Source organism: Triticum urartu, chromosome 5 (assembly GCF_003073215.2).
Source record: "Triticum urartu cultivar G1812 chromosome 5, Tu2.1, whole genome shotgun sequence".
NCBI classification, from domain to species: domain Eukaryota; kingdom Viridiplantae; phylum Streptophyta; class Magnoliopsida; order Poales; family Poaceae; genus Triticum; species Triticum urartu.
In genome coordinates this window covers 256,126,021-256,196,391 of record NC_053026.1, presented here as the reverse complement: position 1 = coordinate 256,196,391, position 70,371 = coordinate 256,126,021, and the positions used below count along the sequence as shown (strand labels likewise).

General features: G+C 45.5%; 1 protein-coding gene across 1 annotated transcript; it reads left to right on the top strand.

The window, feature by feature from the left end:
- The first annotated feature begins 11,651 nt into the window (after nucleotides 1-11,651).
- LOC125555866 (36.4 kDa proline-rich protein-like) lies at nucleotides 11,652-14,825 on the top strand. The gene is made up of 3 exons (XM_048718682.1): nucleotides 11,652-12,032; nucleotides 13,187-13,258; nucleotides 14,614-14,825. The coding sequence occupies exons 1-3, from the start codon at nucleotides 11,744-11,746 to the stop codon at nucleotides 14,796-14,798; spliced, it is 546 nt and encodes a 181-aa protein (XP_048574639.1). The 5' UTR covers nucleotides 11,652-11,743; the 3' UTR covers nucleotides 14,799-14,825.
- The last annotated feature ends 55,546 nt before the right edge of the window (nucleotides 14,826-70,371 follow it).

Sequence of the window (70,371 nt, the reverse complement as noted above, 5' to 3'; positions counted from 1 at the left end):
CCAAATAAAATGCAAATAAACACCGGAAAGCAAAATTGATCTATTTATTATATCTTCATTTTTCCTAAATTTGGGAAAGTCATATTATTCCCTCTCTCATATATTTTGACACCGGAAAATTTATTGAAGATAAAATAAATAAATCAAATGATCCTATTTTTCAAAATTCGAGAAAACTCTCAAATATGAAAATAACGAAATCTCCAACTCTCTCCGAGGGTCCTTGAGTTGCGTGAAATTTCTAGGATCAACCAAAATGCAAGAAAATATGATATGCATATGATCTAGTGTATAACATTCCAAATTGAAAATTTGGGATGTTACAAACCTACCCCCCTTAAGATGAATCTCGCCCTCGAGATTCGGGTTGGCTAGAAAATAGGTGAGGGTGGTCTTTGAGCAAATCTTCTTCTCTCTCCCAGGTGGCTTCATCCTCTGAATGGTGGTTCCACTGAACTTTGCAAAACTTGATAACCTTGCTGCGAGTAACTCTGCTGGCATAATCGAGAATCTTGACTGGCTTCTCCTCATATGTTAGGTCATCCTTTAACTGAATTGCTTCTAATGGCACTGTATCTCTTAGCGGTACCTCCGCCATCTCGGCGTGACATCTCTTCAGCTGAGAAACATGGAATACATCATGAACTCCTGACAGTCCTTCTGGTAGTTCCAACTTATAAGCAACTTCTCCCATACGTTTCACGATCTTAAACGGTCCAACGAAACGCGGTGCTAACTTTCCCTTAACTCCAAAGCGCTTAACTCCTCGAAGTGGGGATACTCGAAGGTAAACTCTATCTCCGGTTTCGTAAACTATCTCCTTGCGTTTAGAATCTGCATAGCTCTTCTACCTGGACTGGGCTACCTTGAGCCTATCGCGAATCAACTTAACCTTCCGTTCTGACTCCTTAATCAAATCTGGTCCAAAGAATTGACAGTCTCCAACTTCGTTCCAGGACAACGGTGTCCAACACCTCCTTCCATATAAAGCTTCGAAAGGGGCCATCTTCAAAATCGTTTGGTAACTGTTGTTATAAGAAAATTGGTTTGGTAACGGTGTCCTGCACCTCCTTCCGTATGCGGAGTTTATCCATCAATGTTGACTGAATCTCCAATGCTGCTACATAGCCTCTCGGAACTATTTCCAAACATAGCTCACGAAGGTTTTCTGCTAACTCCTTGGGTATTTTCCCCGTCACTAGGGTATTGACATGGCTCTTACGGCTCAATGCGTCAGCTACTACATTAGCCTTTCCGGGATGGTAATGCAATCTCATGTCATAATCCTTGATGAGCTCCAACCATCTCCTTTGTCGGAGGTTCAACTCCTTCTGCGTGAAAATGTACTTCAAACTCTTGTGATCCGTGTACATCTCACAATGATTTCCAATGAGGAAATGTCTCCACGTTTTCAACGCATGCACTACGGCTGCTAACTCCAAATCATGCGTGGCATAATTCAACTCATGAGGCTTCAGTTGTCGTAATGCATACGAAACAACTCTCCCTTCCTGCATAAGCACTGCTCCAAGTCCTCGATGTGAAGCGTCGCAATACACCTCATAATCCTTGGTCTGATCTGGCAAAATCAATACCGGTGGGGTAACCAAACATTTCTTCAACTCCTGGAAACTAGCCTCACACTCCTCAGTCCATTTGAACTTAGTTTCCTTCTTCAACAACTCCGTCATAGGCTTCGCAATTTTTGAGAAATTCTCAATAAATCTCCGGTAGGATCCTGCGAGTCCAAGAAAACTCCGGATCTCTCCAACTGTTGTTGGTGCTTCCCATTCGGTTACGGTCTCAACCTTTGTGGGGTCAACTGCTATACCTTCTCTGGATATAATGTGTCCGAGGAATCCAACTTCCTTCAACCAAAACTCACATTTGCTGAATTTGGCATATAACTGATGTTCCCTTAGTTTCTCCAAAACCAAACGCAAATGTTCCTTATGTTCCTCTTCATTCTTTGAATAAACCAGGATGTCATCAATGAACACTACGACGAACTTATCCAAAAACTCCATAAACACTTTGTTCATCAGGTTCATAAAATAGGCAGGCGCGTTAGTCAATCCAAATGACATAACGGTATACTCATACAGTCCATATCTTGTGGTGAATGCTGTCTTAGGTATGTCCTGCTCTCGAATCTTCAACTGATGGTACCCTGATCGCAAATCGATCTTGGAAAACACTTTAGCTCCTTGCAATCGATCAAACAGATCATTAATCATTGGCAGTGGGTACTTGTTCTTGATGGTTACTTCATTCAATCCCCGATAATCTACAACCATCCTTAATGATCCATCCTTCTTTTCCACTAGAAGTACGGGTGATCCCCAAGGTGAAGAACTTGGGCGAATGTAACCTTTATCCAATAACTCCTTAATCTGATTCTTAATTTCCACCAAATCCTTTGCTGGCATCCGGTACGGTCGCTTCGATATTGGGCCTGTACTGGCAATAACTCAATTAAAAACTCAATGTCTCTATCCGGTGGCATGCCTGGTAATTCCTCAGGAAATACATCAGGAAAATCCTGTACCACTGGTACTTCCTCCTGCACAACTCCTGTTAGGCAATTCACTTGTGTCCTGTTTGGCACATGCCGGGATACATACTTGATCCTTCTTCCTTCTGGTGTGGTAGGCAAAATTGTCTTACTGGCGCAATCGATGTTTCCTCCATACATCAACAGCCAATCCATACCAAGAATCACATCCAGTCCTTGGGATTCCAGAATAATTAAATCCGTTGGGAATACATGCCTTCCTATACTCAATGGTACTTGGAAACATCCTTGTCTGGCCATGTATTCTGCTCCTGGCGAGCTTACTAGCATAGGTGTTTTAAGGGCTTGGGTTGGAGGCATCTGAGGGTTTAGAAAAGACGAGAATTAAGAATAGAGGGGGTCTAAAGGGAAAACACTACCCATATGCACATGAGGCAAAAGCACACAATTCACTTCAATCAATCAAACAAGGGCTTACAAACGGTCTAACTATCGCAAAAGTGCTCGACTATAATGTGTTTACATGGGGGAATACTACTACTATCTAGGGGTCATCTAGAAATTTGAACCGGTGGAAGACTCCATGATATCTACTCCAGCTTCGTCTTCAAAGTCGGGTTCACTTGGATCCGAATCGGTGTCGTCGATGATGATGTAGTTTTCTGGACATGCGACGTACTTGTCGTCCTCCTGGGATGCTAACTTGCTCTTGAGTTCTTCAATCTCCTGCTTAAGATCGCCGTTTTGCCTTGCTAGAGCTACGATCTCGTCCATGTAGTCCTTGCGTGTAGACTTTAGTTCTCCTTCTAGCTCGATGATCCTTGCCTTCGCATTCTTCAACTCTACCATATCATTGCACATCTGGTTCTCGTGGCGTCGAATGTGCTGGTTTAACTCCTGGATGAAAGATGCAATGGATCTATCTTTCTTGGTCATGACTAACTCCCATTGTTCATCACGGCGTCCGCAAATCTGGTAGATAGTATCCTTGAGGTCTTCTTGATAAACTTCTCCAATGCGTCCTATGGTGATATGAGCTGCCATGCTCCTTCCTAGACTCCAGGTTGGTGCATTGAAAACACTATCTATGGGTTTCGTGATTGGCGCGAATGTTCTTCCCGGAACGTGAGCTTGAATCTTCCAGCGCTCCTCTTCAGGCAGGGTGGCGTTGAAGGTTCCCGTGAAGCTTGGTAATCCAATGTTCAGGTACTTGGTGACTTCCTTCAGGTGAAATCCAAAAGGTGTGCCTTCATCCGGTTGAGCGTACTTAATCTTCGCGTGCGTCATCCTAAAAGAGTAGAAAAGATGAGGAGTTAGAAAATGAGAAGAGAAGGGTGATCTATGGCTTTAACTTAGTGGTCGTGTCCTACAGTCAGCGTGTGCTCTGATACCATCTCTGTAGCGACCTGACCCGAATGGATCACGTCTACTGTGCTACGGTGTCATCCCTGGATCAGTAATGCTGACACCACACAGTACATCGAGGTTTTATAGCAGAGTTGCAATCACACACTTATTACATCGATGGCTCAAAAAAAGAACTTATTACAATAAATATGACTTAAGGCCATATTTTAAAGATAACAGCGGAAGACTTGGAAGATAAATGGGTCCATCAACTCCAGCGGCATCACTGAGTATAGGGCCACGACCTAAACACCTCAATCGTCGTCTGAAAAGTCTGCAACATTAACGTTGCAGCCCGAAAACGGGTCAGCACATGGAATATGCTGGCAATGTAACACATGAGAATAATGGAATGAAACAGCTATACTATATGCACATATGGCTGGTGGAAAGCTCTATGGTTACAGTTTTGCGTAAAGCCAATTTTTCCCTACTGCAAAGGAATAAATTTTATTTACTATCATGGTGGTTGTGAAACATTGAGAATGGTTGACAGCATTCTCAATCCCAATTAAAAGTAATTAAAACCCAATAACATTAATTAGAAGTAACATGTTGAGATTCACAATGATATTCAAGTACTAGATACTCAAGTTGTCCATAACCGGGGACACGGCTAATCATGATTAGTTTGTTACTCTGCATAGGTTTGCGCACTTTTCCCCACAAGACTCGATCGTCTCCGTTTGGTTTCTCGCACTACATGGTGTTTGAGAAGACGGATGACCGAGACATAGTCTTTCAGAAGCACTAGCACCTTACATGTGGGGTAGACTGGTACACCTACATCCCCTACATCTGCTAGTCCACCCCGTAAGAGTTCTCACAACTTAGTCAACTATGCCAGAGCCCATAGTAGCATGTGGCTGCACACGGAAGTTTCTAGCATGAAAGATCTTATGATCCCTTTGAGCCTGGGTGGCGGTCCAAAAAAAACAGGCAAGTCCTGATAGACATCAGGTGCCTCAATCCAGCCAGATGTGTGTTTAAGTTGCCACCTTAGATAAACCATTAAAATTATCAATCTCACATCTGTCATGGATATCACTCACCCAATCCACGTCTACTAGCATAGCATGGCAATATAAGAAAACATAGAGTAACTCCCAAAGGTTTCATAATAATACAGGTAATAGGTACTACCTCATCTACTTCCCATCCCACAATTTAATTAGATCCTAATCATGCAATGTGTGAGGATTGATCTAATGCAATAAAACATGGGTTGTAGAAAAGGTATGATCAAAGTGTTACTTGCCTTGCTGATGATCCGCGAGTCCTAGGGTTTCTAAGTAACAAGCGGCGCAATCCGGGTAATCTATCGCAGACAAACAACAAGCATACAATAAGTACTCATCTAATGCACAGGTAAAACTCGAACAAGAAATCGAACCAAGTAGTTCAACTTAAGAACTCCGGTTGCAAAGAAAGAACGAAAAACAAACGGCGGAAGAAAACAACTCGGTTCTAGCAAGTTGAAACTAGGTCAAAATTTTACTGTAACAAAAGCTTGTTCAAGTTGATTAGACGGAACGGCGGTTTCGAGACGAAACTCCAGGCGCTTGAATCACCTGATTCCGATAAACGAGCGGAAAAATAGACTAGGAAGAAGATCGGATCTGAGATCGCGATCGCGGAATAAATCCGACGAAAAGAAAAAGAAGAACGGTTAAACGAACGGACGTTCGTTAACCTAGAAGAATCCGGTGATCACGTTCGTTAGGACGAACGGTCCGGCGAACGGTCCAAAGGCAACTAAATCGGAGAAGAAAACGAATCCGATCTAGGGTTTCGGAGAAGAAAAACCGATCGAAAAACTGATCTAGAAAACCGGAACGGTTTAGAGAAGAAAAGAATCGGAACGATTAGAAGAGAACGATCCGAGGAAAAGAATAGCTGTAGCGCGGGGCTACCTTGGCGAGGTCTCCGGTGAACGGGGCTCCGGCGGCGTCGGCGTAGGGCGGCGGCGTGGGCAAGGTGCGGCGGCGGCGCGGGTGTGGGGCGGCGGCGGCAAGGTGCGGCGGCGGCGCGGGGTGTGGGGTGGCGGCGCGGGTGAGGTGGCGGCGGCGGCAGCGAGGTGCGGCGGCGGCGCGGGGTGTGGGGTGGCGGCGCGGGTGAGGCGGCGCGGCGGCGGTGACGCATGGCGCGGTGTGATGCGGCGCGGCGGCGGTGCAAGGCGCGGTGTGGAGGAGAGCTTTGATTTGATGTGTTTAGAGGGGGGGGTGCTTGGGTATTTATATTGGGGAGGGGAGGGGTTTACTTGGGGTAGAGGACAAGGAATTAGAATAGGAATAGGAAAAGATCTAGAACTAGAAAAGGAATATACGAAAATAGGACAAAAGTCCTACTAGGATTTGGTTTAGAGCAAGAGGCGAGGCGGCGGCGGCCTTACGCCTGGCAAGCGCACGCACGGCTCCCTGGGGCGGTGGCCTTTGGCCTGGCTGGGCCTTGGCCTGGCCGGCCTTGGTCCAGTTTTTTTTTTATAAACGGTTCAGCGCGTAGAAAAAAACAAAAAGGGATCTAAACGAACTCCGAAAAATCTAAAGTAAATTTTCCCCGACTCCTAAAAATGAGCCGAACAAAATGAACTTTTCTCCGGACCTAAAATGCAATTTTCGAAAACGCGCATTTTTCCCTATCCAAATAAAATGCAAATAAACACCGGAAAGCAAAATTGATCTATTTATTATATCTTCATTTTTCCTAAATTTGGGAAAGTCATATTATTCCCTCTCTCATATATTTTGACACCGGAAAATTTATTGAAGATAAAATAAATAAATCAAATGATCCTATTTTTCAAAATTCAAGAAAACTCTCAAATATGAAAATAACGAAATCTCCAACTCTCTCTGAGGGTCCTTGAGTTGCGTGAAATTTCTAGGATCAACCAAAATGCAAGAAAATATGATATGCATATGATCTAGTGTATAAAATTCCAAATTGAGAATTTGGGATGTTACACATAATGTGTAATAACAGCCCATAATGCAATAAATATCGATATAAAATCATGATGCAAAATGGACGTATCACGTTGTTGCCGGGGAGCAATAGCATGGGGTGAATATTCTTGTGTGTGCTTGTTTGCTTTATCACTAAGTAGTTTTTATTTCCTGATCTATGTTGTTCTCTATCTTTAGTTATGGATATGGAACACGAAACACCAAAAAAAATAGGTGTGCTTGCTACTCATGGAGATGGGGAACCTCCTAAAATCCTTGATGCTTGTTATGTGAAAAATATTATGCATTACTTTGATAATCCTGAGAAAACCCCATTCAACTTGATAATGGGAGTAATATTGGATCAACGTGAATACTTTAGGGATTATCGCTTGACTCAAAAAGGGAAACTTTTATGGGATCAAATTTATATGTTGCATTGGTATGCTCGGGATTTACGCTTGAGATATGATTTCACTTGTTGCTCTAGATAAATGCTCCACACCTTCCCTTTTCATGCAAATTTAATGATAATGAAACATTAGCTTCCTATGCTAATGGTATATATGATTACTATGATGTGGGACGAATAGAAGAATTCATTGCTTTTAAGGGTGCTTATGAAAGTGAATATTTGTTTGAAAAGTATGAAGATTTTGATGATTCGGTTTATAGAACTGAAAATTTTGCTTTCCTTAAATATTGCTATGATAATTATAAATACAATTCCGATGTTGATGAATTTATTGAGAAAGTCTCCGCTGTCCAAGAAGAGACTAATATTTTGCGGGAGTCTATGGAAGAAGGAATTGATGAAGGAGGAGAGGCAAGAGCTCAAGCTTGGGGATGCCCAAGGCACCCCAAGTAAATATTCAAGGAGACTCGGGCGTCTAAGCTTGGGGATGCCCCGGAAGGCATCCCATCTTTCTTCAACAAGTATCATTATGTTTTCGGATTCATTTCGTTCATGTGATATGTGCAAATCTTGAAGCGTCTTTTGTGTTTATTTTTCATTTTTCATTTATGCACGATGCTGGTATGAGATAGTCCATGGTTGATTTATAGAATTCTCATCGCACTTCACTTATATCTTTTGAGTTTGGCTTTATAGAATGCTTCATGTGCTTCACTTATATCATTTGAAGTTTGGACTGCCTGTTTCTCTTCACATAGAAAACCGTCATTTGTAGAATGCTCTTTTGCTTCACTTATACTTGTTTGAGCATGGTATTTTGTAGAAAGACTTAAACTCGCATGCTTCACTTATATCTATTTAGAGAGTCAACAGGAGTTGGTCAATTGCATGGTTAGTCATAAAATCCTACATAAAACTTATGGATCACTGAATATGATATGTTTCATTCCTTGCAATAGTTTTGCGATATAGAGATGGTAATATGGGGGAGGTACTAGTAAATGGTTGTGGTTAGTAAGAATATTGGTGTAAAGGTTTGTGATTCCCGAAGCATGCACATATAGTCTCTCGTTATGCTATGAAGTTGGAGCATGACTTATTATTGATTGTCGTCCTTATGAGTGGCGGTCGGGGACGAGCGATCACTACTACAGGATGGTCCAAACGCGACAGTCGAATCAGAGACCCTTCAACGAAACTGTGTGTGATGCCATAATCGCAAACGGTGGTGTAAAAAACCGTCAAAAAAGGTGCAAAACATTTGCGATGACAGATGCATCAAACACGGTTCACAATTTAGTTGCGTATGCGATGCAAGGCATACGATTCAGCTCAATGAACTGTTTGTGATAAGGAGGCACAACAGAAACGGGCAGCCAGATGAAGGCGTGTGCGATATACAGCATACGGTTCACTGGGATGAACTGTGTGTGATTAGGCAACACAATGGAAACGGTTTAACTGAACAAGATGTGTGTGATACGCGGCAAACAGGTCCGTAATTTGAAATGTGTGCGAAGACCAATAATAACACACACGATTGCTGCTAATAAGCCATGTGAATTGCTCTGTCTATAGTAGACTAACATGTATATATATAACTGAAATAAACATCCAATTACATAAGTGATGATACAGATCATTCACACCCACCTTAATAAACAATTGCATGCATTCTAAAGTAGGAGAAACGATCGTCTAGTCATCTACTTCTTGTGACGCTCCTGCCACTGCTATGTGGCTCGATCCCTCGTCTGGGCCAGGAAGAAGACATTTCCTCATGTCAACAATCTGCCTGTACATCTCGTAGCTTGTGTACGCGTCCATGGCCGCGTACTTGACATGTTGTCCATCCAGTCTCTTATGCCACACACTATGCCAGGCGTTCTTATCCTTATTGCTCTCTTGCTTCATCTTCGCATAGTAGGGGTCGATGATGGCCGAGGCGAGGTCAACCAGGGAGTTTAGTTTGCTTTTTTCAGTGCCCCAGACCTTGTAGTGGTGCTGGATGTTGACAAGATTTGGGCATTTCAAGTCCGAAACCTTGAGCGCATTTAGATTGTTGGTGGTGTCCATCGTAGAGAAACTGTAGTCGAAGCTCTTGATAAACCTGGAGAAACGCTTGCAAGGCCTTGTGGCAAGGTGGAAGTGGTAGACGAGGACGTCATGTCGCATGCACAACTGGGCGACGACAACCTTCTTATCGTGCCTGGCATGACCGATGGTGTACTCGAGGTCGAAGCCGACCACTCGGTACTTGTCCTTGGCAAGGAACTGCTCCATAGTTTGGATGGAGCTCTTCACCGAGACCGGATCGTTCGTGCACACCACCAAGAGGGCCATCCCCTCACGTGGGTGTCCACTACGTGATGCGTGGTGAACTGCCCATCGTTGTCATCGTCGGCCGCTGGGAGCGCCATTGGAGCCACGGGGAGCGCCATTGGAACCGCTGGATGTCCTCTCTGTATGTGTCCTCATTGGTGTGCTTATTGTGACGTGTGAGACGAGAGATGAAGGTAAATGGCTGCAGGAATAAAAGGGGGGCGGGCGACGTGGATTCTCGGCGCGTCCGCATGGCAGTTTTTGCAGAAGGTAACTGCATCATCGCGCCGCGCCCGGCGCAACCGCTTGCACACGAACGTGCGTGATCGTGCACCGGCCCAAAACACTGGCATCGCGCGTGGAGGGATGAGGGCAGAGCACCCGAAGGGACATGAGAGTAGAGCGCGCGTGGCGGGACGTGAGCAGAGCGCGTTGTGGCCGCCTGAACTGCAAGCAACCACACGCATGGAGCAGTTGAACACGCAGCAAATGGTCGCCTACAAGCTGGACGACAGTTGCATCGCTGTGTAGAGAGCGGCCGTGTGGTACCACCTCCATCTAGTCTATGTCTCCTTTATATTCCTTGCCATACTTTTCCCTCAAATTTAACCAACAAAATTTTAATGCATGTTTTAAAAATTATATAATTGGAAACTATGTTCAAATACAAATCCAACTATATAATTTTTGGCGACATGCATTCGTATTTTATTAGTTAAATCATACTTATAAACCAGGATGGTGATATAGTAGGTAATTAAATCGCAAACATTTTTTTATTAACTATATGTGTACGTGGCCTTTCGTCCTCCTCTCGCACGTCTTGTCACCCCGCTGCTGTAGACGGCTTACAGCGCAAGCTTGCGCAGCATGCGGCGGCGTTCTTTTTGCCAAACGGTGGTGCCAATGAATCGTCGGTGAGCCCGTTCCCGCGCAACCTCACAGGTTCCCGTGCAAGCTTCCCGCCCGACTTGGTGAAATCCCCAAAAATCCCAATGCTTACCGGCTAGCTATAAAAACCCTCATGGCCGGCGAGTCCTGCGTCGCATTTTCCCCTCCATCCCCGTAGCTTATCTCGTCTGCTTCTCCCACATTCACCAATGGCACCGGTCCATCGTCGTCGCTCAGCCACTCTGTCGTCATCAGAGGACAGCTCCAGCTGGGAGGCTACACCGCGGCGGCGGTGCAGTACCCGATGTAGTGTAGTGTGTGTGGCGTCCGTGTTGGGTGTGCACGGAACACCCACCACACCCTCCGCCACCAGTGCCCGTCGGCAGCTGTTGTCGGCCGCCATTGCCGCCACACCACCGTCGAAAGCCAGGGCCATCGCCCGCTCCACCACCGCGGCCCGAAGGCTGGAGATGGCCGCCGTGGCCGCCACCCCACTGCCGGCCACTTTGGCCATCACCCGCTCTGCCACTGTGGCCCGAAGGCCGCCAGCCCACTGTTGACTGCTGGGGTTGTGATGCCCGGGTAATTAAGATACACTAATCCTCTCGTAATGATGCCACGTCACCTTCATTACTGTTGTTAATCTCACAATGGTTCCAAAACAATTCAAATTCCTATTTTAAAATAAAGACAAACATCAAAAGTTTACAAACATTAAAACTAAAATGTTCAAAGTGGGACAAATAAATCCTAAGTAATAATGGTGGAGAAACCACACTTGTATAAAATGTGTAAATACTCAAAAATGGATAAAATAGTAGCAAAAACAATTAGTTAAATGATTATAAAATAACAAACAATTACAAACTATTTTATATTAGGTGCCAAGTTAATTGTGGTAGTGTCATAAGTATTAATAATATTTGAGGTACGACTTGGGTATTTCATAAATATAAAATTTTAATAAACCAGAAAAGAAGAAATAAAAGAAAATAGAAAACAGTAACTAAACTAAAAAATAAAAGAAGGACAAAAGGCCCCCTTCCCCACTAGGCCTCTTGGCCCCGTCGACTCGCCGACTAGGCCGGCACAGCCGACCCCCCTGATTCCCTTAACCCCACGCCTAGGAAGCCTAGCACCGCTACTGCCCCACGTCCTCCCCCCACTTCTCTCTCGCTCCCACGTCTCCTCCCCCGACCCGATCTGGATCGGGGCGCTGCGCCCGCCTCCGCCACCACTGTCGCAGAGATGCCCTCCCCCATCGGCGCCCCTCCATCCCGACCTGGTCCGCCCTTGCTCCCCGCGGCGCCGGCGAGCACGCCCGCGCCCAAGGGATGCCGCCCTCGTCCTCGCGCCCCATCCACTCTCCCCCGACCGTGCCGTTCAACGCCCCGCCACCATCGCCTCCTCCACGACAGCTCCCGCACCGTCCCCGTCGGCATCGCTATCACGCGTCCTCCCCGCCGCCTCGTCGTCTCCGTCCTCCTCCTCGGGCTTTCGTCCTCGAGCCTCGTCGCCCCGTTCCCCTGCGCCACAAGTGAGGCCCGACCTCCACCTCCCCTCTCTCTCGCTCGTCCCTGTTCGCCGCGCCCGACCGCTCGCCCATCTGCCAGCTGCTCATGCCCGCCTCATGGCGCCATGGCTAACGGCACCGACTCCTACACCCCCTCCGTTCCCCTGCTCCGCCACGGCCGCGTCGTCGCCCGCCTGCGCCTCACTGTTGCCGAACCCGCATCGCCCCGCCGCCCGTTGTCATCGCCGGCGCCCATTCCGGCCTCTCCCAGCCGCCGTGGACCGCACCACCGGACGCGGCCTCGCGTGCACGTTCGATGTACCCAAAGAACGCCCAATTTGGTGCACCGTACGAGAAACCCGAGCTCGCCGGAGTTGTCGCCGTCGTTCGGACTCGCCGGAGAGCTCCAGTGGCCGGTGTCCTACATGGCTACAACCTGGCGCTGCGGGCCCCGCCTTTGTGCCACTGCCACTGGGACCCATTGGGCCCAGTTGACCCGGTCAACCACTGACGTGGCATGCCCGTGTCGCTGACATGCGGGCCCCGCAATTTAAAACGTTATAAAAATAAATAAAATTGTTAATTAGAAAGTTAATTAAACTGTTAATTAAAATGACTAATTAGTTAGACACTGACCATGGGTCCCACTAGATAATTAAATTAATTAGTTAACCTAATCTTCTGTTAATTAGTCCAGCCTATGACAGGGGGGTCCCACCTGCCAGGATTGACCGGTCAACAGGTCAGTTGACCTGCTGATGTCACGGTGATGTCATAATGATGTCATCAGTCACTATTCTTGTTAATTCAGATTTAAACATTAAATTAAATCCAGAAATTCTTTAAATCTTTGATAATTCATATTAAATAACCCGTAACTCGGATGAAAATACTTTGTACATGAAATTTGCTCAGAAGGACGAGACAAATCCGAATATGCGGTCCGATTGTCAGCCACACGTCCCTAGCATAGCGAACATGTAACAATCCACCACCATTTCATCAGCCCGAAAACGTCAAACACCGAGAATACTTCCTCGGATGTTTCCCCCCTTCGCCGTCATCGCCTAGTACCGCGCTAGGTCACCCTAGCATCATGTATTGTCATGTTATGCTTTGTGATGCTTTGATTGCTCTGTTATTTATTGTGTTCCCCCTCTGTTACTTATTTCCGGTAGACCTTGAGACCGTTGCTGGTACCCCTGTGGTCGACTACATCGACGACGAACCCTTCTTGCCAGAGCAACCAGGCAAGCCCCCCCCCCCTTGATCAACCATATATCTCCCACACTGTTCTCTCTTATTCTTGCATTAGGTTTTCTACTATTGTTGATTCGATAGCTCCTATTCTGTTGCATAGCCTATCATTGTTGCTACTGTTGTTACCTTTACCTGCAATCCTAAATGCCTAGTATAGGATGCTAGTTTTCCATCAGTGGCCCTACATTCTTGTCTGTCTTCCATGCTATACTATTGGGCCGTGATCACTCGGGAAGTGATCCCGGGTTTATACATACATACATACATATTATCCAGATTACATGATGTGACTAAAGTCGGGTTCGGCTCGTAGAGTACCCGCAAGTGATTCCGATGAGGGGGCTGAAAGGACAGGTGGCTCCATCCAGGTAGTGGTGGGCCTGAGTTCCCGAAGGCCCCCTACTGTTACTTTGTGGCAGAGCAACAGGGCAGGTTGAGACCACTTAGGAGAGAGGTGGGCCTGGCCCTAGTCGGCGTCCGCGGTTACTTCCAAATAACACTCTTAACGAGATCTAGGTATTTGATCTGAGTCTGGCCACTGGCCTATACACACTAACCAACTACGCGGGAACAGTTATGGGCACTCGACGTCGCGGTATCAGCCGAAGCCTTCGTGACATCAGCGACTGAGCGGCGTGCTCCGGGTTGGACCGTGTAACGCAACTTCCTTTGTAATGGAGGTTGTCAGGTCTGCTCACCGGCCACGTACGCAACATGCAGGTGTGCAATGGGCGCTGGGCCCAGACCCCTACGCGCTTAAGATTTAAACCGGCGTGCTGACCTCTCTATTGTGCCTAGGTGGGGCTGCGACATGTTGATCTTCCGAGGTCGGGCATGACTCAGGAAAGTGTGTCCGACCAAAGGGGATCGAGCGTGTTGGGAAATGTGGTGCAACCCTGCAAGGAAGTTTATCTATTCGAATAGCCGTGTCCCTCAGTAAAAGGATGACCCGGAGTTGTACCTTAGCCTTATGACAACTTGAACCAAATACTTAATAAAACAAACCCTTCCAAGTGCCAGATACAACCCAGTGATCGCTCTCTCATAGGGTGATGAGGAGAGGATCGCCGGGTAGGTTTATGCTATACGATGATACTTGGTGAACTTGCAATTTGCTCTCTTCTATATGCTTCAAGATGGAGGCTACCAGAAGTGTAGTCTTCAATAGGACTAGCTATCCCCCTCTTATTCTGGCATTCTGTAGTTCAGTCTACATATACTACCCATTTCACTGATACCAATGCATATGTAGTCTTGATCTTTGCTTGCGAGTACTTTGGATGAGTACTCACGGTTGCTTTTCTCCCCCTTTTTCCCCCTTTCTATATCTGGTTGTCGCAACCAGATGCTGGAGCGCCCTGGAGCCAGACGCCACCGATGACGACTCCTACTGCACTGGAGGTGCCCACTACTACGTGCAGACCGCCGACGACAACCAGGAGTAGTTTAGGAGGATCGCTGGCAGGAGGCCTGCGCCTCTTTCGATCTGTCTCCCAGTTTGTGCTAGCCATCTTATGGAAACTTGTTTAACTTATGTATGTACTTAGATATTGTTGCTTCCGCTGACTCTTCTATGATTGAGCTCTTGTATTGGAGCCCTCGAGGCCCCTGGCTTGTAATATGGTACTTGTATGACTTATTTTATTTTTAGAGTAGTGTTGTGATATCTTCCCGTGAGTCCCTGATCTTGATCGTACACATTTGTGTGTATGATTAGTGTACGATTGAATCGGGGGTGTCACAAGTTGGTATCAGAGCCGACTGCGTGTAGGAATCCCCCTTCCACACTCGTTGGCCGAAGTTGAGTCTAGTGATTGAGAAACAAACCTTTACTAACATGGTTGTGCGGCTTACGGGCCCACGTCGCCCTTGGGTGGTATTAGGATCTTTTATTCCTCATCTATACTCTGGGACTCTGATCTCTCTTCTATTCGGGTTAAAAGATTTTGCTAACTCTAACTCTAGGTTCTCGTAATTACTTCCTTCCGGAGAGCCCCTTATTATAGATGATCGCCTGCTGCACCAGAAGATTCAAAAGATACTCTCTGATGTTATCCCGAGAACTTGTGCTCATTGCGTTTGCAACTCCCTTCCACCGCCAACCCCTATAGATAACTACATGCACTTGCCATTCCTACCTTAGTCCCTAGTTGCTCTTGTTATTACAAGATACCCTGAAATACTCGTTGTTGTTCCGAGAATCCTTGTGCCTACTGCCTTGCAGTTCCTTGTCACCTGAATACACCTACAAATTAATCCTCACACACACCGAGGATTTGTTTCTCCCCAGTTGTTCATGTGTTTCACCAAAGTCTTCGAAATACTATTTGATCTTCTGAAAATCCTCAGCAACTTATTGCTCTTGAAATTCTTGCTTGCTTGCATTATAGTTAATCCCATAAGTGTAGTAATCTTATTGGCATCCTTTGACACTATCATTTTGAGCCCATTGATACAATATGTTGCGAATGCACGCAATCCTCAATCAGATCCTAGAATTCATCCTTCTAGCTCAGACGCATTTTAAACATGAGTTGGATCTCGACCAATCAAATTGCCATCAATTGTATCCCTAAGGCTATTCAACTTATCCATCCTTAATCAGAGAGTTTGCTTCTGATCCCTTGATTTGGAAATCATAATTCCTTTGCATTTGAGCTTTGAGTTAGTCAGTTGTTTCTATAATCTGTCCTTGCATTCTTCTTCCTCTAGTTGAGTACCGATGCTCACGTCAGATCCCTTGTGGACCACCAGATCCTTTGTTGGATTTTATCCGACAGCGTACTTCTTATTCAATAAGCCTGTGAGCCTTTCCTCGGATACAGAATGCCTTTGGTAAATTGTATCCTCTTCTTTGTCAACCATGCTCTACTTTTGAGCTTGTGTTATTTACTCCTGAAGTTTGTGGTATATGTTTCTACGATGCCCCGATGGGTTGAAACTATGCCTTCCTTAATCTGTGTGAACCCGAAAGATTTCACGGGTCATACTTATCTGGTATTACACCAGGTAAAACTTTCAACAACTAATGTCATATTCGAAAAAGCGAGAGGTGAATGGAAGGTTATACATTGAAGAAGTGGGAGTGGACCTTGAACTTTGTGTTCATGCCCATGGACACGATGTATATCCTATCATGGAAGCTCCTTGTAATAATAACTATTCCCTTGATATATTACCATTTGGTATTTGTGAATTGATCCTTTGCAATCGTGGTTCCGATCATATTTTCTCGTTGATTCCATTTCTCAGACTAGTTAAAGCACTTGTCTTCTGTAGATCAATCCACCTCTGCAACCTCTATTATGTTCTACCTTCGAGTATTACCCCGTGGTATCTCGATAAAATCATAGAACCATATCATCTTATGAGTTCTTCTTCAAGTATTATTTCTCACCGATTCCAATTTTTCCCTAGGTTCTGACTTGCTAGACACTCAGGGACACCGATAGTGAATCGAGTCTGTAATCTGATTCATTAAATCTAAGTAATTTTCGTTGTTTATGAGTTTAATAATCCTTTAAGTCATTCCTAGCCTGATCGGCTATATCATTATCGTGCTAAATTTTAATTGTGCTACCTGGTCCTTCTTCTCGGAGCACAATTTTCGATGATGAACTAATCTTACATCGAACTTCCTCATCATATCATTTCTCCTTGAACATCAAACTTGATTTAGAGTTAATGTCATACCCTTGGTCCCCATAACCTTTCTGTAAGTGCATCTAGTGCCACCCCTAGTTGGTTTTGGAGTATTGACAACAAACCTAGTTGAGGGACTAATGTGTTTGTGAGAATTGCAGGATAACACAGGTAGAAGTCCCTCATTGATTCGGTTTTGCTACCAGAGATGACCCCTAAAAATGTATGAAGACATTGAAGTCAAAGGTGGTATATGAAGATATTCACGTTGAAGACTATGACAAGAGAAGACACCACATGAATCCTATGGAGCTCGAAGACTTAGATCTTTCGTACTTTTTCTTTTGTGTTGAGTCATAGGAACCACCGTACTGTTAAGGGGGTCCAACAGAACCAGTCAGAATGACTGAAGTGATGCCTAACCAAAACCTATGTCTTCGAGTGAAGACTATGAGAGCGAATCTTGTCCAGAGTCGGACAAGTCAGCTTTGCTTGCAGCCCAAGTAAAGTTGTCGTGTGAGTTTGAAATCTGACCGTTGGAACATGTGTTAGTTCCTTAGTGACCCAGGGTCATTTCGGACAAATCAGGTCAGGTTGCCAAGTGGCTATAAATAGCCCACCCCCTACAACCATAAACGGTTGGCTGCTCAGATTGAGAATACGGCTTTTGTCGTTTGAGAGCAACCCACCTCGAAGCCTTTGAGAGAGAATTCCTTGCGAGGATAAAGCCCTAACCACCCAGAGCCAAAGAGAATTGGGCATCACTTAAGTCTTCTTGTCTGTGTGATCTGAAGACTTATTACACTTGAGGACTGTGCATCCTCCAGCCAGTTAGGCGTCGTGTTCTGAGCATCCAAGAGACATTGTGGATTGCCGGTGAGCGAAGTCTGTGAAGGTTTGGGAGTCTACCTTGAAGACTTACTAGAGTGATTGGGCGAGGTCTGTGTGACCTTAGCTCAAGGGGAATATGGTGAGGACTGGGTGTCCTAAGCTGCGTGTTCAGGACTGGGTGTCCGGGACTATGTGTCCTAAAGTTTAAATACCTAGCCGCCCTAACCAGACGTACAGTTGTCGCAGCAACTGCAACTGGTCCAACAAATCATTGTCTTCAGCGAGTCGCTGGTTCCATCTTCCCTTCCCTTTACTTACTGTTACTCCTTGTGAAGTCATTGTATGTTCGCACTATCTTTTTTCTTCACTGAGTGACTGCATGTTCTGTGTGGCTTCACAATATCTTCCTACCTGATCCTTACTACATTGCTGCTATTAGTCATTGTGCTTTCACTATTGAATACTTGACTATGACTTGCCTAGTGTAGTCTACCTTTCGCTGTAGGGTAATTGGTTTAACTCTATCGTTTGTCTTCATAACTTCCACGTTTTGAAGACTTTCTTAAAAATCGCCTATTCACCCCCCCTCTAGTCGATATAACACACTTTAAATTGATATCAGAGCAAGTTGCTCCCTTGTTCTGTGTGATTCGGTTTAACCACCTGGAGTTTTAGCTATGTCGACTGCAGGGATAATTAAAGTCTCCGTTGTGTGCCCCGTCTTCGATGGAACTGAATATCCCTACTAGAAGAATAAGATGCGCATGCATTTTGAAGCCATTGACGTCGACCTATGGTATGTCGTCGAGAACGGCGTTCCCAAGGCTGGAGAAGGTGTCACTGCTGCTGATGTCAAGAAATTCGTTCAACTGGACTCTACTGCCAAGAATATCATCTGTGGTCATCTGACCAAAGGACAGTATGGCCGTGTGAGTGCTTTGAAAACATCTAAGCTGATCTGGGACTGGCTCTCCAAGGTCAATGAAGGCGTCTCAACCCAGAGAGATCAGAGAATCAGTGTCCTTCACAACCTCTTCAACAGCTTCAAGCGAAATGACAATGAGAATGTCCAGCTCACATTTGACCGACTCACTGACATCACAAATGAGCTTCAAGCCCTCGGCGCTACTGAGATCACCAAACATGAAGTCGTCAAGACACTACTGAGATCACTTGATAGTTCGTTTGACACCCTAGCCCTGATGATTCAAGAACGTCCTAATTTCAAGATACTCGATCCGTCTGACATACTTGAGAGGCTCAACACACATGAGTTTCAGCTTTCTGAGAAAAGAGATATCTACGGTCCAAACTATGGGAGAACTCGTGCCTTGAAGGCAAAAGCTGTCTCCTCATCTGAAGAAGAATCTGACAGCAGTTCTGATGATCCTGAAGACATTGGAAGGGAACTTGCTATGCTTGTCAAGAAGTTCCAAAAATTCACCAAGAAGAAAGGCTTCAGAAAGTCTTCCCGATCAAGCTCAAGGAATGATGAAGCTTCTGCTCATGACTACAAGAAGAAAACATGTCACAAGTGCAAGAAACTTGGCCACTTCATTTCTGAGTGTCCATAGTGGGACAATGAGAACAAAAAGAAGAAGAAGAGCAAGGAATATGACTCTGACGACAAGAAGAAGAAGAAATACTCAAAGTCTTCTTCCAAGTCTTCCTCAAAGTCTTCATCACACAAGAAGAGCTCATCTGGCAAGGCACGTGCGTTTGTTGGCAAGGAAATGGATTCAGAGGAGGAGTCTGCTTCTGAGGAGGCAGAGGTGGAGTCTGAGGAGGAGTCCGATTCAGGCATCGCAAGTCTGGCTACAGCATACGTTGCCAAGTCCATCTTCAACACTAAAGACAATGACTTCATCACCGACACCGATGCAAATGACAAGGACTACTCCACTTCTACCTACTGCTTCATGGCACGCGGTTCCAAGGTAAACACATGCACTACTCACTATCAAACATCTAGTGACGATGACTCTGACTGTGGTTCAAAACCCAGCTACAAAACACTTGCTAAAATTGCAACTGAACAACAGAAAGCTATGGAACATATTCAAAAACTGTTAGACAAAAGCGATGATCTGTTAGGTGCTGAAATGACTCGATCTGAATCCTTAATTGAAGACATAAAAAATCTTCACGTTAAGTATCAGGAACTTGAAAGTCGTCATGAAACTCTCTCAACAACTCATGAAAAGCTTTCCTATGATTATCTTCAAAGGAAGCAAGATCTTGAGAAATTGAGAGCGGCTCATGAAGATCTTCAAAAGGAAAGCGAGTCACTTCGCACCAAACAGATCAGTTCCGCTTAGGAAGGATTTGAACCACCATGTCTTAAATGCATTGAGCGTGATAATGCTACTTCTTTTGCTGAATGTTCTACTGCTACTGCTGTTGCAATATCTTCAACTTTTGATGTGGTAACTAACCCCTCTACTGAGGATACCACCGCTGTTGCTAATGAGAATGCTAGGTTGAAGACATTGCTTGAAATAGGGATGTACAAAAGTCTTAAAGGGCATCAGACACTATGTGATGTCCTCAAAAAGCAGATTCTGAACCGAAACCCGAGGAAAGAGGGTGTTGGGTTCGTAAGGAAAATGAATGCTGATGGCTCTTACTGGAAACCTGAGCAGTACCCCCAAACCATGTGGGTTGCTGCAAAGGAACCTTCAGCAGATCCATCCAATCTATCTGGCTTCACTTGTGCTAACCCCATTATCATTGATGAATCCTTTGATGCAAACTATATACTGTTTATGAATCAGAATGGTGAAGTGTTTGCCAGGTACATTGGTACTAACTGCAGGAATGGACCGCCTATGAAGAAGATCTGGATTCCGAAATGGTGTCTGGAGAATCTTCCTGTGAATGTCATCATGACACCTCACGTGGAGAAGACAAACCTCAGACCAGAGACTTCATACGGTCCAAAGGCTTCATACAGACAGAGGAATCACCTGAGTCGCACTAACGCAAATGTTTTGCAGGGAAACCATACCCAGGCATATGAATATGAGAGCGGTTCGTCAAACCATCATGTTCATAAGACCAAGAACTATTCTGATTATTCTTATGAGTACTATTGTCTGCCTGCAAGACTGTTTGCTAGGGCTCCAAAGCCAAAATTCTCAGATGCTGCACTTAGACTTATTGCTTCTAAGCCACCCTTGAAGATGTGGGTGGCTAAGAAAGCTTAACTCTCTTTTGCAGGGAAAGGTCTCCAGCAGAAAACCAAAATCATCTGACGCTATTGCTGGGGACCTTAAACATCTTGTAGGGCGCAAGATCAAATGCCCGAATGGTCTTACTATGTACTTCGTTCCTGAATCGCTTGCTACTCTCCCTATTAGTCCTAATCTGGATCTAAGCTTTCATAACCCACTGGTTCGTCAAATGTTTTTGCTTCACAATGCTCTTGGTGAAGCCTATCCCCCTAACTGCACTATAGGGTACGACACCAGCGTCTTCAGAATGGATTATTGATGGTGGGTGTACAAATCACATGACTGGCAAAAGAAGCCTTCTTATGGACTCAACCTTACGTCCATCCGACAAGAGCCACATCACATTTGCTGACACTTGTAAAACTAAGGTATTGGGTCTAGGTAGAGTTGCAATCTCAAGGGATCAACACATGGATAAAGTCATGCTTGTTGAATCCCTTGGCTTCAACTTAATGTCTGTCTCAATGCTTTGCGATTTGAACATGATCGTAATATTTGGAAAATATCGTTGCCTTGTACTAATGGAATCTGACAAGTCTCTAGTATTTGAAGGGTATCGAAAAGATTTGTACGTGGTAGATTTCTCAGCAGGACCACAGCTTGCCGTATGTCTTCTAGCAAAAGCTTCAGAATGCTGGCTCTGGCATCGAAGGCTAGGGCATGCTGGCATGAGGAACCTCCACACCCTTGCAAAGAAGAAGCATGTCATAGGCATCGAGGGCGTCAAGTTCAAGAAAGATCACATATGCGGTGCCTGTGAAGCAGGGAAGATGACGAGGGCCAAACATCCCTCGAAGACAATCATGACCACTACTCGACCCTTCGAACTGCTTCACATGGATCTTTTCGGTCCCACTCATTACTCAACTCTTACTACTACTGCGTGTCTCTATGGCTTTGTCATTGTTGATGATTATTCTAGATATACTTGGGTGCACATAATCCTTTACAAGACTGAAGTGCAGGATGTCTTCAGACGCTTCGCCAATCGAGCTATGAACAATTATGGCGCCAAGATAAAGCACATCAGAAGTGACAATGGCACTGAATTCAAGAACACTGGCCTTGATACATATCTTGATACCTTGGGCATCACACATGAATTCTCGGCTCCGTACATGCCACAGCAGAATGGCGTCGTCGAACGCAAGAACAGAATACTCATTGAGATGGCCAGAACGATGCTAGATGAATACAAGACTCCAAGAAAATTCTGGCCTAAAGCCATTGATACTGCATGCCATACAATCAATCGTGTTTATCTTCACAAGCTTCTGAACAAGACATCTTATGAGCTCCTTACTAGCAAGAAGCCAAATGTCAGTTACTTCAGAGTATTTGGCGCAAGGTGCTAGATCAAGGACCCACATCACACCTCAAAGTTTGCACCAAAAGCACATGAGGGTTTTATGCTTGGATATGGAAAGGATTCGCACTCCTACAGAGTCTTCAATCTCTTTCATTACAAAGTGGTTGAAACAGTGGATGTGCGGTTCAATGAGACCAATGGTTCACAAAGAGAGCAACTGCCAAATGTGCTAGATGAAGTTCCATCCAGTGAATCAATCAAGCTAATGGGAACTGGAGAAATTATACCTTCTAAAGCTCATCCTGAAGAAGAACTTATCATCTCAGCACCTGATCAACATGAAGACAATGCTCAGCCTGAAGACATTCCTTCTAACAACGACAATGATCAGCAAAAGCATAATCTTCGCCCTGTACATCCTCGCGTTGCCAATGAAGTGCAGATTGAAAGAATAATTGATAGCATCAATGCACCCGGTCCACTCACTCGTTCAAGGGCAACTCAGCTAGCAAATTTCTGTGGGCACTTCGCATTCGTCACAATAACAGAACCCAAGAAAGTTGAAGAAGCCTTCATGGAACCTGAATGGATTCAAGCTATGCAAGAAGAGCTTCATCAGTTTGAGCTGAATAATGTACGGGAACTGGTTAACCGTCCAGATCCACGGAAGCACAATATAATAGGCACCAAATGGATATACCGCAACAAGCAAGATGAGCATGGTCAAGTTGTCAGAAACAAAGCTCGTCTCGTTGCTCAAGGATATACTCAAGTGGAAGGCATTGACTTCGATGAAACATTTGCTCCTGTGGCTAGACTTGAAGCCATACACATACTGCTAGCCTATGCAAATCATCATAACATACTTCTATATCAAATGGATGTGAAGAGTGCTTTTCTCAATGGCAAGATTGAAGAAGAAGTGTATGTTGCACAACCGCCTGGCTTTGAAGATCCAAAACATCCTGACATGGTATACAAGCTCAACAAGGCACTGTATGGCCTCAAACAAGCCCCTCGGGCCTGGTATGACACACTCAAATACTTCTTGAAGAGCAAAGGCTTCATACCTGGTTCCCTAGACCCCACTCTCTTCACGAAGACATATGATGGTGAACTGTTTGTGTGCCAAATATATGTGGATGACATTATCTTCGGCTGCACCAATCAGAAGTACAGTGAAGAGTTTGGATATATGATGCAAGAGCAATATCAGATGTCTATGATGGGAGAGCTGAAGTTCTTCCTCGGTCTTCAAATATGACAACAACGCAACGGCATCTTCATATCTCAAGAGAAGTATCTCAAAGATTGCCTGAAGAAGTTCGGTATGCAAGACTGCAAAGGCTTCATGACACCAATGCCAGCCAAACATCATCTGGGTCCTGACGACAATGCTAAAGAGTTCAATCAAAAGGTATACCGCTCCATGATTGGTTCTTTACTTTATCTATGTGCATCTAGGCCAGATATTATGCTTAGTGTTTGCATGTGTGCTCGAATTCAAGCGGCACCAAAGGAGTCGCATCACTTAGCTGTGAAGCGAATTCTTCGATATTTGGCGCACACCCCAACTCTAGGATTATGGTATCCAAAGGGCTCAGAGTTTGATCTGGTTGGATTCTCGGATGCTGATTATGCTGGTGACAAAGTTGATCGCAAGTCTACTTCACGCACATGTCACTTTCTGGGATGATCACTTGTATGTTGGTCTTCAAAGAAGCAGAACTGTGTATCTCTCTCCACTGCTGAATCTGAATACATTGCTGCTGGATCTTGCTGCACTCAGCTTCTGTGGATGAAGCAAACACTCAAGGACTATGGCATTCATCTGAAGCAAGTTCCACTTTACTACGACAACGAAAGCGCCATCAAGATTGCCAACAACCCAGTTCAGCACTCGAAGACAAAACACATTGAAATTTGTCATCACTTTCTCAGTGATCATGTTGTGAAGGAAGATATTGATATCATACACGTCAACACTGAAGAACAATTGGCAGATATCTTCACCAAGCCCTTGGATGAGAAGAGATTTTGCAAGTTACGGTGTGAGCTAAATATCCTGGAATCCTCAAATGTCCTGTGATCAAGTACACATCCTAACCCTTATGCAGATTGATAACTTAGATGTGCAACACACGAAGTAAAGTATATCTTCAATCAATGAAGACATACATTCTAAGTGTGAATACATTAATGTGGAATTTGACTTCGGAGCGCCACGATAATTGTGCGCCGTGTCTGGGTCTAATACTTCCTATACGGTGGGTAACGCCACCACCAAATGTTTTATTTTGAAGTGTTTCACTCATGGCGTTACATTTGCTATGTCTTCACATTTAGCTTGGCTTCAATCTCAACATATCTTCATGATTATCTTCACTATGTTGATTATACAGATATATAAATCTACTAGTGTTCTGTCCTCTACAGCATTCACTTATAGCTATGTCTTCTTGTTGAATCTTTTGAACTAAGTGAATGTGATCGGTCCCTAACCTCTCTATGCTTTCTATCTCAAATTCTATGTCTCCAAATCATATCCATTCTATTGAAACTGTCGAATGTCTTCTCTGCGTCCTTGTCAGCGGAAGATACAGAGACAACCATTAAGTCCGTTTTCAATGCTCATTCCTCCACATGAAACCCGGTGAAGTAGGAACGACCACCCGACAATCCAGGCGTGCGTGGGACGTGGACCAAACCCCAAAATTCCGCATAATGGCCACGTGTTCCTCAGATGCGAATCGCCAGGGGCACCTATGTAATAACGCAGTGCCGCCCCTGTACCTATAAATACACACTTCACAGCGGTCATTATCTCTTCTTCCACTCTCGCACGAACCCTAGCGCCGCTGCTAGCCCTCGACGACGCCCGCGACGAAGCGCTTCGCTGCCGCAACCTCTCCGACGCCGTCTTCTAGCCGACCGCGGACATCGTCCTCTCCGCCGTCGCCGTAGGTGTCCTCCGTCGCCAAGTTAGGGCACAGAAGATTGAACTGCTCGGCCTCATCTTCCACTCCGTCTAGCAGTTCTTAGTGTGGTAAATAAAACTTCCTTTTTATGGCACCGTTGATCCTATGGCTTTGTCACTTTCTACTACAAGCAGTTTCTATTCACACAAGTTAGATCTCTCTCATACTGCATCTCATAACATGCCTAGTATATTCACTTGTGCTTCACAAAGTAGTTAGATTCCTCACTTGTACTGATCTGTGGATTCGTACGAATCTGGAACCAACTCCTTATCTATGAGTGAATGTCTTCGCACGATGAGGTCAATGTCTTCTAAACTGATTTATCTTCAAAATCTTCTGAGAATGCATATGACCTCTTCCCCTTCCCTCGCACCTTAATGCTGTCACAGGTACATGTCCGTGGGAGAATCCTTTGGTTCTCATAGTATGCATTCATTTGCAGAATTCTTACAGCATCACATAAATTCTCCCGAAGCCAGTTCCTGTTTGTCCAGCAAGCGAAGACCTTTGAAGCCTTTGAACGTGTTGAAGCCTTTTAGTTTAAAGTTTATGGCTTCAGAGAAATCAGCAAGGAAGGGTGGCAGAAAGCGTCGTGGAGAAACATCCAGAGATCTTCCAGATGACCTCTCAGAACTGTACAAGACAGATCCTGAAGAGGATTACAGTCAGCGCAAGACCCGAATCCAATGGAGTCGAAGATATTGGGCAGAACAATGGTTCAAATACCGATTGTAACCGAGGAGTATGCTGAGAAAAATGCCATCAAGAGACCGTGGGGAGACATCCTATACAAGAATCTTCTACCCAGGTCCAGAGATGAAGCCATTGAACAAGGCTTCTATCCCTGTATGGTCCGTGGGCCACAACCTGCTGATGCACACCCATCGTCACTGCTATGGTGTCGTGACGACAATCTGTTCAAGCGCAACTTCCAGTTTTCGCAGAGCTCAGCGAAGCAAGACAAGAAGACATTGGGACTAGACTTCAACCCTGGTCCCTCAGCTCCAAGGGCTGATGGCACATGAGATGCAGAACCCAATGTCATCGGTCCTTTCTACAACCTTGAAGGCCTCATCACCCACATCTTGGTTCAAGAGACTGCAGTGAATGAGCCTGCAGCTGACGCTGAGTCAGATGAAGCGCCTGCAGTGCTGAAGACAAAGAAGCTGAAGAAGCCTAAAGCTTCAAAGCCTGCCCCTTCACCAAAAATCTCATGGGCGAAGCCACTGGCAACTGCACCTCCTGAAGATAGTGTGCAGTCCGAAGACTTATCACGCATCTCCAAGGCCCAGAAGGTCAAGATGCCTCTGCCTCACACTGGCCAAGAGCTAACAGCTGCTGCCATTCTGCGCAATGATGCCATCGATCTGTCAAGTGATGAAGATCTTGCAGATGACGCTCTTGAGCAACTCATCAAGAGCAAAGAAGAAGCAGAAATCTTCAATGATCTGCCTCTCTTTGATGTAACCATCATCCACAACTTCATTGACGAGTGGTTTGACACGCCAAACATCAGCTTTGAAGATCTGCAACTACCCATTAGCCTCAGTGTCGCCTTCCAAGGCGCCATTGCTTCAGAGCTAGCTGTCGCCCAGCGCATTGTTGAACTGAAGCAAAAGATTGACTATGAAAAGGCTCAGTTCAAGAAGCATATGGCCAAGCTCAGCGTGCAAGAAGGGAAGAACTTTAAGACAATGATGCACGAGCTCAAGGAAGCCTTTGTAAAGAAACGTGCAGAAGCTCAGGGTTCGCGTGAGCGCATGAAGACTCTGGCTGACAGATGTGTGCAAGCCTACAATGAGGCTGAGAAGCGCAAGGCCCTTGGGCGTCCTGGCATCGACCCCAGGATGCCCGCGAAGAAGAAGAAGAAGAAGCCTGCTACGGCTGAACCCGACGCACCAAGGCAAGAAGCAGTTCCGATTGTCTTCCCAACTAGACTGACTGGCTCGAAGCCAAAAAGCCGGTCAACCGCTTCAGAGCTCAAGAAGAAAAGGACTGCTGAGGCTGAAGCCAGGAAGAGGAAACATCCTGAAGCCTCTCCTACTACCCCCTCTAAGAAGAAGAGGAAGACCAAGAAAGATCGGGCTGCTCCCACAAAGCCTTTGATAGTTGAACCCATTTCTATGGTCTATCCTGAAGCTGAACGCCAACTGACAATCCATGAGCCTGCTTCCACAGAGGCTCATGAAGCTGAAGACTTTCTAGCAGCTGATCCCATCGCTGCTGAAGACATTGGTCAACATGACCATGTAGAAGATGGTGCAGTCCTTCCTCAGCTCGAGAACACCGAACTCATCAGCATTGGTCGTCCACTGACGCCAATTGCACAGGATGCTTCACGGGCGGATCGCCCACAAGAGGAAGAAGACCTTGAGGCCCAGCCAACTCCAACTCCACAGGCGTCGCCTGCGTTGCGCAGGCTTCGCAAAGGTCCAAGGCCTCAAGTCTCTGCTGAAGACATTCCGGCTGCATCAGCCGTGGAAGAAGAAGTCCCCCAAGTTGCCACTCCCCTGTCCCACCAAGAAGCAGTTCTCAAGGAGAACGTGCTTGAAAATCTTGCGGCTGCCACAACCACCAATGAAGCCACTGCTAATGTGGAGCCCTCCCGAACGGAAGAAGAAGACAGCGAAGCCACTGATCCTGTCACTTCTGTTCCTGAGTCTGCTACTGGTCCCCAGTTCAACTATCATGTTGAGCACAGGCCTCAGGTACAGAAGCCAATCCCAAGATTGCCAAGGTTCCCAGGTCTTGCATCAGCACCTGGCTCCTTCAACATCAATGGCTTCAGAGCAGACAACACATTCTTCGATAGCTCCAGGAACCTCTACTCAAGGGAAAGGATATCATCTGATAGGTTCTGGAGCTATCCGCAACGAAGCTATTACTCATGCATTCTTTACAACCAAGGTCGCATCTTCCCACACAAGCGCCTTGACATTGAAGCTATAGCTGGTCTGCGCTGTCTGGAAGAAGCTTTGGATTGCTTCAAGGAAATTGTACTGCTGCCGTTCATTACTGACCAAGAGCATTGGAATGAAGAGTTGCTGCTCCAATTCTATGCCACACTTCACATCCGCGGGTATAGCAGAGATCCAAAGACTTGGGTCCTGGAGTGGATGACTGGAAACGTTCATCACGAAGCCAAAGCCTTTGACATCATTGAGCTCACTGGTTTGCCCACTCTTGGCGATCTCTACGAGCATGGCTGTCAGCTGCATAGTGAAGCTATTGAGAGCATCTTTCAGAAGCCTGAACCTAATATGAGTCAGATGCTCAGCATGATGAAGCCATTGCCCCAAGATGCTGCTTATCCCACGGAGTTCTTCGTTGAAGACCTTGAGTATCTACCAAGAACCATTTATCACATCATCAGGCGAACTCTCTGGCCCATCAAAGGGCACTCTCCACATGCCAAGCTTGAGGGTGCAATGAAGACTTTGATCTTCTATATTCTTCAGGGAAAATGCTTCAATGCACAGGACTTCTTCATTCACCAACTTGCTGCATCAGATTCTGATCTGTTTGGCTTGAAGTTCTACGCCCCATGGGTAATGCGGCCAATCAAACTTGACTCTGCCATCTCATATCAGCCATTTGCTCGCAATCATCGGATTTTTCTGCCTGATGTGGATATCTCTATTGAAGCCATCTATCTTGAGCCTGCCAAGGAACCTCTAAGTCTTCAGAATGCAGAGCATCAGAGTTTCTCTCAGAACACCGAAGGAGTTGAAGTAGTCACTCATGTGTATCCTTTGGCTGGCACTACACGTGCACCACACCCTGCTTCCACTGAAGCCACTGATAGTACAACTGCTCCACGACCCAAGAAGCGCACTCGTGTTCTCAACAACTGAGAGCTTCTTGTGGCACTTCATCAGAAACAGGATAGGCATCATGACTGGCTGAAGCGTCAGATGCAAAGCCTCTTGGTGGATGTTAATCGCATTCGCAATCTTGCCACCAAGAATGCTTTCGTTGCCCATGAAACTTGTCGCCGCACATGGAAAGGGATAACGATGATGTGTTCTGAAGATGATCTTCAAGAGGATGGCTTCACTGAGCGATTCAAGTTTGACTCCACACCTCCTCGAAGGGCTGTGCTGCTATGAATTCCATCCCTTGAAGACTCTGAGTTCTCTTCCTCTGCTGCAACTGTGACTGCCAGAGTTATCGAGGTTGAAGACGATGCTACTTCACCGCCACCTCCTTCAGCATGCTTCGACTCTGCTCCAAGCTCTTCAACACCGCCAAACACCACCAATGACCCTGCTACTTCACCTACTCCTCAAGGGAACGAGTAGAGGCTCTATGTCTTCAAACCTTTTTGGTCCTTACTAACAAAAGGGGGAGAAGCATATGAGGTTGATAGTCTTCAAGCGGGTCCATATGGGCGGGTGCTTTATATTTTGCTTCATGATTACAACTCTCGTTTTGCTACATTTGGTTCTTTGAGTTGTAACACTTAAACTCGATGGTCGTCTGCTACTTATCTGCCACCTTGTTTTGCGATGATAAATTCCGCATGTGCGATGATAAATTCCGCACTTAGATCATTCTGCAGACGTCCATTTTCCATTATGCATGTCATTATCTTCATATACTTTCACATGCATAGTGGATTGTCATCATAAGTTGAAGTGGATCTCCACAAGTACAACCTGCCATGTGCATTTGCATTCCAAAAGCAAATTACTTATATGCACATCTTCAGGGGGAGCCCTTGCAACTTATGAAGACAATTCCTTATCCTTTACAAGTTCACAGATTATATTCCCCGTTGAAAACTTCAACTAGTTTGTCATCAATCACCAAAAAGGGGGAGATTGTAAGTGCATCTAGTGCCACCCCTAGTTGGTTTTGGAGTATTGACGACAAACCTAGTTGAGGGACTAATGTGTTTTTGAGAATTGCAGGATAACACAGGTAGAAGTCCCCCATTGATTCGGTTTTGCTACCAGAGATGACCCCTAAAAATGTATGAAGACATTGAAGTCAAAGGTGATATATGAAGATATTCACGTTGAAGACTATGACAAGAGAAGACACCACATGAAGCCTATGGAGCTCGAAGACTTAGATCTTTCGTAGTTCTTTTTCTTTTGTGTTGAGTCATAGGAACCACCGTACTATTAAGTGGGGTCCAAGAGAACCAGTCAGAATGACTGAAGTGATGCCTAACCAAAACCTATGTCTTCGAGTGAAGACTATGAGAGCGAATCTTGTCCAGAGTCGGACAAGTCAGCTTTGCTTGCAGCCCAAGTAAAGTTGTCGTGTGAGTTTCAAATCTGACTGTTGGAACACGTGTCAGTTCCTTAGTGACCCAGGGTCATTTCGGACAAATCAGGTCAGGTTGCCAAGTGGCTATAAATAGCCCACCCCCTACAACCATAAACGGTTGGCTGCTCAGATTGAGCATACGGCTTTTGTCATTTGAGAGCAACCCACCTCGAAGCCTTTGAGAGAGAATTCCTTGCGAGGATAAAGCCCTAACCACCCAGAGCCAAAGAGAATTGGGCATCACTTAAGTCTTCTTGTCTGTGTGATCTGAAGACTTATTACACTTGAGGACTGTGCATCCTCCAGCCGGTTAGGCGTCGCGTTCTGAGCATCCAAGAGACATTGTGGATTGCCGGTGAACGAAGTCTGTGAAGGTTTGGGAGTCTACCTTGAAGACTTACCAGAGTGATTGGGCGAGGTCTATGTGACCTTAGCTCAAGGGGAATACGGTGAGGACTGGGTGTCCTGAGCTGCGTGTTCAGGACTGGGTGTCCGGGACTGTGTGTCCTAAGGTTTAAATACCTAGCCGCCCTAACCAGACGTACAGTTGTCACAGCAACTGGAACTGGTCCAACATATCATTGTCTTCAGCGAGTCTCTGGTTCCATCTTCCCTTCCCTTTACTTACTGTTACTCCTTGTGAAGTCATTGTATGTTCGCACTATCTTTTGTCTTCACTGAGTGACTGCATGTTCTGTGTGGCTTTACAATATCTTCCTACCTGATCCTTACTACATTGCTGCTATTAGTCATTGTGCTTTCACTATTGAATACTTGACTATGGCTTGCCTAGTGTAGTCTACCTTCCGCTGTAGGGTAATTGGTTTAATTCTATCGTTTGTCTTCATAACTTCCACGTTTTGAAGACTTTCTTAAAAATCGCCTATTCACCCCCCCTCTAGTCGATATAACGCACTTTCACTTTCGCTTCATCATCATTTGACTTGATGGCATCACCGATCGATTACATCTTCATGAAATTTCTCGACAACTATGTCGTGATCATCATCAACATCCTAAGCTCTTCCAAGATATATATTGACTTCTTGATGGGTAATACCATCCTTGCCCCTCGATGATTCGTGTTATCATCGACCACTTTATTGCCTTCCGTTCAAAACAAGCTTGTTTGTGTTTCGTGATATACCCTGAGATCCTTGCTATCCAGCATTTGTTCTTTACCTTGGAGTATTAGCATCTTTTATCTCAAGAATGTCGTGAGAATTTCAACACCTCTTAAGAATTCTTGATAGTGGTGATACTCCTTGCCATATCCGTTCACTCCTTGGTCCCCGTGTTGTTTCTAACCGGAAAACCGACAATTGAACTATGATGTGCAAATTCAAAACTTCTAGCAACCCTATTGCTTTCAAGTTAATGGTCGATATTTCATTCTTAGACCATTGGTTATCGAATCACCATTCTAGCTTTGATCATGCTACCTAAGCCCATATTTCAAGTGCACCTTGCAATCAATGTTTAATTGTGTATGTTTTCCTCAAGCATACATCATTATATCATTTGGTCTGACAAGTGTTACCTCCTTGTTTAGATAATTGTGGAAATCCATCTTTTGTTAATCTCGGTGAAATGTCGTTGAGTCCATCAGCCACCTCCTCATCTTCTCCTTGGTTTAATGATCAACTCTTATTCGGAACTCCCTTCCATAGTTCATTTCCCGAGAATCTTACAATGTCATCTCGTCAATATGTGTTGCACCTTTTCCTTCTCAGGCATCCTGAGTCTGAGTTACCCTGACAGCAATCAGATCTGAATCTTGGTCAGATATGATGGTTGGAACATTTTTCCAAGGGTTATAACATCGGTCATTATATGACCCGGTAAGGTTATGTCATGCCTAGCACACATGGCCGGAGGACCTATTGTTATAGTTTCCTTTTCTACAAGATTATCCATTCTTACATGAGGAAATTGTAAGACTTATTCTACAAGATGTTCCTAATGGATCCTTCGTGTATCCAGAGTCTGACCTTTGCCTGAAGACCATGTCAATGCTATCTCGAAGCATGTTAGTGGTACTCCGATTTTCAATAAGAACATTTGAAGCACAATGCTAAATTTTATTTATCAAGTCATGAAGTTTCTCTCCCCTTTCCTAAAAGGTTTTCTATGTTATATCCTATCATGGATATCATGCTCTGCTTGCCCTTGGGAAGAATATACCCCTGTAATATGTGTTTAAACACGTTTTCCTTTCCATTGTTCGGTTTAATCTGATAACCATATTTTCCTTTCCGTCGTTTGGTTTAACCTTTCTTGTGATCTATATGATCTAAGTAGTAATAATTCACTGCTTATGTAAACCCCTTGGTGTACAACTCTGTCAGTGAGACCCTGTTTCTACTGTTGATGAATTTCCGGTAACCGCCGATGGACGAGAACTTTACCTATTGGTCTGCCTCGTACAACGAGCAGGAAAATGGTTCTCTTCGTCCCTCACCCTTGGTACCGATGTTGTTGCCGACATAACTGATAGGCTATCCTCTAACATGCCTTGCTTACATGATCGTGCAAGACATTACCGCTCTTTCTACTTTTAACCCACATGGTGGGACCTTAACCCACAGTTCCACAGGATCGAAACCTGACTCTCCTGTACCCCCTGTTTCCAAAGTTATTCCTCACGCGCGGCTTTGTATGTAATTCATGAGCCAACTTTCAAGAGATCACCAATTCTGGTATCTGAAACAATACTTATGACCATTGCTCTGAACCCCTTTCACACTCTGTTTCAGGCAACAAATGATTGCCTATCCGCTTGAAACTTCTTATTGCACCTTCTAACCTTGCTCTCGATATTTTCTTAAGTTTCAATTCAAGAGTTACTTTCGGCCACATTCCCCGATGTTATCGACCAGATAGTCAACCTTGTAGAGGTACGTTCTTCCGGAATACCCACACGTTATTCTTTCATAAGTACGATGGAGTTCCTGAAGAAAGGATGCCGACTTCATCATGATGACCTGAAGCAGAGAAATGAAGACATCAATGTAATGGGTCGACCTCTCCGAGATGAGCAACAAGAACGAGAAGATCCGTTAGAATTTTGTAACCAAATCATTCCCCCTTACTCCATCTCTTAAATCTCCAGACGAGCTTTCTTGTAGTGGAGGAGAATTGTGACGCCCGGGTAATTAAGCTACAGTAACCCACTCGTAATGATGCCATGTCACCTTCGTTACTGTTGTTAATCTCACGATGGTTCCAAAACGATTCAAATTCCTATTTTAAAATAAAGACAAACATCAAACGTTTTCAAACATTAAAACTAAAATTTTCAAACTGGGACAAATAAATCCTAAGTAGTAATTGTGGAGAAACCACACTTGTATCAAATGTGTAAATACTCAAAAATGAATAAAATAGTAGCAAAAATAATTAATTAAATGATTATAAAATAATAAACAATTACAAACTATTTTAGATTAGGTGCCAAGTTAATTGTGGTGGTGGCATAAGTATTAATAATATTTTAGGTACGACTTGGGTATCATAAAAAAATAAAGCAGAAAAGAAGAAATAAAAGAAAATAGAAACAGTAACGAAACTAAAACAGAAAAAAGGACAAAAGGCCCGCTTCCCCACTGGGCCTCTTGGCCCGGTCGGCTCCGCCGACCCCCCTTGCTCCCTTAACCCCATGCCCAGGAACCCTAGCACCGCTACTGCCCCACGTCCCCCCCCCACTTCTCTCTTTCTCCCACGTCTCCTCCCCCAACCCGATCTGGATCGGGGTGCTGCGCCCGCCTCCGCCACCACTGCCACGGCGACGCCCTCCCCCGCCGGCGCCCCGCCGTCCTGACCGGGTCCGTCGTTGGTCCCCGTGGCGCCGTTGAGCACGCCGATGCCCAAGGGATGCCACCCCCGCCCTCGTCCTCGTCCTCGCGCGTCTGTCCCTCTCCCCGGCCGCGCCATTCGATGCCCCGCCACCGTCGCCTCCTCCATGACCGCTCTCGCACCGACCCCGTCAGCGTCGCCGTCACGCGTCCTCCCCACCGCCTCGCCGTCTCAGTCATCCTCCCCGGGCCGTCATCCTTGAGCCTCGCCGCTCCGTTCCCCTGCGCCGCAAGTGAGGCCTGACCTCCACCTTCCCTCTCTCTTGCTCGTCCCCGTTCGCCATGCCCGACCGCTCGCCCACCGGTCGGCTGCCCCTGCCCGCCTCATGGCGCCATGGCTAACGGCGCCGTCCCCTGCACCCCCCTTCTGTTCCCCTGCTCCGCCATCGCCGCGTCATCGCCCGCCTGCGCCTCACTGCTGCCGAACCCGCGTCGCCCCGTCACCCAACGTCATCGTCGGCGCCCATTCCTCCCTCTCCCAGCCGCCGTGGACCGCACCACCGGACGCGGCCTCGCGTGCACATTCGATGGAGCCAAAGAACGCCCGATTTGGTGCACCGTCCGAGAAACCCGAGCTCGCTGGAGTTGTCGCCGGAGAGCTCCAATGGCCGGCGTCCTACCTAGCTACAACCTGCCGCTGCGGGGCCTGCCTTTGTGCCACTGCCACTGGGACCCAATGGGCCCAGTTGACCTAGTCAACCACTGACGTGGCATGCCCGTGTCACTGACATGCGGGCCCCGCAGTTTGAAACGTTATAAAAATAAATAAAATTGTTAATTAGAAAGTTAATTAAACTGTTAGTTAAAATGATTAATTAGTTAGACACTGACTGTGGGTCCCACTAGATAATTCGATTAATTAGTTAACCTAATCTTCTGTTAATTAGTCTAGCCTATGACAGGTGGGTCCCACCAGCCAGGATTGACGGGTCAACAAATCAGTTGACCTGCTGATGTCATGGTGATGTCATAATGACGTCATCAGTCGCTGTTCTGGTTAATTCAAATTTAAACATTAAATTAAATCCAGAAATTCTTTAAATCTTTGAAAATTCATTTTAAATAACCCGTAACTGGGATGAAAATACTTTGTACATGAAAGTTGCTCAGAACGACGAGATGAATCCGAATACGTGGTCGGATTGTTAGCCACACGTCCCTAGAATAGCGAACATGCGACAATCTACCTCCGTTTCATCTACCCGAAAACGTGAAACACCGGGAATACTTTCTCCGATGTTTCCCCCCTTTGTCTTCATCGCCTAGTACCGCGTTAGGTCACCCTAGCACCGTGTATTGTCATGTTATGCTTTGATTGCTATGTTATTTATTGTGTTCCCCCTCTGTTACTTCTTTCCGGTAGACCCTGAGACCGCTGTCGGTACCCCTGTGGTCGACTACATCGACGACGAACCCTTCTTGCTAGAGCAACCAGGTAAGCCCCCTCCCTTGTTCAACCAGATATCGCCAACTTTGTTCTCTCTTATTCTTGCATTAGGTTTGCTACTGTTGTTGATTCGATAGCTCCTATTCTGTTGCATAGCCTGTCATTGTTTCTACTGTTGTTAGCGTTACCTACAATCCTAAATGCATAGTATAGGATGCTAGTTTTCCATCAGTGGCCCTACATTCTTGTTCGTCTGTCATGTTGTACTATTGGGTCATGATCACTCAGGAGGTGATCACGGGTTTATACATACATAGATATTATATAGATTACATGATGTGACTAAAGTCGGGTCGGCTCGTAGAGTACCCGCAAGTGATTCCGATGAGGGGACTGAAAGGACAGGTGGCTCCATCCAGGTAGTGGTGGGCCTGAGTTCCTGACGGACCCCGACTATTACTTTGTGGTAGAGCGACAGGGCAGGTTGAGACCACTTAGGAGAGAGGTGGGCCTGGTCCTGGTTGGCATCCGCGGTTACTTCCAAATAACACGCTTAACGAGATCTTGGTATTTGATCTGAGTCTGGCCACTAGCCTATACGCACTAACCAACTACGCGGGAACAGTTATGGGTAGTCGACGTCGTGGTATCAGCCGAAGCCTTCGTGACGTCAGCGGCTAAGCGGCGCGCGCCGGGTTGGACCGCGTAAGGCAACTTCCTTTGTAATGGGGGTTGCTAAGTCTGCTCACCGGCCGCGTAGGCAACGTGCAGGTGTGCAATAGGCGATGGGCCCAGACCCCTGCGCACTTAGGATTTAGACCGGCGTGCTGGCCTCTCTGTTGTGCCTAGGTGGGCATGCAACATGTTGATCTTCCAAGGCCGGGCATGACTCAGGAAAGTGTGTCCGGCCAAAGGGGATCGAGCGTGTTGGGAAATGTGGTGCACCCCTCCAGGGAAGTTTATCTATTCGAATAGTCGTGTCCCTCGGTAAAAGGATGACTCAGAGTTGTACCTTGACCTTATGACAACTAGAACCGGATACTTAATAAAACACACCCTTCCAAGTGCCAGATACAACCCAGTGATCGCTCTCTCACAGGGCGACGAGGAGAGGATCGCCGGGTAGGTTTATGCTATACAATGATACTTGGTGAACTTGCAATCTGCTCTCTTCTCTATGCTTCAAGATGGAGGCTACCAGAAGCGTAGTCTTCGATAGGACTAGCTATCCCCCTCTTATTCTGGCATTCTGCAGTTCAGTCCACATATACTACCCATTTCATTGATACCAATGCATATGTAGGGTAGATCCTTGCTTGCGAGTACTTTGGATGAGTACTCACGGTTGCTTTGCTCCCCCTTTTTCCATCTTTCTATATCTGGTTGTCGCAACCAAATGCTGGAGCCCAGGAGCCAGACGCCACCGATGACGACTCCTACTACACTGGAGGTGCCTACTACTACGTGCAGACCGCCGCCGACGACTTGGAGTGGTTTAGGAGGATCCCAGGCAGGAGGCCTGTGCCTCTTTCGGTTTGTATCCCAGTTTGTGCTAGCCATCTTACGGCAAATTTTTTAACTTATGCCTGTACTCAGATATTGTTGCTTCCGCTGACTTGTCTATGATCGAGCTCTTGTATTCGAGCCCTCGAGGTCCCTGTCTTGTAATATGGTACTCGTATGACTTATTTTATTTTTAGAGTTGTGTTGTGATATCTTCCCGTGAGTCCCTGATCTTGATCGTACACGTTTGCGTGTATGATTAGTGTCCAATTGAATCGGGGGTGTCACAGGGGTCATCACCCGCTCCGCCACCACCGCCCGAAGGCGGGAGGCAGAGGTGGATGCCCACACGTGCGACAGTGACCTTGCGTCCAACACTGAGTTCCTGCGGGAGGAGGAGGAGCGCCTCGTCGAGCACGCAAAGAGCGTTACCGCCGCAGTGGCAGCGGCACATGCCACCTCAGAGGCGAGGAATCAGGAGATCTATAAGGAGAACCACCACTTCGAGATGGGTAGTCTGGAGCGGCAGAGGGCGTTCGAGGCGAGTGTCGCTGAAGCTGCATTAGCGGCAGGCACCGCATTGCGGTAGCCTAGCTCATCGGTAGGCTCCTCCTCCTCCGCCGCCTCTTACTGAGCGTGCTCGACAGAGGAGAGGCATCCGGAAGTATTACAAAGCCCCTCCGTAGTAGTAGTATTTAGGGGCTATTTTATTTAGGTCATCTGACTATAGATGTGGTGGAACTGTGCAACGTACTTAAAATTAGCTAGTATATATAGTTGAACTAGCTATTTCAGTACATGGTTGGCAACAATTGGGGAAAAGTTTGGTCGGTTCAGCTGTCGAGTTGAACTGTTTGTATATATTAAGAATGACTGCTTAATCCATGAATGAAATCTATGCTTAATTACTGAATTTTAGTTGCAAAAATTAGATACTGCTAGTGATTTTTAGCTTCATATTTTGACAAATCACAGTGTTACAAGGATTGGCAAATCTTACCAAATTGTTTGTATGTGGTTCCACACGGGTCATCCAAAACAACCGTTTGCGTTGAAGGAATGCACAAATCATGCGCTGCTCTCACTTTGCATACAGGTGTTCTATCTAAAACGTTTGCGATCAAGAGCAGCAGAAATCCTGCTCAGCAAATTTTCTCTTGGCTTCCTGGGGAAGCTGTCGGTTTGCATACGGGTGTTCTAACTAAAATGTTTGCGATGAATGTTTTATATTTAAAAAGCGAATTAAACTGCGGCTTGGGCGCCATTAATGGAGAGGATGCGAGCAAGGCGGGCAGCCATGGAAGTCAAAGGGCTCGCTTCCCAGTGAGCCTGTGTAGCGTACAGCTCACACGCTTCCCGGTGAGCCTGCACACTCAAGGACAGCTTGCACGCCTCTCGGTCAGCCTGCGCACCAGACGGCACTCGCACGCCTCCCGTTCAGTCAAGGTCAAGCAGCTGTCCGCGTGGCACCTCCTATAGCCATTACAACCAAGACACGTGGCATCACATGAATGGTTAACAGAATTTTGGATTTACTAGAATTTAAAAACCAGGCATCTCAATGTTTTGCCGGCAATCAACGGTGCCCTAGTGTTTGAAATTCATTCTCATTTCTTGCATGGGACCTAAGCATGCACCCAAGGACACATATTTGATTTTTCAACCAATTTATATGAAGCATGTGCATGTAGTTCAGATTTGAATTATGCACATAAATGCATTGAAAACTTATTTAATGCATAAAAATGTCCAAACGAACCCTGAAAAATCACAAAAATTCACACAACACTCTTGTTGTTCTATGTTCACATGAGAAAAAAATTGAAAGCAATAAGAGGCAATGGATATCGTTTTGTCCACAAAGGTGGGACGTTCCCACCGAAAACCATCATGCTTGTTGTGAGAAGCTCCGGTTTGTGAGAAGCATATACCCATACCTTCCACAAATGGGACAAAATTTGTACCACGTCATGTTGATGCTGCTCCATGATAGCATGCCAAGTTTCATGAATTCCAGACGAGTTTTGGATTTACTAGAACTTAAAAACCATGCATCTCAATTTTTGCCGGCAATCAATAGTGCTTCGGTGTTTGAAATTCATTCCCATTTCTTGCATGGGACCTAAGCATGCACCCAAGGGCACATATTTGATTTTGCAACCAATTTATATGCGCTGGAGCATGTGCATGTAGTTCAAATTTTAATTATGCACATAAATGCATTGAAAACTGAGTTAATGCATAAAAATGTCCAAACGTACCCCGAAAAATCACCAAAAATCACACAACACTCATGTTGTTCTATGTTGACATGAGAAAAAAAAATTGAAAGCAATAAGAGGCAATGGATATCGTTTCGTCCACAAAGGTGGGACATTCCCTACCGAAAACCATCATGCTTGTTGTGAGAAGCTCTGGTTTGTGAGAAGCATATACGCAAACCTGCCCCAAATGGGACAAAATTTGTACCACGGCATGTTGATGCCGCTCCATGATAGCATGCCAAGTTTCATGAATTTCAGATGAGTTTTGCATTTACTAGAATTTAAAAAACAGGCATCTCAATGTTTTGCTGGCAATCAACGGTGCCCGGTGTTTCAAATTCATTCCCATTCCTTGCATGGGACCTAAGCATGCACCCAAGGACACAGATTTGATTTTTCAACCAATTTATATGCACTGGAGCATGTGCATGTAGTTCAAATTTGAATTATACACATAAAATGCATTGAAAACTCAGTTAATGCATAAAAATGTCCAAACGAACCCCGAAAAATCACAAAAAATCACACAACACTCCTGTTGTTCTATGTTGACACGAGGAAAAAAATTGAAAGCAATAAGAGATAATGGATATCGTTTCGTCCCCAAAGGTGGGACATTCCCTACCGAAAACCATCATGCTTATTGTAAGAAGCTCCGGTTTGTGAGAAGCATATACCCAAACCTACCCCAAATGGGACAAATTTTGTACCACGACATGTTGATGCCGCTCCATGATAGCATGCCAAGTTTCATGAATTTCAGACGAGTTTTGGATTTACTAGAATTTAAAAACCAGGCATCTCAATGTTTTGCCGGCAATCAACGATGCCCTGGTGTTTGAAATTCATTCCCATTTCTTGCATGGGACCTAAGCATGCACCCAAGGACACATATTTGATTTTTCAACCAATTTATATGCACTAGAGCATGTGCATGTAGTTCAAATTTGAATTGTTCACCTGAAATGGATAGAAAACCAATTTAATGTATAAAATGTTCAAACGAACCCTGAATAATTCCAATTCTTTTACAACACATATATAGTTGCATGTTCACTCCAGATAAAAGGTCTAGCAATTCAAACACCATCCATTGCCGCTGTGACCCCATTATGTAATTCAAATCAAGATGAAAAATCAAGTAGATCGCACACAATTTATTATCAGCAACCGTGTGAGATGTAGTACAAAATATGTTGGAGCACAGTCGGTGTATAGTACGCCTATGGCTTACGCGAGAAGGTGCGTCGGCTACAGTCCACAGCCAGCGTCTCAAGCACACTAGCTCACTCCCCAAATATCATTTCACTGTTCAATCATCGCTGGTGAAAGATGGGCACGTGGACCTGCGTCGTGAGGGCAACTTCGGTGGCCCAATCTGGCAAGAGCGCGGCTGTAGCCGCCATGCGCGTGCTAATAAGGTGCATGAGTGTGGCCGTAATTTGCGACTGGGCGGCAAAGGCAGCCAAAACGGTCGTTGTTGCTTCTCAGGTGGCAGCAGCAACATCTGCCTCGGGGATAGCAACTGGCGAGAGCGGCACAATAGCTGTCCGTTCTGCAGCGGCGGCCTTAGCCCTAATGGAGGCCACCCACGACCATGTCGAGGCCGCCCACGCCCAGCTCCTGGTGGTCACTGCACAAATCGAACGAAGCTTCTCTTACAATGGTCAGCAACCCACAGCCGAAGAGCTGGCAATCGCCGAGAGCGTTCGAGCAGCAGTCTGTTCCTTTGCTACATACCTAGCGATGAAGGAGCCCATCCAAGACCAGATCACGTCCGCCCTCGCCCAGCTCATGGCGGCCTTTTCCAAAGAGATGGAGGACGTAGATGGCGAGATGCTTGCCGAGTATGGTGCGATGGATGCCAAGGAGCCCCCTCCCTAGGAGACCATCGGGCGCGAGCTGGACATGGAGGCGGCGGCAGAGATCGACGAGCACCAGCCGTAGTAGTACTCTATGTTTTGTTTAATTAAGAGCGTCAGTCTTTAATTTGTTAGAGTAATGTTTAGGTCGGCTAGCTCTGTTTAATTGCTGAACTTGCTCGATTAAGAAGTGTGGGTGTGATGTAGTCTCCTTTGTGTACCCAAATTATGCAATGACGTGGATGACCACTGTAACCACGGAAATTCGAACCAAAACTTTTGAGGTTCAAACTCATCACACACGGGTTAAGCTATCTGAATCGTTTGTGATGTCCACATATCGTACACAGTTCTGAATAAGGGACCATATCTGATGATACTTTGCGCGCCAGTTTTGTAACACCCACAATGCGGCTATATCTCCCACATGTCGGGGCACGACTTAGAGGCATAGCTGCATGGTAGGCATGTCACAAGAGGGGTAACCTTTACACATCCCATGTACAGAATAAGAAAGGGATAAAGAGTCAGCTTACAATCGCCACTTCACACAATACATAAATATAACATACATCATCTAGAATACAATCAAGGTCCGACTATGGAATCAAAATAAAGAAAGACAACCCCAAATGTTAGATCCCCGATCGTCCCAACTGGGCTCCTCTACTGATCATCCGGAAAAGAAACATAGTAACGGCCCGAATCCTTGTCGAACTCCCACTTGAGTTTGGTAGCGTCCCCTGCACTAGCATCATCGACACATGCATCTATTTGGCACTATCAGTGAGTCACGGGGACTCAGCAATCTCACACCCTCGCGATCATGACTATTTAAGCTTAAAGGTAGGAAAGGGGTAGTGAGGTGGAGCTGCAGCAAAGCACTAAGCATATATGGTGGCTAAATTACGCAAAAGAGAGCGAGAAGATAAGCAAAGCACGGTCAAGAAGCTAAAAGTGATCAAGAAGTGACTCTGAAGCTACTTACGTTCAAGCATAACACGAGATCGTGTTCTCTTCCCGGACTTCACCGAAAAGAGACCATCATGGCTACACACGCGGTTGATTCATTTTAATTAAGTTAAGTGTCAAGTTCTCTACAACCGGACATTAACAAATTCCCATCTACCCATAACCGCGGGCACGGCTTTCGAAAGTTCAAAACCCTGCAGGGGTGTCCCAACTTAGCCCATCACAAGCTCTCATGGTCAACGAAGGATATTCCTTCTCCCAGGAAGACCCGATCAGTCTCGGAATCCCGGTTACAAGACATTTCGACAATGGTAAAACAAGACTAGCAAAGCCACCCGAATGTGCCGACAAATTCCGATAGGAGCTGCACATATCTCGTTCTTAGGGCACACCAGATAAGCAATCCGTACAACTAAAACCAACCCTCAAGTTTCCCCGAGGTGGCGCTGCAAGGCGCTATAGTTTGGACCAACACTCAGAGGAGCACTGGCCCGGGGGTTTAAAATAAAGATGACCCTTGAGTCCGCGGAACCCAAGGGAAAAAGGCTTAGGTGGCAAATGGTAAAACCAAGGTTGGGCCTTGATGGAGGAGTTTTATTCAAGGCGAACTGTCAAGGGGTTCCCATAACACCCAACCGCATAAGGAACGCAAAATCAAGGAACATAGCACCGGTATGACGGAAACTAGGGCGGCAAGAGTGGAACAAAACACCAGGCATAAGGCCGAGCCTTCCACCCTTTACCAAGTATATAGATGCATTAAAGTAAATAAGAGATAATAATGATATCCCAACAATAACCATTTTCAACATGGAACAAACTTCATCTTCACCTGCAACTAGCAACTCTATAAGAGGGGCTGAGCAAAGCGGTAACATAGCCAAACAACGGTTTGCTAGGAAAGGTGGGTTACAGGCTTGACATGGCAATATGGGAGGCATGATATAGCATGTGGTACGTATCGCGGCATAGAAATAGAGCAAACAACTAGCAAACAAAGATAGAAGTGATTTCAAGGGTATGGTCATCTTGCATGCAAAGTTCTCAGAGTTGTCGAAAGCTTGATCCTCGTTAGCATACTCAATAGGTTCCTCGATCACGTACTCGTCTCCCGGCACTACCCAAAGCAAGAACACAAGCAAAAGGACCAACAATCAATCACGGTGCAATGCACAAGCAACATGATGCAAAACATGGTGTCATAGAATTCTCACGGCAGATGTCCTAGCGAAAGGACCTAGTCGTAGGGCCATCGCAACTAGGAAGCTTAAAGGGGTTAATAGGGACAAAGGACACGAGAGGTTTATACTGGTTCGGCCCCTTACGATGAAGGTAAAGCCTAGTCTAGTTGTGGTTGTATTGCTAGGTTTTGATCACCAAAGAGCGAATTCGCTAGCTTGGCTATCGATCTGTTGTTTCTTGCCCTAAGCCGCCGCCGGGTCGTCCCCTTATATACACGGGTTAACGCCTGGCGGCCTACAGAGTCCCGGCCGGCTCATAAAACGTGTCCGGCTCGGTGACTTCTTTTATATGCCTTTCCTTACAAGTCTTTCTCTACATATGGTGGTTCACAATATTGGGCCTTAAGCCGCCTCTGGGCTTAGGCTTTTTATAAGTCCTAATAAACTATCATCTTGAATATTACTAGGCTTCTTTCCGTAACCCGCCATTGGGGTTGACCCGGCCCCTCCTAGGCGGGTCATACCTGGTGGTTATGTCCCCAACATTAGGCCCCAGGTTGACTTGAACTTTGTTCTTTGTCAATCTTCAACACTTAAACGAAATCCATCTTCCTCTCTCTGTAAAAACTCGGTAACCCGCCATGACGTCATCTTCTGAAAACACGAAAGCCTGCTATGACGTCATCTTCAACGGATCTTTATATTTTAATGTCTTCCGAGAATCGAGGCATCCGTTTAGCTGGATAATCATTATTTTGGTCTTCCTCAATTTTCGTGCCTGCCTGTTCACTTATCCCCTTATAAATAGGCTTGGCTGGTCTTTCTCCTTTCTTCTTCTTGCTTCCAACTTCTCGCCACCTCTCTGCCTCTCGAGCTTCGTCGTTGCCACAGCGCCCGCCGTCGCCTCTCAACGTCGGCCGCTGCATCACCCTGAGCTCATCCCGAGAACCGCGGCGACCCTTCACAGAAGCTCTGCATTCGTAAGTTGCCATCTTTCCGTGCCCTTAGATCTCTTTAGGGTTACGAGTTCATCGGTGTTCTTCGCCATTCATCATAGACCTCCTTGAAGTTCCTTCTCCGTACCCTCTTTTGATCCAGAAGAAAAGTAGAACTTATGTGGTAATAGTTGTACACCCATTTTAGATGCTAGTAGATCCCTTTCCTTTGTACAGATACCTTCTTAAAGCTGATGAACTCCTCCGCACTCGTCTTTTAGGTCTAAATTTATTTTTATTTTCTGACCTATTTTGATCCAGAATAATAGCAATAGCTTGAGAAACTTGTTTTCCTCAACACTTAACCAATTCTGTTTCTGGCTTCCTTCGAATGTCTTTAGTCATGGCGGCTTATCACGCCGGCTCACTTATCCTTTATATGTCATTAGCCCTTTCTTAAGCCGCCATTACTCATTGGTACCATTATCATTTAACTTTTAATTTCACCATCAAATTGAACCGGCATATCGCTTTCCTTTCAGTTTGTCCTTTGCTCATCATGCCGTCGAAAGCACCAACATTCTACAACTGGGTCCCCTCCACAGTAACTGAAGATAACTTGAAAGAGTTTGTCACCATTGGATTTTTGCCAGAGAAAAACATTATGTCTTATTGTGCTCCTAACCCGGGTGAGGAACGGCCTAATCCCAAAGACGGTGAAGTTATTGTCTTCACTGACCATATGAATCGGGGTTTTTCACCACCCGACTCAAAGTTCTTCAGAGACGTTTTCATTTTTTTCAAACTTCACACTCAAGATCTTGGACCCAATTCCATATCCAGCATCTGGAATTTTCAAGTTCTCTGTGAGGTGTATCTTCAAGAAGAACCGACTGTGGAACTCTTCAGAGAGTACTTTTATTTGAACCGCCAGAATGAGTGTACCAACGGCCCTAGCTTGGAACTCGGTGGAATCTCAATTCAGCGCCGACAGGGCGCCGTCTTTCCTTTAATAGTCTTACCGAGTCATCCCAAAGATTGGAATCAGACCTGGTTCTATTGCCAAGATACGTCACCAGTTAATGAAAAACCACTGTCGGGTTATCGCGCGGATCATCTGGATTCCAAGTTTGTGCTCCCTAATAAACTTACTGCTACTAAACGCAAGAAGCTTATTCCATCTATTAAAAGGATTAATGCCTTATTGGGGAATGGCTTAACCGGAGTTGACTTGATCCGTTGCTGGATCTCGTGGCGGGTCATCCCTCTAAGCCGCCAATCCAAATTGATGTATGAATATGGCGGAGGCCCAGATGACTCTCTGCGTCACAGCTCTGTACAACTAACTGAAGAAGACATTGTTGCAATGTCAACCATCCTTGTGAACGGAAAATATGAGGACTGCAGTAAGGTTGGGTTAAACCCCTTCTCCAAACCTAAGCCGGCACCAGAGGTGAAAAAACCCCTGACCTCTTTCTCTTTTTGTGTTTTCCTCAGTAGTTTTGAATACTTGCATGACCTTTTATCCTGTTTATTTGTTTACAGGCCAAATCTGACTTCTCTAACGCCAGATATGACCATGAAGCGGCCAAGAAGGCTAGAGATGTTGCCATAACCGCCAGGAAGACGACCCTAAGGTCCAAGAAGAAGAGGAGCACTTCTTCGGACCTGTTAAAGCTTGACGATGTTACTGAGTCGGAGGTAGCCCTTGACTCCCTTGGCCAGTTTTTTAATAACCTTATTGACACTGACTATTGCCAGGACGACACAGGGGGCCAGCTAGTCCATAGAAGAAGAGGTAACTATTTCCTCCAACTCAGCCCATTTGCCAAGACAGAAACTTCGACTGGTAACCTGGAAAGTAAGGTTTTCGCGCCCTTTGGCTTATTTGGACCCTCATTTTCTTTTGAAAAAACAGCAACATGAGAGCCGCCATCAGGCCCGGAATAATGACGATGATGAACTGCCTTCCGTTTTACAACAAACTCCTCGAAAACGCCAGAATGAGGTTTCTTTCATCTTCATATTTTGCTTTCATTAATGAATCTATTCCCTTGCATCACTGACTTTATTTTACCTTTTGCAGGAGGTTTCTCGCTCTTCTGGTGACTCATCTCAGACTCAGTTTCCAGCTTTCAAAACTGCTCCTAGGTAAGGAAAAATCAGCTCTCCTCTGTATCTTTAAAAACTGCATCCTTACACTAACTGTCTCATAAAACTTTTGTTAGCGGCCAAGCCAAATCCAAGAAGGCCAAGGTGATTAAGTCGTCAGAAGACCCGAAGGTTCCCGCACCTGAACCGGCCATGCCAACTCCTCCCTCTGAAACTGAAGCACCTGAAGACCCGGCTGTTCATACTCAATTGGATCCTCCTGAGTTGTCAGCCGATGAGATTACCCTTCATCTGACTCTCACTGAACCATCTAGTTCATCTAACCCGCCAACAACTTCTGATACTGATGTGTTGATTACTGGTAGCCAATTTGTAGAACCAGGGATCCCCACTGTATTAGCCCGGCACACTGCTAAGCAAAAAGCCTTGGAAAAGCAGAAAGTGCATTTTGATATCTCTCACTACACTCATCTAAATGCTAGTGACATACTGTCCGGCTATCTCAGTCATGTGCATTCCAGCCATGAGTCCGAAATTGAGATGGTCAAGCAATTGTAGCTAAAATATGAGGTATGTTCTCCGGTTCACTTATACTCTGCCAGCCCCCAAGTCTTCAGATGATGAACCTGAATGATCTATAGACTTAAAGATATAGGTTGATACTTTGTCTCTAAGCTTTTCGAAATTCCAACAAAGTAGCGTAAACTTCACCTGTAGTCCCCAAGGGCCGGCTCAATTTATCATAAATGAACCGGTACTTAACTTCATAACTGTCTTTTATTAGTCCCAATAGGTATTGCAATCCGGCTTAATCTTGAGAAACTTTCTGAATATCATGCATTAGCCCCCAAGTGCCAAGTGCTGTTACTTTGTAAAACACTTGGGACTTGAAACATTTGAGTCATAAAAATTGCTTTGGTAGACATTAGCCCCCAAGTGTCAAGTGGTATTGCGGTGCATAGTACTTGAGACTTGAACCCTTATAACTTTTAGTTTAAGCCTTGACACACCTGTGTATGTTTTGTAGAACGCCCTATCTGAATTGGGCTCCCAATTAACTGATGCAAAGACCCGGCTGACGGGTCAAGAGGCAGAAATCAAAACTGCTGACTCTAAACTCCAATTGAGTCTTTCTGAGACAGAAAAATTGAAGACCAGCTTGACTGCAAAGAAGAAATCCTAGTCCGAAGAAAAGACGCTGCTGATACAACGTGCTAAAACAGCTGAGGTGGCTCTTGAGGAGGTTACCACGGAGCTCATCGGCTTAAAGAACCGGGTGTCTCAAATGGTCTCCGCCATCTTTGGTAAGTCATCTGTATTAATTACTTATACCTTCTTTTGACCCGGAATATAAGCCGCCTGCTGAGCCTTTGTTTAAAAAACACTCGCAGGTCCACGAAGCAAAAATCTGAGCCAAGACAGTGTGACCAAATTGAAGGCGGTTTATACCTTGATGGAGCAATTGTATACTAGCTCTCAACGAGCACTTGCCACCATCTCCCCTGCCAACCAAGGACCCAATCGGTTGAGTGATGTCTTGAAGAAGTTATCAATCTTACCCGCCAGGTTTCAAGAGGTCAAACGATCCTATGCCAGAGCCGGAGCCCTGACTGCCCTGAGCCGCTCCAAAGCCTGGGTGCCAGATCTTGACCCAGCGGATGTGGCTAAGGGGTACCCTACCATGAAGGAAGACGGGACTCTATTTGAGCAAGATGACTTCATTGCCTGTGTGAGGGGAGTTCGACCTCAAGCTACCATTCTTGGAGAGGAGACCAACATCGATAAATATCAGCCGGGTTTTGATATGGAGAATAAGAAGATGGCGACTCCCTCTTATAAGGTGACAGATCTTATCCCACCGGTTCATCAACACACTTTTGCTCCGGAAGTTGATCCGGCCGGCCTGATTAATGATGAAGCGGAGTTCATTGCTCTGAACGGCTTTGACTGGTCCAATCCCAGCTTCCAATCAGTAGAAGGATGTGAACCGGTGAGGGAGAGTCATAACCATCTTATGGGCTCTCAAAGCCTTGTAATAGATTTAGCTTGAAAACTGTATGTGTTGCTTATGCCATCGCACACAAAATGTTGCATACTACTCTTTGCGAGCACATCTTTGATTACATCTGCAATGTTTTAACTTTGCTCCTACAAAAAGTGAAAGAGCTGGCCTGGCGGTTTAACACCGGACGGGTCAAAAACACCCAGTATATGTCTTTATGAAATTTTCATATTGGAAAAGATAAACAAGGCTGAAAAACCTGTTCGTGAACAACACTGTCATACCTATGTTTCTGGACTGTCGGTTTTCATGATCCATATGATGAAGTTGATAACCCAATCTTTTTGAGAAGTCAATGCTTCCATATACCTGATGACTATCATGCCTTGGCGGCTTATTGTTAAATAGTCAAGCCGTCTTAAATAAAAAACCATACTGATAGTTTAGATCTGAGACAATAAAAACTAGTAAGACAAAATAGCAGATTTCAAATGACATAAATTTGGGGGTTTCTGATTCGAATATGATCAGTAAACCAGACCAAAGGGGTTAAGCTAAGATTCGAATATGATCATATAGCCCACAGTGGCTTTGGCGTTGCGCCGATCAAGAGGGTACCGACAGCTATGTTCTCTTTGGTTCGAATACGACCTATGTTTGAACAGGAAGCCCCCTAATGACCTTGAGAGGTTTTTAACAACCCTGATTCGAATACGATCCAAGTTGGACTCAAAAGGGGTTAAGCTATGATTCGGATACGATCAAGAAGCCCCCTAGTGAGTTTGGCTTTGAGTCGATCAAGAGGGTTACGACAGCTATGTTCTCTTTGGTTCGAATACGACCTATGTTTGAACAGGAAGCCCCCAAGTGATCATGATGTTTACAGCTAGATACGAATACGATCATAAGCCGGACCAAAAAGGTTAAGCTAGATTCAGATATGATCAGCTCCTTAATAGTCATTTAAATAATGAAAATAGTAAAGATATATGATCTTTGAAGAGGAAAAAGACAGAGGTCCTGCTTTATTAATTATCATAATATATACAACATCAAAGTATGTCCATGACGAGAGCCGGTAGCTCAGGTGTAGTATGACCGTAGCTGAGCAATGTTCCACGGTCGGCGGGTCTCCTCCTCCAACTTACGTGAGTCTTTGTGCTCTCGAACGTCAATGAGGTAATATGTCTCATTGTTCAAATTCTTGCTGACCACAAAAGGTCCTTCCCAAGGCGGGAATAGTTTGTGTGCATCAGACAGATCCTGGATGAGCCGGAGCACCAGGTCACCTTCTTGAAAGGTCCTGGACTTAACTCGGCGGCTGTGATAATGGCATAGGTCCTGTTGATAAATTGTTGATCGAGCCGCCGCTAAGTCTCTGTCCTCATCTAATAAGTCAAGTGCATCCTATCGGGCTTGTTCATTATCAGCTTCAATGTAAGCTGCAACGCGAGGCGAGTCATGACGGATGTCACTAGGCAGCACTGCTTCTGCTCCATAAACCATGAATAAAGGTGTATAACCTGTAGACCTGTTAGGAGTGGTGTTTATGCTCCACAGCACTGAGGGTAATTCCTCTACCCAAAAACTCGGCGTCCGTTGTAAGGGAACCATAAGCTGGGGCTTGAGACCTTTTAAGATTTCCCGATTTGCTCTCTCAGCTTGACCATTGGATTGAGGGTGAGCTACTGAAGAAACATCAAGCCGGATATGCTCACGTTGACAAAACTTCTCCATAGCACCTTGGGACAAATTAGTGCCATTGTCAGGGATAACACCGTGTGGAAAACCAAAGCGAAAAATCACCTTTTTCATGAACTGAATGGCCGTGGCTGCATCACATTTGCTCACTAGCTCTGCCTCAACCCATTTTGTGAATTTGTCAACTGCCACTAAAAGATGTGTCTTTTTATCTTTGGACCTTTTGAAAGGTGCAACCATGTCAAGTCCCCAAACTGCAAACGGCCAAGTGATTGGAATCATCCGCAACTCTCGAGCCGGCACATGCGCTTGTCGTGCGAATTTTTGACATCCATCACACCTACTAACCAGATGCTCCGCATCAGCGTGAGCCGTTAGCCAGTAAAAACCATGAAGAAAAGCTTGGACAACAAGAGACTTTGACCCGGCATGATGACCACAATCCCCTTCATGGATCTCACGAAGTATTTCTTGACCTTCTTCAGGAGAAACACAACACTGAAACGCTCCGGTGACGCTGCGATGATACTACTCTCCGTCAGAAATCATCATTGATTAGACCGCCGGGTTATCTGTCGGGCCAGGGTCTCGTCCTTTGGCAATTCGCCCCGGGTCATGTAAGCCAGGAACGGTACTGTCCAATCCGGAATAACATGAAGAACCGCCACCAACTGTACCTCCGGGGTCAGGAATGGCCAAATCTTCCTCTGTAGGCAACTTAACAGACGGGATATGTAAAACATCTAAAAATGTGTTAGGTGGCACCGACTTACGCTGAGATCCCAACCGGCTTAAGGCATCAGCCGCTTCGTTCTTTCTGCAGTCAATGTGTTCCACTTGATAACCTTTGAAATACCCTGCAACAGCGTCGACCTCGCAGTGATAAGCCGCCATGAGAGGATCCTTGGAATCCCACTTTCCTGACACCTGCTGAGCCACCAAATCTGAGTCACCTAGACACCGTACCCGGCTCATACTCATTTCCTTAGCCATTCGAAGACCATGAAGCAAGGCCTCGTACTCAGCTGCGTTGTTAGTGCACGAAAACATCAATCGTAACACATAACAAAATTTGTCACCTCGAGGAGAGGTTAAAACAACTCTAGCCGCCGAGCCTTCCAATTGTCTGGACCCGTCAAAGTGAATTGTCCAATATGTGTTGTCTGGCTTCTCCTCCGGTATCTGCAACTCTGTCCAGTCATTAATGAAGTCAACCAGTGCTTGAGACTTGATCGCATTACGTGGCACATATTTTAACCCATGAGATCCAAGTTCAATGGCCCACTTGGCGACTCGTCCTATGGCTTCTCTATTTTGAACAATGTCTCCCAGAGGAGCAGAGCTAACCACAGTAATTGGGTGACCCTGAAAATAATGCTTGAGCTTACGGCTTGCCATGAACACCCCATAAACAAGCTTCTGCCAATGTGGTTATCTCTGTTTAGACTCAATGAGCACCTCACTGACGTAGTAAACTGGCTGTTGAACCGGATGTTCTTTACCAGCCTCCTTACGCTCCACAACAATGGCCGCACTGACAGCACGTGAGTTAGCAACCACATACAACAACAATGGCTCCTTCTCAACCGGAGCAGCAAGAACCGGCGGCTCAGCGAGCTGTTTTTTCAGATCCTCAAAGGCAGAGTTAGCAGTGTCACTCCAGACAAAGTCATCCGCCTTTTTCATCATTTGATACAAAGGCATCGCCTTCTCCCCTAACCGGCTTAAGGCCGCGACGCGACCCGCCAACCGCTGAACGTCATTGATGCACACCGGTTTGGCCAGAGATGTAATTGCCTTAATTTTCTCCGGGTTAGCCACAATACCTCTGTTAGACACCAAGAAACCCAAGAGCTTGCCAGCTGGGACTCCAAAAACACACTTGGCTGGGTTGAGCATCATCTTGTAGACCCGGAGGTTATCAAAGGTTTCCTTTAGATCAGTTACCAAGGTTTCCTTCTCTCTGGATTTCACCACTATATCGTCCACATAAGCATGAACATTACGCCCAATCTGATTGTGAAGGCAGTTCTGCACACACCGCTGACAAGTCGCCTGGGCACTCTTAAGCCCAAAAGGCATAGACACATAGCAGAAGGCCTCGAACGGAGTGATGAAAGATGTCTTCTCCTGGTCCTTAACTGCCATCTTGATCTGATGATAACCCGAATAGGCATCCAAAAAACTCAAACGCTCACAACCCGCCGTAGCATCAATGATCTGATCAATACGAGGGAGAGCAAAAGGGTCGGCCGGACAAGCCTTGTTCAAATCGGTGTAATCCACACACATACGCCAGGTGCCATTCTTCTTGAGTACAAGCACCGGGTTAGCCAACCACTCTGGGTGAAAAACTTCAACAATGAACCCGGACGCTAAGAGCCGGGCCACCTCTTCTCCAATGGCCTTGCACCTTTCCTCGTTAAACCGTCGAAGAAACTGCCGGACCGGCTTAAACTTCGGATCAATATTGAGAGTGTGCTCAGCGAGTTCTCTCGGGACACCTGGCATGTCAGAAGGTTTCCATGCAAAGATGTCCCGGTTCTCACGGATGAACTCAATGAGCGCGCTTTCCTATTTTGGATCCAAGTTGGCACTAATGATGAATTGTTTGGATGAGTCGCCAGGCACAAAATCAACCATCTTGGTGTCTTCAGCTGACTTGAATTTCAACATCGGTTCATGCTCCGTAGTTGGCTTCTTCAAAGACGTCATGAATGCCGGGTCAACATTATCTTTATAAAACATTAACTCCTCTGTCGCACAAACAGACTCAGCATATGCGGCATCACCCTCTTCACATTCCAAGGCTATTTTCCTGCTTCCATGTACTCTGATGGTGCCTTTATAACCCGACATCTTGAGCTGCAGATACACATAACACGGCCGAGCCATGAACTTGGCATAAGCCGGCCGTCCAAACAGAGCATGATATGGGCTTTTGATCTTAACCACCTCAAAAGTTAACTTCTCAGCCCTGGAATCATGTTCATCCCCAAAGGCTACTTCCAGTTCAATCTTACCAACTGGGTATGCCGACTTACCAAGCACAACACCATGAAAAACAGTGTTGGATTATTTAAGACTCTTATCAGTCAACCCCATCCGACGAAACGTCTCATAATAGAGTATGTTGATGCTACTGCCTCCGTCCATGAGCACCTTAGTGAACTTATATCCACCAACCTGGGGTGCCACCACCAAGGCCAAGTGACCCGGATTATCATCCCGGGGAGGGTGATCTTCCCTACTCCACACAATAGGCTGTTCTGACCACCTCAAATAACGTGGAATCGCCGGCTCAATAGCATTTACAACCCTCTTATGAAGCTTCTAGTCCCTCTTGCATAAACTAGTGGTAAATATGTGGTACTGCCCACTATTCAACTGTTTTGGGTTACTCTGATACCCGGACTGTTGCTGCTGTTGCTGCTGTTGCTGCTGATTACTTTGGCCAGGTTGCTGATTATAGCCCTGACCGTGAAAACCGCCTCCGCCTGAACCGGCGCCCGGGCCATGAAAGCCGCCTCCGCCTGAACCACCGCTAGGTCCGTGGCTACCATCAAACATGTTGGAATTTTTAAATGCCTTCATGATCGTACAGTCCTTCCATAGATGGGTAGCTGGATTCTCCCGGGTGTCATGTCTCGGACAAGGTTCGTTCAGTAGTTGCTCGAGGGTGGGACCTGACCCGCCTGACCGAGGAGGTGGCCTACCCTTGCGCCGTTGGTTGTTGCCCTGTGTATCGGTGTTAGCCACAAACTCGTCAGCCTTACGTTTATTACCTCCTTGATTCACCGGGTTATGCTGGTGATCCTTGTCGTTGTCGTTCTTCTTTCCCTTCCCTGTCTTTTCTTCATCAGACGTGGGATCCTTGGTACTGTCAGAATCAACATATTTGACCAGGGCCGCCATCAACTAGCCCATGTCATTACAATCATGCTTGAGCCGCCCCAGCTTCTATTTCAGAAGTTCAAAATGGCAATTTTTCTCCAACATTAAGACCGCAGAGCCGGCATCCATCTTATCAGATGAATGTATTACCTCCTTAACCCTGCGCACCCAATGGGTCGTGGACTCACCTTCCTCTTACTTACAATTAGTCAGGTCCACGATTAACATAGGTTGTTTACTATGTGTCCTTGAAGTTCTGAATGAACCGGGCTTTTAACTCCGCCTATGAGCTGATGGTGTTGGGTGGCAACCCTTTCAACCAAGTGCGAGCCGTTCCATCCAACATCATAGTGAAATACTTAGCCATTGGTGCATCACTGACCTCCAATAGCTCCATCGCCATCTCATAACTTTCAATCCATGCCCCAGGCTGCAAGTCGGCCGTGTAATTAGGCACCTTACGAGGCCCTTTAAAGTCTTTTGGCAAGCGCTCATTACGTAGAGCCAGCACCAGGCAAGGGACACCTCCTGTTCTTGTGGCCACTCCTGCCTCAACAGAGGGTGTCGGATAAACCGGAAAAGCCTGATGAGCCGCCTGCTCAGCTGCCACTTGAACCACCCGCTCAGCCTCTTGACAGATCCTCTCCTGATCCGCCAAGTTAAGGGCCCCACCCTGCGCCGGCTCATGCCTGCGCAGTTGGTTACGGCGTTGAGCATTGCCAGACATAGCGGCTGAGTCCATATGCCTGCTATAGCTCGGGCTCCGGCTTGGGCGAGGGGTTGAATGTATTCTGTCTCGACTGTAAGAGTATGCATCCTGCTGCGCCAAAGCCGTCTGAAAAAGTTCTCTCACCCTTCGTATTTCAATTGTTGTCGGAGAGTCGCCTTCCATCGGGAGAGCCGCCAAACGAACCGACGCAGTGATGAGATTCTCAAAAGTGTTAGAAAAGTGACCCGGTGGTATTGGTGTGTAATGAGGCGGAGCAGTATTCATACGGGGTGGCTCCATGGCCCGCGGTTGAACCGGCGCCCCAGCCCCGGGTGTTGTGATCCGGTTTGCCTCCGGCAGGTTATTTGAACCAGCCCCGGGTGTGTGGAAGAGGTTCCTAGGATCGTAAGTCAGAGGCAGACGTGACTGAGTTTTCTGGTGCCTTCTCCTCATGACCTCGTTTGATGCGTTCAGATCCACCGAGAGTCGGAAAGTCTCCGCTTGAAGCTACTGAGCACGAGCATCCAGAGCCGCCCATTCTACCGCCATCCTGACCTCTTCCGCTGCTAAGTTTGCTTTGGCCTGTGCCACCTCTTCGTGTAGTCGCGCCACCTCTGCGTCATGTTGAGCTTTATCCGCCGGCTCCACCACAGCAGTCAATAGGGCCGTCATCCTATCCATGAGGTCCATTAGTACCTGAGTCGGTGTGCGCGCGGGGTCTCCTGACCCAGCCGTTGCCGACCCGGTGGTTATTGCTGCCGCTGCTGTGGAATTCTGACCGGTTTGCGTGCCAGCCATGAAGACTCCGGCTCGATTCGGCGGCTCAAAAGAGGTCTGGACTACTACTGCCATCGAAAGAGCCCCCAAGCCCGCCATCTTGTAGCTGATACAAAGAATCTGTCTCGCCTGAGGACGACTCACCGTCAGAATAGATGGCCGTCTCACCACCATCCACTGATCCTTCAGAGAATTCACCTCCAGGGATGCAACCCACGAAGGCATGCCTCACGGCAGGTTGAGGCCGGGCGGATCTCACGCGCTGAGCCGTCTCGATGAGGTTGGTGCAGACGTCTGGCTCAGGGCCCGACTCGCTGATCCGGCTGATGAAGACATGGATTCCGCCAAAGGGTACCTGGTACCTGTACTCAATTGAGCCGGCCTCGGGGCCCCAGCCTTCGTCGTCGATGTAGAGCTTGCCGCGACGACTTTTGGTCATCCGGCCCACAACATATCCCTTGAGCCCTTCGAAGTTGCCCTTCAAGAACTCAAATCCACCATGCGCTGGCCCCACGGTGGGTGCCAACTGTCGTGGAATTGTCATGGCAGATGTCCTAGTGAAAGGACTTAGTCGTAGGGCCATCGCAACTAGGAAGCTTAAAGGGGTTAATCGGGACAAAGGACACGAGAGGTTTATACTAGTTCGTCCCCTTACGGTGAAGGTAAAGCCTAGTCCAGTTGTGGTTGTATTGCTAGGTTTCGATGACCAAGGAGCGAATCCGCTAGCTTGGCTATCAATATGTTGTTTCTTGGCCTAAGCCATCACCGGGTCGTCCCCTTATATACATGGGTTGATGCCTGGAGGCCTACAGAGTCCCGGTCGGCTCATAAAACGTGTCCGGCTTGGTGACTTCTTTTATATGCCTTTCCTTACAAGTCTTTCTCTACATATGGCAGTTCACAATATTGGGCCTTAAGCCGCCTCTGGGCTTAGGCTTTTTATAAGTCTTAACAAACTATCATCTTGAATATTACTGGGCTTCTTTTCGTAACCCGCCATTGGGGTTGACCTGGCCCCTCCTGGGCGGGTCATACCTGGTAGTTATATCCCCAACACATGGCATGATATGCGAGACATGATATGCGTGCTCCGGAAGGGGAAGATTGACCAAGGCATCAACTTGGCAAACCAAATGTGCCTTTGGAAAGATGAGATGATTTCGGTCGAAATCGATATAAGGATCGCCGGAAATGGATGCACGGTTTGCAAATGGCAAGCAAAACAAGAAAGGCACAATTCTGCGATTAATAGCACAATGCCATATAGAATGCAACAAGAAACTAAGCTACTACACTCCAACGTAGCAACAAAGCATATGTCAGTGATGTGCTCAAGATGCTTGACAAAACATGAACACTGAGCTACGGCTAATTCACAAAGGAGCAGGTTCAAACAAGCATGGCAAAAGTGCAAAAGATATCAGCTTCACAGACTTAGAGAAAATACTAACATGCCAGAAATAACATTAGGATGCAATGTTTAGAGCAAGCAAACAACATGCTACTGGAAAATATCATGGCAAACAAATGCATGTCATGAATCTACTAAATGCATAGAACAAAAGTCGCTTACTGATCATGAGCCAAAAAGGCACAGAAGATATGATGGCACCCATGTAAACATAGCAAGTTTTATTAATAGTTTCAGACTTAGCAGAAAACAGAGCATGGCAAAAACAGAATTATGAAGTATCTTTGTGAGCTCAAATCACTCACCACAAGGCATTTCATGAAAAGATAAGCATAGCATCAGCAAGAAGACATGTTCAAGAAGCTAACCATGGAAAGAGCAACTTCATAGCATGCATGGATCACTAACAACAACCATGGAAAAATTGATTAACATGTAAACAATCTGCCAGGAACATTTTATAGCAAAAGCAGAGCAAGATTAAGACATGCTAGGGCACTCCATAATTGCATACAGGGCCATGGATGGATAGCCCATAACCATATGTACAAAACATCCTTACTGAAGATACTCAAAATAAGCATGGATTTCACTGTAGCATCATGTTTACATGGCATAAAAATAACAGCAGGGAAATGATAGTAAAATCCCAAGTCCCTGAAATCAGCAATATCATGAAGGCTAGTTTGCATGCTTATGCTAGTCACCACATTGATCACAAAAATACATGGCGAGAATCACTGTAAAGATAGCATGGCATAGATCAAAACACATGTAGAGCTCATGCCCATATGAAGCAAACAACAAATGTGACAGAAATGACAAATCCTCATACTCTGATAAGTAACATCACCTAACAATTTATAGCAGTCTTGCATCAGTGATTTGGGCATCAAGATGGACTCAAACAAGCATGCCACGATGGAATGAAATGAATAGCATCTCACAATGAACATTTTGATATCTCGTGCGCATGAAACGGAGCTACGGTCATGGAGTTATGATGCAATGAACAGAGGCATAAAACATGAGGGGGAAAGGACTTGGAGAAAAAACGTTCTCCGGATCTAGGGTTTTGTCTTGGCATGCGAACCGAGGATGGCCGGAGTTGTGCGCTGCGGTGGCCGGAGAAGAGGGACTTGCCGGATCCGAGGAGGAGGAGCTCGCCGGAGTCGCTCGCCGGCGACGGGGAGCAGAGGAGGCGGTGGAGCGTGCTACGGGCGCGGAGCGGGTGGCACCGCGGCAGGGCAGCAGCGGCCAGAGGAGACGAGGAACAGCGGCGGCGCGTCGGCGGAGGTAGCGCGGCTCGCGAGCACAGTGCGGAGGAGCCGCAGGCGGCGGCGGGCAAACGCACGTGCCGGGGAGGGCCCGCCCCGGGCCTCAGCGGGCCGGCGCGGGGAGCCGCGATGTGGGGCGCGGGCGTGGGCGACGTGGTGCGCCCGGATTGGCCGCGGGCGGCCGCGGGCTCCTGTCCGGTGCGGACCGGACGTGTCCGGCGGCGGAGTGGGGAAGGGGCTAGGGTTAGAGTGCGAGATTTTTGGAGGGGTGCACATATTTATAGGTAGGAGGAGGTAGGAGTGTCCAAATGGAGTGTAGTTTTCGTCCACGCGATCGTGATCCGACGGCGGAGGACATGGAAGGGGTTTGGATGGGTTATTGGGCCGTTTTTGAGGGGTGTTGGGCTGCAACACACACGAGGCCTTTGCGGTTCCCCGGTTAACCGTTGGAGTATCAAACGGACCCCAAATGGCACGAAATTTGACAGGCGGTCTACCGGTGGTGTACTAAGGCCACTTGACAAACCTCGGTCCATTCCGAGAACGTTTAACACCCGCTCACGAAAAGAGACAAAAGGGGACACCGGTGCACGTAGGATTGTCGGATTGCAAAACGGACAATGGGGAAAATGCTCGGATGCATGAGACGAACACGTATGCAAAATGAGATGCACATGATGACATGATATGAAATGCATGACATGTACAAAATGCAAAACGAAGACAAAAACCCAACCACGAAGGGAATCTCATAACTTAACGTCAGAAATGCCAGAGTCGGAGTTACAATTATGGCAAGTTACATCGGGGGTGTTACAAGTTTTTTGGCTGAAGCGATTCCAAATTTTCGGCTTCCGCGGAAATATCTACCTCCCCGCCCCCTCCCCCTTACCAAAATCCACATTTCCCCTCTTTTCGCCTTCCTTTCCAAGTTGAAACCTTCACTCCTTGCTTGAAGTGTCGCCGCCTCCTCGCTGGTGACCCTCCTTCATGCTGCTCGGCCTCCTCTATCTAGGCAGGTAATCCACACCCGACCCCCATCCTCCTCCTTCCACATCCCACATGCCCCGACCGCCTGCGCGAGCGCGACACCTTCCACCCAAATCACCGACCCCTCCACCAAATAAGCACTGGCCTAAGCCATGGTGCACATATTATAGCCAGGACCTCAAGGAGCATTTGGCAGCGGAGAAGTAAATCGCAGCCGCACGCGCGGATGAGGTCGCGATGGCTGCCATTTGTGCCGCCCCCCAGATCTTGGAGGAGCACCTTGCCAATTGCTAGCTACGCCAGTTAAGCATGCTCGGTTTACCCGTTGTGTGTGCTGCTCCTGCCTTTCCTTCACAAAATCTAGTGAATTGTGCTATCTAATTTCACCATGCAATATGTTGCTCTAGTGTATATGTTCTATATATCATGCAGTGTGGTGCTCACTTATTAACTGTTTTGTTAATTAGTTATTGTCTTCAGTTAACTGTTTGGTTCAATTCTCCAAATGTGATGTTCAATTCTTCAGGCTACAATTTTGTATTGCCTTCCATGTGAGAAATAAATCAAATTTATGTTTACAAAATTGTGGGTGCATTCTGTTATTGTATACCATGTGAGGAATAAATTGAATTTGGCTGCAGTAAATACATGAGAAACAAATACAATTGCTACAATTGGTTGTAGTTAACTATTTGGTTAACTCTCTGATCTTCTATTAGGAGTATGTTATATTGTGCAATGTGGTGCTCAGTTAATGTTTGGTTCATTTGTTGTGGTGTTTAGTTAACTGCTTGGTTCAATGTTATATTGTGCAATGTGGTGCTCAGTTAATGTTTGGTTCATTTGTTGTGGTGTTTAGTTAACTGCTTGGTTCAATTCTGCAATGCGATGTCCAATTGTCATGGATAGAATTTTGTATTGTTGTGCATGTGAGGAATAAATCGAATTTGGTTGCACTTAATACATGAGAAACATATACAAGTGCTATATTTCCATGTTCTTAATCATGCTTGGTTTGGGTAAATGGGTTTTTTGTGTGGCTTCAATTAATCTGATGAATCCGCAATGTGCTTATTTTTCATCAACATATTTTACTGATAGCATGCGAACCCTTACTTAACCTGATGACTAACTACCTTATATGTGTTGCAGGGAAACAATGGGAAGCACTGAGGTTTACAATCGAGGTTAGCACGTGCATGGTCCGTTGTCTAATAGCACATTATTGTGCAATTGCAGGAACCATTCTAATATTTTGGTTTTTAACAATTTGGTCTTGCACATGCTGTCAGAGGTTTTGACCCACTGTTCGACCCTTCTTGCATATGGGGAAATGAGTTGTCCATGAATATCAATCAAATCAAGAAACTCAGAAAGATTGTTAGGATAAAGAAATTAGTGACAAAAAACAACAAGATCTTTGTCTGCACAATGAAGAAGACATCAGTTCACTACAAGATGGTACTAACTATTATACCTTGCCTTTTTTTATTCCTTTGCCCCATTTCCAATATAGAGAAGATATTTATGCACATCCTTGTTTTCAGGCCTTTCCAAAGTAGTTCACTGATGATTACCTCTCAAACCACCTCTATGGTCAGGAGGTGAGGAAGGTTTTCATACAACACCCACAATTCAATATTGAAGTGTTCCTGAAGAGGTCGAAGGACGGACAGTCAATCATCCACAGGCACTAGCCTAAAGTTGCAAAGACCTTCAACATGAATGAAGGCTCAATATTCGCCTTCCGCTTCAGCAGTTTTCCACATGAGATGCATCTGTCTATATACCGTCTATGATGCTAATTTCGAAAGGTTCTACATGTTGCATGTGGAACTTGCTGCTGGTGCAGTTGTGTAATGGGATAGCTGAGTGCTGAAGCTATATCATGTTGTACTCTGATGTATTTCAATTATGAAATTCTGCTTCCTTAATATGGAAATGAAATATATTGTGTGCTTAATATGAATGTCACTTAGATTAATAAATGGATTATTAATAATAGGGCAATTAGACAGCTAATGGTGAATTAGCCTGCTAATTGGGTTTTGATATTGCAAACGGTTGTTGAAACAATACCGTGGGCGATGACCTCAGGCAACGCACACAGTTTCTAGGAATAAACCGTGTTGGATCAATGAACAATCAAACACGACTTTCTCTTGAAAACTGTTTGTGTTAGGCCACCTTGCGCAAACGTTTACCACATAAAAACTGTGTGTCATGGACAGCCATTGCCACATAGTTTCTTCTACGGACCGTGTGTGCTACATTCAATAATGCAAATGATTTAACAGGAAAATTGTGTGTGATGTACCTGTGAACGGAAACGTTTTCCTTGGAGCGACTGTGTGGGATGTGCATACGAACGGAAACGTTTAGCGGGGACTAACTATGTGGGATGTACTTGCGATCGGAAACAATTTCGCCGTATAATTGTATTTTTTAGCTCTACTGTACATATTTCCTTATTTGAGTGCTAGTCGGTCGCACACGACCTCATTTTGCCAAACGTGTGTGCTAGGATGGCATATTGTTGGGGAACGTAGTACTTTCAAAAAAAATCCTACGCACACGCAAGATCATGGTGATGCATAGCAACGAGAGCGAGAGTGTTGTCTACGTACCCTCGTAGACCGTAAGCGGAAGCATTATGACAACGCGGTTTATGTATTCGTATGTCTTCACGATCGACCGATCCTAGCACCGAAAGTACGACACCTCCGTGATCTGCACATGTTCGGCTCGGTGACGTCCCACGAACTCATGATCCAGTAGAGTGTCGAGGGAGAGCTTTGTCAGCACGACGGCGTGATGACAGTGATGATGAAGCTACCAGTGCAGGGCTTCGCCTAAGCACTACGATGATATGAACGAGGTGGATTATGGCGGATGGGGCACCGCACACGGCTAAGAGATCCATGATCAACTTGTGTGTCTATGGGGTGCCCCCTGGCCACGTATATAAAGGATGGAGGGAGGAGGAGGCTGGCCCTCATAGGGTGCGCCCAAAGTGTGGAGTTCTACTAGGACTCCCTAGTCCTAGTAGGATTCCACCTCCCACATGGAATAGGAAAAAGGGAAGGGAGACGGAGAAGGAAGGGGGCGCCCTCTTTCCCTATTCCAATTCGGACCAGTCCATCGGGAAGGGGCGCGGCCACCCTTGATGCCTTTCTCTCCTTTGCCGTATGGCCCATTAAGGCCCAATATGAATTCCCATAACTCTCTGGTACTCCGATAAATACCCGAATCACTCGAAACCTTTCTGATGTCTGAATATAGCCTTCCAATATATCGATCTTTACGTCTCGACCATTTTGAGACTCCTCGTCATGTCCCGATCTCATCCGGGACTCCGAACAAACTTCGGTCATCAAATCACATAACTCATAATACAAATCGTCACAGAACATTAAGCGTGCGGACCCTATGGGTTCGAGAACTATGTAGACATGACCGAGACTCTCCAGTCAATAACCAATAGCGGAACCTAGATGCTCATATTGGTTCCTACATATTCTACGAACATCCTTATCGATCAAATCGCATAACAACATACGTTGTTCCCTTTGTCATCGGTATGTTACTTGCCTAAGATTCGATCGTCAGTATCTCAATACCTAGTTCATTCTTGTCACTGGCAAGTCTCTTTACTCGTTCCGTAATGCATCATCCCGCAACTAACTCATTAGTCACAATGCTTGCAAGGCTTGTAGTGATGTGCATTACCGAGAGGGCCCAAAGATACCTCTCCGATACACGGAGTGCAAATCCTAATCTCGATCTATGCCAACTCAACAAACACCATTGGAGACACCTGTAGAGCACCTTTATAATAACCCAGTTATGTTGTGACGTTTGGTAGCACACAAAGTATTCCTCTGGTATTCGGGAGTTGCATGATCTCATAGTCATAGGAACATGTATATGTTATGGAGAAAGCAATACCAACAAACTAAACGATCATTGTGCTAAGCTAATGGATGGGTCAAGTCAATCACATCATTCTCTAATGATGTGTTCCCGTTAATCAAATGACAACTCATGTCTATGGCTAGGAAACTTAACCATCTTTGATTCAACGAGCTAGTCAAGTAGAGGCATACTAGTGACACTCTGTTTTTCTATGTATCCACACATGTATTAAGTTTCTGGTTAATACAATTCTAGCATGAATAATAAACATTTATCATGAAATAAGGAAATAAATAATAACTTTATTATTGCCTCTAGGGCATATTTCCTTCAGTCTCCCACTTGCACTAGAGTCAATAATCTATTTCACATCGCCATGTGATTTAACACCAATAGTTCACATCACCATGTGATTAAAACCCATAGTTCACATCGCCATGTGACCAACACTCAAACGGTTTACTAGAGTCAGTAATCTTAGTTCGCGTCGCCATGTGATTAACACCCAAAGAGTACTAAGGTGTGATCATGTTTTGCCTATGAGAGAAGTTAAGTCAACGGGTCTGCCATATTCAGATCCGTATGTATTTTGAAAATTTCTATGTCAACAATGCTCTGCACGGAGCTACTCTAGCTAATTTCTCCCACTTTCAATATGTATGCAGATTGAGACTTAGAGTCATCTGGATCAATTGCAAAACTTGCATCGACATAACCCTTTACGACAAACCTTTTGTCACCTCCATAATCGAGAAACATATCCTTATTCCACTAATGATAATTTTGACCGTTGTCCAGTGATCTACTCCTAGATCACTATTGTACTCCCTTGCCAAACTCAGTGTAGGGTATACAATAGATCTGATACATAGCATGGCATACTTTATAGAACCTATGGCTGAGGCATAGAGAATGACTTGTATTCTCTTTCTATCTTCTCCCGTGGTCGGGCTTTGAGTCTTACACAATTTCACACCTTGTAACACAGGCAAGAACTCTTTCTTTGACTGTTCCATTTTGAACTACTTCAAAATCTTGTCAAGGTTTGTACTCATTGAAAAAAAAACTTATCAAGCATCTTGATTTATCTCTATAGATCTTGATGCTCAATATCTAAGCAGCTTCACCGAGGTCTTTCTTTGAAAAACTCCTTTCAAATACTCCTTTATGCTTTCCATAAAATTATACATTATTTATGATCAACAATATGTCATTTACATATACTTATCAGAAATGCTGTAGTGCTCCCACTCACTTTCTTGTAAATACAGGCTTCACCGCAAGTCTGTATAAAACTATATGCTTTGATCACTTTATCAAAGCATATATTCCAACTCCGAGATGCTTGCACCAGTCCATATATGGATCACTAGAGCTTGCTCACTTTGTTAGCACCTTTAGGATCGACAAAACCTTCTGGTTGCATCATATACAACTCTTCTTTAATAAATCCATTCAGGAATGCAGTTTTGACATCCATTTGCCAGATTTCATAAAATGCGACAACTTCTAACATGATTCGGACAGACTTTTAAGCATCGATACGAGTGAGAAAATATCATCGTAGTCAACACCTTGAACTTGTCGAAAACATTTTTGCGACAATTCGAGCTTAGATAGTAACACTACTATCAGCGTCCGTCTTCCTCTTGAAGATCCATTTATTCTCAATGACTCACCGATCATCGGGCAAGTTAATCAAAGTCCATACTTTGTTCTCATACATGGATCCCATCTCAGATTTCATGGCCTCAAGCCATTTTGTGGAATCTGGGCTCATCATCGCTTCCTCATAGTTTGTAGGTTCGTCATGGTATAGTAACATGACTTCCAAAACAGGATTGCCGTACCACTCTGGTGTGGACCGTACTCTGGTTGACCTACGAGGTTCGGTAGTAACTTGATCTGAAGTTTCATGATCATCATCATTAGCTTCCTCACTAATTGGTGTTGGAATCACTGGAACTGAATTCTATGATTAACTACTTTCCAATTCGAGAGAAGGTACAATTACCTCATCAAGTTCTACTTTCCTCCCACTCACTTCTTTCGAGAGAAACTCCTTCTCTAGAAAGGATCCATTCTTAGCAACAAAATATCTTGACTTCGGATCTGTGATAGAAGGTGTACCCAACAGTTTCTTTTGGATATCCTATGAAGACGCACTACTCCGATTTGGGTTCGAGCTTATCAGTTTGAAACTTTTTCACATAAGCATCGCAACCCCAAACTTTAAGAAACGACAGCTTTGGTTTCTTGCCAAACCATAGTTCATACGGTGTCATCTCAACTGATTTAGATGGTGCCCTATTTAACATGAATGCAGCTGTCTCTAATGCATAACCGCAAAACGATAGTGGTAAATTGGTAATAGACATCATAGATTGCACTGTATCCAATAAAGTACGGTTATGACGTTCAGACACACCATTATGTTGTGGTGTTCCAGGTGGCATGAATTTTTGAAACTATTCCACATTGTTTTAGTTGAAGACCAAACTTGTAACTCAAATATTTGTCTCCGCGATCAGATCGTAGAAACTTTATTTTCTTGTTACGATGATTTTCCACTTCACTCTAAAATTCTTTGAACTTTTGAAATGTTGCAAACGTATGTTTCATCAAGTAGATATACCCATATCTGCTCAAGTCATCTGTGAAGGTCAGAAAATAACGATACCCGCCGCAAGACTCAACACTCATCGGACCACATACATCAGTATGTATTATTTCCAAAAAGTCAGTTGCTCGCTCCATTGTTCCAGAGAACGGAGTCTTAGTTATCTTACCCATGAGGCATGATTCGCAAGCATCAACTGACTCCAAAAGCCCGTCAGCATGGATTTTCTTCATGCGCTTTACACCAATATGACCTAAACGGCAGTGCCACAAATAAGTTGCACTATCATTATTAACTTTGCATCTTTTGGCTTCAATATTATGAATATGTGTATCACTATGATCGAGATTCAATAAACCATTCACCCTGGGTGTATGACCATTGAGGGTTTTATTCATGTAAACAGAACAACAATTATTCTCTGACTTTAAATGAATAACTGTATTGCAATAAACATGATCAAATCATATTCATGCTTAACGCAAACACCAAATAACATTTATTTAGGTTCAACACTAATCCCGAAAGTATAGGGAATGTGCGATGATAATCATATAAATCTTGGAACCACTTCCAACATATATCGTCACTTCACCCTTAACTAGTCTCTGTTCATTCTGCAACTCCCGTTTCGAGTTACTACTCTTAGCAACTGAATCAGTATAGAACACTGATGGGTTGCTATAAACACTAGTAAAGTACACATCAATAACATGTATATCAAATATACCTTTGTTCACTTTGCCATCCTTCTTATCCACCAAGTATCTAAGGTAGTTCCACTTCTAGTGACCATTTCCTTTGCAGTAGAAGCACTCAGTTTCAGGTGGGTCTATCTTTGGGCTTCTTCATGGGAGTGGCAACTTGCTTGCCATTCTTATTGAATTGAAGTTCCCATTCTTTCCCTTGCCCTTTTACTTGAAACTAGTGGTTTTGTCAACCATCAACATTTGATGCTTTTCTTGATTTCTACCTTCGTCGATTTCAGCATCACGAAGAGCTCGGGAATCATTTTCGTCATCCCTTGCATATTATAGTTCATCACTAATTTCTAGTAACTTGGTGATAGTGACTAGAGAACTTTATCAATTACTATCTTATCTGGAAGATTAACTCCCACTTGATTCAAGCAATTGTAGTACCCAGACAATTCGAGCACATACTCACTGGTTGAGCTATTCTCCTCCATCTTGTAGGCAACATACTGTTAGAGGTCTCATACCTCTCGACACGGGCATGAGTATGAAATACCAATTTCAACTTTTAGAACATCTTATATGTTCTGCGGCATTCAAAATGTTTTTGAAGTCCCGGTTCTAAGCCGTAAAGCATGGTGCACTAAACTATCAAGTAGTCATCATACCGAGCTTGTCAAACGTTCATAACATCTGCATCTGCTCCTGCAACAGTTCTGTCACCTAGTGGTGCATCAAGGACATAATACTTCTGTGCGGCATTGAGGATAATCCTCAGATCACGGAGCTAGTCCGCATCATTTCTACTAACATCTTTCAACTTATTTTTCTCTAGGAACATATCAAAAAGTAAACGGGGAGCTACATCGCGAGGTATTGATCTACAACATAGTTATGCAAATACTATCAGGACTAAGTTCATGATAAATTAGAAGTTCAATTAATCATATTACTTAAGAACTCCCACTTAGATAGATATCCCTCTAATCATCTAAGTGATCACGTGATCCATGTCATCTAAACCATGTCCCATCATCACGTGAGATGGAGTAGTTTTCAATGGTGAACATCACTATGTTGATCATATCTACTATATGATTCACGCTCAACCTTTTGGTCTCAGTGTTCCGAGGCCATATCTGCATATGCTAGGCTCGTCAAGTTTAACCCGAGTATTTTGCGTGTGCAAAATTGGCTTGCACCCGTTGTATGTGAACGTAGAGCTTATCACACCCGATCATCACGTGGTGTCTCAGCACGATGATCTTTCGCAACGGTGCATACTCAGGGAGAACACTTATGCCTTGAAATTTAGTGAGAGATCATCTTATAATGCTACCGTTGAACTAAGCAAAATAAGATGCATAAAGGATAAACATCACATGCAATCAATATAAGTGATATGATATGTCCATCATCATCTTGTGCCTTTGATCTCCATCTCCAAAGCACCGTCATGATCACCATCATCACCGGCGTGACACCTTGATCTCCATCGCAGCATCGTTCTCGTCTCGCCAACTATTGCTTCTACGACTATCGCTACCGCTTAGTGATAAAGTAAAGCAATTACATGGCGATTGCATTTCATACAATAAAGCGACAACCATATGGCTCCTGCCAGTTGTCGATAACTCTGTTACAAAACATGATCATCTCATACAATAAAATTTAGCATCATGTCTTGACCATATCACATCACAACATGCCCTACAAAAGCAAGTTAGACGTCCTTTACTTTGTTGTTGCATGTTTTACGTGGCTGCTACGGGCTGAGCAAGAACCGTTTTTACCTACGCATCAAAAACCACAACGTAGTATAGTGATTGCTTTTTGATCTTCAGAAAGAACCATGTTCATTCAAACCGATTCAACTAAAGTTGGAGAAACAGACACCCACTAGCCACCTGTGTGCGAGGCACGGTGGTAGAACCAGTCTCGCGTAAGCGTACACGTAATGTCGGTCTGGGCCGCTTCATCCAACAATACTGTCGAATCAAGAGTCCTAGTAACGGCAAGCAATATGTATACACTCAGGCCCACAACTCCTTTGTGTTCTACTCGTGCATATAACATCTACGCACAGACCTGGCTCTGATGCCACTGTTGGGGAACATAGTAATTTCAAAAAAAATCCTACGCACACGCCAGATCATGGTGATGCATAGCAATGAGAGGGAGAGTGTTTTCTACGTACCCTCGTAGACCGTAAGCATAAGCGTTATGACAACGCGGTTGATGTAGTTGTACGTCTTCACGATCGACCGATCCTAGCACCGAAAGTACGTCACCTCCGCGATCTGCACACGTCCGACTCGGTGACGTCCCACGAACTCACGATCCATCAGAGTGTAGACGGCGTGATGACGGTGATGATGAAGCTACCGGCGCAAGGCTTCGCCTAAGCACTACGACGATATGACCGAGGTGGATTATGGTGGAGGGGGGCACCGCACATGGCTAAGAGATCAATGATCAACTTGTGTGTCTATGGGGTGCCCCCTGGCCACGTATATAAAGGATGGAGGGAGGAGGAGGCTGGCCCTCATAGGGCGCGCCCAAAGTGTGGGGTCCTACTAGGACTCCCTAGTCCTAGTAGGATTCCACCTCCCACATGAAATAGGAAAAAGGGAAGGGAGGCGGAGAAGGAAGGAATGGGGCGCCCTCATTCCCTAGTCCAATTCGGACCAGTCCATGGGGAAGGGGCGCGGCCACGCTTGATGCCTTTCTCTCCTTTCCCGTATGGCCCATTAAGGCCCAATAGGAATTCTCATAACTCTCCGGTACTCCAAAAATACCCAAATCACTCGGAACCTTTCCGATGTCTGAATATAGCCTTCCAATATATCGATCTTTACGTCTCGATCATTTCAAGACTCCTCGTCATGTCCCTGATCTCAATCGGGACTCCGAACAAACTTCAATCATCAAATCACACAACTCATAATACAAATCTTCACAGAATGTTAAGCGTGCGGACCCTACGGGTTCGAGAACTATGTAGACATGACCGAGACTCTCTCTAGTCAATAACCAATAGTAGAACCTGGATGCTCATATTGGTTCCTACATATTCTACGAAGATCTTTATCGGTTAAATCGCATAACAACATATGTTGTTGCCTTTGTCATCAGTATGTTACTTGCCCGAGATTCGATCATAGGTATCTCAATACCTAGTTCAATCTCGTTACTGGCAAGTCTATTTACTCGTTCCGTAATGAATCATCCCACAACTAACTCATTAGTCACAATGCTTGCAAGACTTATAGTGATGTGCATTACCGAGAGGGCCCAGGGATACCTCTCCGATACACAGAGTGACAAATCCTAATCTCGATCATGCCAACTCAACAAACAGCATTGGAGACACCTGTAGAGCACCTTTATAATCACCCAGTTACGTAGTGACGTTTGGTAGCACACAAAGTATTCCGCCGGTATTCGGGAGTTGCATGATCTCATAGTTATAGGAACATCTATAAGTTATGTAGAAAGCAATAGCAACAAACTAAACGATCATCGCGCTAAGCTAACGGATGGCTCAAGTCAATCACATCATTCTCTAATGATGTAATCCCGTTAATTAAATGACAACTCATGTCTATGGCTAGGAAACTTAACCATCTTTGATTCAACGAGCTAGTCAAGTAGAGGCATACTAGTGACACTCTGTTTGTCTATGTATCCACACATGTATTAAGTTTCTAGTTAATACAATTCTAGCATGAATAATAAACATTTATCATGAAATAAGGAAATAAATAAT

What these genes read in the sequence shown, in the direction of transcription:
- LOC125555866 (XM_048718682.1), top strand. Translation starts at nt 11,744, where the DNA reads ATGCCCTCCCCCATCGGCGCCCCTCCATCCCGACCTGGTCCGCCCTTG. An exon ending in CCCGTTCCCCTGCGCCACAA is followed by an intron (nt 12,033 to 13,186) that starts GTGAGGCCCGAC and finishes TATTTCCGGTAG; the next exon opens with ACCTTGAGACCGTTGCTGGT. An exon ending in CTTCTTGCCAGAGCAACCAG is followed by an intron (nt 13,259 to 14,613) that starts GCAAGCCCCCCC and finishes TGTCGCAACCAG; the next exon opens with ATGCTGGAGCGCCCTGGAGC.